Source organism: Nicotiana tomentosiformis, chromosome 1 (genome assembly GCF_000390325.3).
Source record: "Nicotiana tomentosiformis chromosome 1, ASM39032v3, whole genome shotgun sequence".
NCBI classification, from domain to species: Eukaryota; Viridiplantae; Streptophyta; class Magnoliopsida; order Solanales; family Solanaceae; genus Nicotiana; species Nicotiana tomentosiformis.
In genome coordinates, this window is record NC_090812.1 from 9,908,684 (window position 1) to 9,980,772 (window position 72,089).

The 72,089-nt window shown below is 38.4% G+C and overlaps 1 protein-coding gene across 1 annotated transcript; it reads right to left on the reverse strand.

Moving 5' to 3' along the window:
* Positions 1-21,854: 21,854 nt before the first annotated feature.
* LOC104086571 (ethylene-responsive transcription factor 13-like) lies at positions 21,855-32,995 on the reverse strand. The gene is made up of 3 exons (XM_070186076.1): positions 32,495-32,995; positions 32,312-32,450; positions 21,855-21,976 (listed from the first exon to the last, which is right to left on the reverse strand). Exons 1-3 carry the CDS (start codon positions 32,861-32,863, stop codon positions 21,855-21,857), a joined length of 630 nt encoding a protein of 209 aa, XP_070042177.1. The 5' UTR covers positions 32,864-32,995.
* Between the last annotated feature and the right edge of the window lie 39,094 nt (positions 32,996-72,089).

The window sequence follows — 72,089 nt, forward strand, 5'->3', positions numbered from 1 at the left end:
GCATATCAAGTATGCATGTCTAATGCCATGCAACATAATGATGAACTTATGTACCCACACTCACAGGAGTACTCAATCTCATTATCTCGCATTTCCACTCATCACGCTCAATATTCTGCACACTCAGTCACTTGGCACTGTACAAGACAGATCTAGCCCAAATATAAATGACAATTTGCACACAGTCACTCAGTACTGTATATGGCCAATCCAGCCCCGGGAAGATCTATCCCAAATATATATACATAATAACTAACATTCAGTCACTCAGTACTGTACAGGGCCAATCCAGCCTAGGGAACTCCATCCCAAATATAAATAAACAAATAAGGCAACTCCATGCCTTGGGAAGTCTATCCCAAATATAAATAAATAAACAAGGCAATTCCATGTCCTGGGAAGTCCATCCCAAACATAAATAAATAAGGCAACTCCATGCCCTGGGAAATCCATCCCAAATATAATGTCATTTGCGCTCACTGTGGGGGGTGCATACTCCGGAGGGGCTCCTTCAGCCCAAGCGCTATAATAAGCCAAATCTGGTCTGTTGTGGCATTATAACGACCCGACCGGTCATTTTTAGCCCTAGCGCATTGTTCGACAATTTGAGGCTATGAATAACTTCACTTCATGTATTACGACTTGTACGTGTGGTCAGAATTAAATTTCGGGAAGTTTGGGATTGATTTGGAAAGAAAATTCTAGTTTCGGAAGCTTTAAGTTGGAATAATTGACTAAGATTTGTCTTCTGAGTAAACGACCTTGGAATCGGGATTTGAAGGATACCAATAGGTTTGTATGATGATTTCGTACTTGGGCGTATGTTCGAGTTGAGTGTCGGGTGGTCCGGGAGCATTTCGGTGCCTATTATGGAAGGTTGGCATTTTTGGAAGTTTAAGAAATTCTTAAGTTTGATTTGGAATGAATTTTGGTGTTTTTGAGGTCTGTTCGAAGTTTCGAGCCTTGGAATAGGTTTGTATAGTGATTTTTGACTTGCAAGTAAAGTTTAGCGTCATTCCGGGATGTTTTGATATGGTTCAGATGCGTTCGTCAATGTTTAAAGGTTTAAAAGTTTAAAGGAGTGTTTTGATCATCGATCCGTAGTTTTGATGTTGTTTGGTGTGATTTAAAGGCTCGACTAAGTTCGTATGATGTTTTAGGACTGGTTGGTATATTTGGTCGAGGTCCCGAGGGCCTCGGGTAGTTTCCGAATTAATTTTGGCCTTATGAAAATGCTGGTGGCAGCATATCTGGTGTAACCGCACCTGTGAGGTTTTGGCCGTAGGTGCGGAGCCGCAGAAGCGGCCAAGAGGGTTGCAGAAGCGGCCAGACATGATTGGGACTGGGGTCGCAGAAGCGAGCAGGTGGACCGCAGAAGCGGAGCCACACCTGCGGCGGATCGACCGTAGAAGCGGAGTCGCTTCTGCGGAGGAAGGAACGCAAAAGCGGAAAGGCTTGGGAGGCCTATTGATCACAGAAGCAGACATGGTCCGTAGGAGCATGGGTGTAGAAGCGGAAGCGCAGATGCGGATGTGCTTGGACTGAGTTAGAACCGCATCTGCGATGGAAATTCCGCAGGTGCGGTTGGTGTTCCGTAGGTGCGTAAAGTCTCTGGGCAGTAAGGTTTTTATAAAAACGGGACTTGGCCCATTTATTTTCATTCTTCACTTTGTTGGGGCAATTTTGGAGAGCTTCAAGGGGAGATTTTCATCAAGCAATACAAGGTAAGTAATTCCCACCTATTACAAGTTAAATACAAGGTTTGTATAAGGATTTAAACATGGAAATTAGTAGAAATTGTGGGATTTTTGGTAGAAAACATAAATTTGGCATTTTTTGAGTTTGACCGTGAATCTAGACATGGAATTTGGAATAAGTTATATATTTTAGTTCGTGGTGTTATGGGTAACGTTTACCTTCAAAAATTTTCGGAATCCGGGCACATGGGCCCGAGGGTTGATTTTATAGACTTTTCGAGCGGAGTTGGGAATTTATTTAAATTGATTAATTGTAGGTATTAGAGTATCCTTTTGATTGGTTTGCACATTGTTTGAATATTTTTGGATCGACGGACTTTGGATTGACGTGTTAGAGAGGCCTTGGAGCCGGTTTTGGAACTTCGGAGCGAGGTACGTCTCCTGTCTAACCTTGTAAGGGGGAAACTACCCCCTAGGTGATATTTATTGTTATGTGCAACTAGTTATGGGTGCTACGTACGCACGAGGTGATGAGAGTCTGTACATAGTTATAGCATGTTTATGTTCGGGTAGACTTAGGATCTTATCCTATAATATTTGAATTACTTATACTCATTTTGCTGGCTTAATTAATTAAAGTTATAATTGAAATTTATTTAGAAGTAAATATATGTACACTAGGTTGAGCCTTAACACTTTGATATGTGGGCGAGCTATTTGAGAAATGGTAAAGGTTAAATTCATTTTGTGATGTATTGTAAACATGTGCCTCGTAATTTGGTAACTTCCTTCCCTTTTCTTGTGGATCGGGCTGAACGCCTCGGTAGTATATAGATGCATCTATGGTTCGTGTCGCTCGATCCTCGACAGTGTACACATTATTTCGGATCGGGCCGAACGACCTCGGCAGAATCGTGTGTTATATCGCTTATAGCCCAAATATTCACGAGTTAACCTCCCTACGGATGCCCGGTATTTTATATGATACTCCGGGTTTATTTGATGATGACACATGACAACTTTTGGAGATATTAAGATAGAATACAAGGTTAAGAAATGCATACTTTAAAGGAAATAATTGGGAACTTTTGAGATTTACAGATTAACTTCACTATTGTTGTGCACTTCATACTTGTTATGGATTATTATATTATCTGCTTGGACCTCTAGTAAGTGTCGATGTCGACCCCTCGTCACTACTTCTCCGGGGTTAGGCTAGATACTTACTGGGTACGCATTGATTTACGTACTCATGCTGCACTTCTGCACTAAATATGCAGGATCTGACAGGTTCACTGATGACCACCTTGGCGCGTAGGCGCACCTGTTGGGGAGACTTCATGGGAGTTGCAATCCAAGCTACGCATCGCAGTCCACCGAGTCTCCATTGTACTATTTATTTTATTCTGTCTTATTACATTCGGGACAGATGTTGTAATATTATTATACTCTTTAGAAAATGCTCATGCACTTGTGACACCAGATTTTGGGGGTTCCTTCAGGTTATCCATTATTGAGGGAGATAACTAAAAACAAACAATCAATTATCAAATAGAATTGCATGAACTTTTTGTTTCTAAAAAGTCTAATACAAATAAGTTATCCAATACTTCACATTACATTTTTATTGTATATACAAAGAATACTAAAAAATACAAAATGCCTTCAAACTACTCTGTCTTCAAACTCATCCTATTCCTTGTCCACCTTCAATGTCAGTTGATGAAGAACCTTGCCATCGGCAAATAAAAATCACCGGTAAGCAATATGTTATATATAATTTCACTATCCTTACAAATGGTATATAAACTATGATCGTTACCATATATAAGCGGTCTATAAAGCTCACATGGAGACCAATTGCTAATTCACACCAACTCTCTTAGCTTCATGCTATGTATCCTTCAAAATATTCGTAATCTCCCTCAAGTTCCTGACGGTGGCGTTAGGCGCCATCATGACCTATAGTGGATTTTGGGTCGTGACAGCTTAGTATCAGAGCGTTAGGTTTACTTAGGTCTCACGAGTAATGAGAAAGTCTAGTAGAGTCTTGCGGATCGGTACGAAGACGTCTGTACCTATCTTCGAGAGGCTACAGGGCTGTTAGTAGTACTTCTCTTCTTGATTTTCTCATCATGCAGTTTGATTCCATTGAGTCTTGTGCCTTTATTTCCTTCCAACTCAATCTTATGTGACGTGAAGCGCTGGTTGTCAAATGGACGTCGAGTAGTGGTATTGATACTGCAGGCGTAGTGCATGATGATTTTCCCTGCATGTTCAGGTAGGCTATTATCGTCGCCTTGAGGAAGTGTGTTCTCTCATTTCAATTCAGTATCTGTACTTCCTATAGTTTTGAGGCTATGCACGGATTACTATGGTGTTCATGAGTTGTTATCGCACTGTGTTAGTATAATGGTAGAGTGCTTATGTATCGATCGCGGCAATGGATGACTCAAAAGGAGGATTTCTCAGCGCATGATTTAGTGGTTCAACATTTAATTCCAGCGAAGGATAGGCAATCAGACAATAGATGTCCATTTTTGGTTGATAAAGTAACGAGACTTAATATTTTTGAGTGTGGAGGAATTTTCATTATGATGCAGTGTCGCTGTCCTTGTTTGAATACATTATGGTTCGCCGGTGTTACGGTCTTCTTGGATTTTACCTTCAGGGCAGGGTGTTGTGAAATGGTGCATGAGGGGTGGTTGCCGGAGATAGTTGTATGCAGCGGTTCAGAATCGAATTGGTATTTCTAATGTTGATGGCTCGAGAAAGATGATCTTCAAAGAGGCTTAGAGTCGGTAATATTTTATTGATCCAGGTGCCACAGAGATGCATTTTGATTTGATGCAACATTTGGGCAGCAAAGTATGAGGGAATACATGGCGGGAAGTGTTTCGCGGTGATTGAAGTACTAGCAGGTCAAGTATGAAAAGCAGAGGTTGAGAAGTTGTTTAAAGGAGATGGTCTAACCGAAGTAAAAGCGGCAGATTAACATATGGATTTTGTGGAAGGATAGCCGCATGCCTTGAGAAAGTGTAGAACGGTTTGGGAATCGTGATGGAAGGTGATTTAGCCTACGAATTGTATTTGGAGTGATGGTTACCGTACGAAGGAAGATTGAATATGACATAAAGGAGTTTATTTGAAATGAAGAAGGGTGTGATGATCTGATTATCGTTTTAGGTGCAATATGACTTGAGTTCGGAAGGTATTGTTGAACTTTCAATTGATCTCAATAGGGAAGGAGCAGACTTATACAGCTGGTGGGCGAGCATGGGCTCAGGAGAATTTACTGGTTACGTGGTAGTTGTACCCAGTGCAGCGTCATTGGAAGATGTCGGTAAGGAATTCCACAAGTGGATTATCTCCTGTGAGCAGGTTAGCGGCTGTGTGGTGGTGATGAAGGTTCTGTGAAGAATATTACTTGCTACCCAGTAAGAGGTCGAATATGTGATTGTGACTGGCGATTCAAAATGTTCAAAAAAAGCTTAACAAAAGACTTCGAGAAGTCTGGCGGGTTAACGGTGTGAGATCATGGTAATTGAGAAGGAGGAATAGTTGTGGGCTCTACATTATGTGATGGTAGCTTAAAGCTAAGTGGGGGAGCCCCACCATTTATGATTGGATCGCGTGGTTGTCTGCTTGTGCAGTTTCTGGTTATCGGTGCGTTGGCGGATTATTTATGTCCAAGGAAAGGAAATATCATGGGTAATTCAGCAAAGAACTTGATGGAAGTGTGCTATATTCGGCTTTATCGATGTATTTTCAAGTTTTTGGGAAGACTCGGAGCCTATGCTTTTGTGGATGTGATGTACAAGGAAAAGAGTTTAGCCGGTTGCTTTTTCGAGAGGGTGTTCATGTTCTAGGAGAGTGTTGTATTTTGGTCATATTCGGGACCGGGACAGAGTGGATGACTCTCGGCAATGATCCTAGTGGGTTCAAGAATTAAAGTGCAGTGCCTAAGGATTTCGGGTCCGATGTGTGGCTAAGGATCAAGTCTTCACAGTGGATTGTGAACGGGACTTGGAATGTTCTATGTTATCATCGGGTATGCGGTATATTATTGGAGGAAAGGAAGAAATAGCTTCGGATTCGCGGAAGGTCTTGCAGAATGGGTGTACCAGTCGGATATTCTATTGAGCACATAAGGAGGGTATGAGATGGTTCATGAGTATTGAGACAATGTGGTCTCGTGATTCGGCTCACTCGGGGTGAGTGCGATTTGAGTTCGTTATGTTGCGAATGGAGCAATTATATTTCTAAGTTAGGTCAAGAGTAAATTGAAAGAAGTTGGGTCAGTTAGTAATGGTCAAATCGGTATGATTGTGGCAATGATTAGTTTCTTCGGGTGTGAAGTTATACATGTGTTTTATGGTTGTACGTGAGGGCTTGATAGACATCGTGACCTGATTGATTTGGGAGGTATTTGATTCAAATGGCTTTGTTGTGTAAATTGATTTCCGGAAGAGTTATGACGGTTTAGATCATAGTTTGAGGTTGTGTTTTTTGCGGTTTAGGAATTCAGTTACGTGTTGCATAGGCTCTTAGGAAATGAGCTAAGTGAAAAGTTTCTAGCCAATTAAGTTTTATTCTACTGGTAATTCAGGGGTTATGATGAATTCTATTATTCTCGCATAGCGGCATGATAGGTGCAGTGAGCGGCATGGGAATTTGAAAGTTGACGATCGAGGTTGCGGTTCGGTGTTGAAAAGGATGTCACGAGCTCGGATGAGTAGGGAAGAATTCAGATGTTTAGAGTAAGTTGGCGTTATTTTAGTATCTCCTGAGAATGGTGTTCTGTGGAAGAGGCATTGTGTGTTGAGTTGCGGATTGTGATTTTCCTTACAGAATTAGTACGATTGGTGGTATGGAGGTGCGGATTTTGCTACCTGGGCGAAAAGGTAGTGGAAGCATACCCCACAGGGAGATTTGTATAAGTGTGGCTTAGTCATTTGATTTAGAAAGATTTAAAACCAAGTATGGAGGTTATGGTAATATCGCAAATGTGAGAGTTTATGCTTGAAAGGCGCCATAGTCCTTTGGTTGTGAACTATGGGAGTTTGTCCCGGATTGAGACGGATTAATTATTCGCACATGTGTTGAGGTCCTGTGTAGCTTATGGTGTTATGGGAGCAGGATGGCTCTCGAGATGCAGGTCATTTATCGCACCTTAGTCGTGCTTGGGTTTTGTGGCATATGGCGCTATCCGTCTCCCTAGAGTTGTATTTTTGCACTTAGCATGCTTGTGGCCGATATTCTGTATTTTGTAGGTAGAAGCCTTATGGCTTGATGGGTATGTCCTTATTTATGGTTATGAGTGGATCGGTGGCACGCCGCCATGGGTACATTGTTTAGATTGGGTTGCACGCCGCAACAGTGTCACGTTGAGTACGGTTCCCTATATCTATTCATGCATATTTTGTTTCTCATCCTCTAAGAAGGGTTCATAACATATGTTCGACCGTTTTATTCGTTATGCGAGATGGATAATTCTTTTCAAGAGTTCATTCCTCCTTATGTGTCATATTCGAGTTGTAGCTTATGACATCTGAGTCAGTGTTTGAGGCGGTTTATTACTTCAGCGGCTTGTACTGGGTGAGACGAGATTAGTAGACCTGAAATTAGTGGAATTAGATTTATATAAGGTACCTTAGAGAGAAAATATCGTTATTCAGTTTAGAATGAGGTAATGGTTTTTGTCAGGAGGAGAGACTCCATGAATTATTGATTCGGCAGGTGGTTATGAGTTTCTACACGTCTTTTTCGTCGTGGCAATATTGCGAGATTTGGAACAGGATTTATATGTGTCATGATATGTATTGCATGCATCGGATTCATGAAACTTCAGCTATTGTGGTCGGGGGATGTTATTATGGACAATCGACTTGTGTGGTGCATGGTGTGATTTCAGCATAGATGTATGATCGTGTTTTGGTACAGCGTGTGGTCATTGGTACGGTGTTCTCGTGTTAGAATCAGGCCTTGTAAAGAAATTAGGATGTTGGAACTTGGTTCTAAATCTTGTTAGCTAAGGTTATAGGGAGGATTTTCAGTCTGGTTCGAGCTAACGTGTTCAACTAGAATGTGGTAGCACGGGTAGGTGTACAAGGTATGGCATAGTGACTTTGGATAACACCAAAGCAATCCTTAGCATGTTCGAGGACGAACGTATGTTTAAGTGGGGGAGAATGTAACGACCCGACCGGTTATTTTGAGCCCTAGCGCGTTGTTCGGTGGTTTGAGGCCTTGAGTAGCTTCACTTCAGGTATTACGACTTATATGTGTGGTCGGAAATGAATTTCGGGAAGTTCGGGATTGATTTGGAAAGAAAATTCTAATTTCGGAAGTTTTAAGTTGGAAGAATTCACTAAGGTTTGACTTTCGAGTAAATGACCTCGGAATCGGGAGCATTTCGGCGCCTATTAAGGAAGGTTGGCATTTTTAGAAGTTTAATAAATTCTTAAGTTTGATTTGGAATGAATTTTGGTGTTCTTGAGGTCCGTTCGAAGTTCCAAGCCTTGAAATAGGTTCATATCGTGATTTTTGACTTACATGTAAAGTTTGGTTTCATTCCCGGATGTTTTGATATGGTTCGGACGTGTTCATCGAAGTTTAAAGGTTTGAAAGTTTAAAGGAGGGTTTTGATCGTTGATTCATAGTTTTGATGTTGTTTGGTGTGATTTAAAGGCTCGACTAAGTTCGTATGATATTTTAGGACTGGTTGGTATATTTGGTCGAGATCCTGAGGGCCTCGGGAGGTTTCTGGATGGTTAAAAAATTGATTTTGGCCTTATGAAAATGTTGGTGGCAGCATATCTGGTGTAACCGCACCTGCGAGGTTTTGGCCGTAGGTGCGGAGCCATAAAAGCATCCAAGAGAGTCACAGAAGTGGCCAGACGTGATTGGGACTGGGGTGAGCAGGTGGACCACAGAAGCGGAGCCGCACCTGCAGCGGATCGACCACAGAAGCGGAACTCTTCTGCGGAGGAAGGAACGCAAAAGCGGAAAGGCCTAGGAGGCATGTTGATCGCAGAAGTGGACATGGTCCGCAGGAGCGTGGGCGCAGAAGCGCACCTTGGCCGCAGAAGCGGAAGCGCAAATGCGCATTTGGGTCCGCAGATGCCGACGTTCCTAGACTGAGTTAGAACCGCACCTGCGATGGAAATTTCGTAGGTGTTGCTGGTGGTCCGCATGTGCGGAAAGTCGTTGGGAAGTAATATATTTATAAAAACGGGACTTGGCCCATTTTTCACTTGGTTGGGGCGATTTTGGAGAGCTTCAAGGGGAGATTTTCATCAAGCAACACAAGGTAAGTGATTCCCACCTATTACAATTTAAATACATGATTTGTATAAGTATTTAAACATAGAAATTAGTAAAAATTGTGGGGGGTTGGTAGAAAACCTAGAATTTGGCATTTTTGGAGTTTGACTACGAAATTGAACATGGAATTTGGAATAAGTTATATATTTAAGTTCGTGGTATTATGGGTAAAGTTTACCTTCAAAACTTTTCGGAATTCAGGCATGTGGGCCCGAGGGTTAATTTTATAGACTTTTTGAGTGGAGTTGGGAATTTGTTTAAATTGATTAATTGTGGATATTAGAGTATCCTTTTGATTGGTTTGCACATTATTTGAATAGTTTTGGATCGACGGGCTTTGGATTGAGGTGTTAAAGAGGCCTTGGAGCCAGTTTTGGAACTTCGGAGCGAGGTAAGTCTCTTGTCTAACCTTGTAAGGGAGAAACTACCCCTAGTTGATATTTATTGTTATGTGCAACTAGTTGTGGGTTCTACGTACGTACGATGTGACGAGAGTCCGTACGTAGCTATAGCATGTTTATGTCCTGGTAGACTTAGGATCTTATCCTTTAATATTTGAATTCCTTGAACTCATTCTACTAGCTTAATTAATTGAAGTTATAATTGAAATTTATTTAGAAGTAAATATATGTACACTAGGCTGAGCCTTAACACTTTGAGATGTAGACGAGCTATTTGAGAAATGGTAAAGGTTAAATTCATTTTGTGTTGTATTGTAAACACGTGTCTCGTAATTTGGAAACTTCCTTCCCGTTTCTTGTGGATCGGGCCGAATGCCTCAGCAGTATATAGGTGCATCTATGGTTCGTGTCGCTTGACCCTCGGCAGTGTATTCATTATTCTGAATCGGGCCGAACGACCTCGGCAGAATCGTGCGTTATATCACTTGTCGCCCGAATATTCACAAGTTAACCTCCCTACGGATGCCCAGTATTTTATATGGTACTCCGAGTTTATTTGATGATGGCACTTGACAACTTTCGGAGATATTAAGATAGAATACAAGATTGAGAAATTCATATTTTAAAGGAAATAATTGGGAACTTTTGAGATTTACAGATTTACGTCACTATTGATGTGCACTTCATACCTGTTATAGATTATTATATTATCTTCTTGGACCTCTAGTAAGTGTCGATGTCGACCCCTCGTCACTACTTCTCTAGGATTTACGTACTCATGCTGTACTTCTTCACCAAATGTGCAGGATATGACAGGTTCACTGATGACCACCTTGGCGCGTAGGCGCACCTGTTGGGGAGACTTCATGTGAGCTGCATTCCAGGCTACGCATCGCAGTCCACCAAGTCTCCATTATAATTGGCAACTTTTGAGATTTACAGATTTACTTCACTATTGATGTGCACTTCATACGTGTTATAGATTATTATATTATCTGCTTGGACCTCTAGTAAGTGTCCATGTCGACCCCGCGTCACTACTTCTCTGGGATTTACGTACTCATGTTGCACTTCTGCATCAAATGTGCAGGATCTGACAGGTTCACTGATGACCACCTTGGCGCGTAGGCGCACCTGTTGGGGAGACTTCATGTGAGTTGCATTCCAGGCTACGCATCGCAGTCCACCAAGTCTCCATTATACTATTTATTTTATTTTATCTTATTACATTCGAGACAGATGTTGTAATATTATTGTACTCTTTAGAAAATACTCATGCACTTATGATACCGGATTTTGGGGGTTCCTTCAGGTTATCCATTATTGATGTTCGTGTAAATATTTTTATTCACTCTGTAAATTCGATTTTATACTGTTCAATTAAGGAAAATTTTGATTTCAAGATACTAAAATGAGTAATTAATTTGGTGAATCACAGTTGGCTTGCCTGACGGCGGCGTTAGGCGCCATCACGGCCTATAGTGGATTTTGGGTCGTGATAGGCGTGCAGCCTGATCCCATAATAATAAAGTATATAAGGCATGCTGCGACGTGCATCCCGATCCATATAATAATAAAGTATTTAAAGCCAATATGATTTGTTGCGGCGTGCAGCCCGATCCTATAATTATCCTCACAATCAGGCCATCGGCCTCACTCAGTCATCAATCTCTCCAGTCTCTCGGGCTTATAATGTCATGAAACTAGCCCAAAATGATGATATGATATATCAATAAATAACAACAGAGACTAAGATATGATATGCAATGAATGTATATGACTGAGTACGAAATTATAATTTAAACAAATAATTCAACAACAACATGACCTCTGTGGGTCTCAGTAATACCAGCATATAGCCTCAGCATGATTTTTAACATGATTCTCAGCTCGATTTCCTTAACACATGAAAGTGCATGGACAATGCCAAGATTATTTAACTACACAATTCCACGGAATCAATTACGTCATAGTTTCTACGGTGCACGCCTACACGTCCGTCACCTAGCATGTGCGTCACCCCCAAACAAATCATATAAGGCGTATTTTCGGGGTTTATACCCTCAGCTACAACTTTATAAATGTTACTTACCTCAAATCGTGCAATTCTTTATTCTAATAGGCTTTTGCCTTGTGAATTGACCTCCGAATGCCTCGTATCTAGTCACGACTTTAGTCGCTACAAATTCCACGAAAGTCGCCACTAAAGGTGTATAGTAGCGAGATTTGGGTTGCTGCAAGAACAACCGTTACTGAATATTTTTTGCGATGACTATCGAAAGTCACCACAAAATCTACACATTAGTAATGACTTTTGTCGCCACAAATAATAAATAAGTATGCTACAAAAAAGTTTCACAAAATTGATTTTTGGGCAGGTCGCCACTAATGAATGTTTTTCAGTGGCAACAATTATCGCTACAAATACTATTGTAGCTTCAGCAGCAGCTCTACTCGCCATAAATGCATGAGCTTTAACTGCGACTTTAGTTGCCACAAATTTTATTTGTTCTTGTGACAAAGTTTAGTCGTCACTAAAACAGATTTTTTCTCCATGGCCAGTATGCTAATACATTCCCACTGTTAACCTAATTTTCATAAATTAGTTACATCTATAATTTCCTCTAACCCATTAACATGCTAATAGCTCTACTAGAAATTCGGCAAAAACCGACCACGCTCAACCGATCAATTTTGGTCGGTCAAAAAATCGGCCAAAAAACCAATTAAAGTTGGTCGGTTTTTCAAAATATTTTATTTTCTAATTTTGTTTTTACGAAACAGACCAACATTGGTCGGTTTTCTTTGGCACAAAAAAGCGAAAAACTATTTTTGAGTCCTGTGAAATTTATTTTTCAAGAAACCAATCAATTTTGGTCGGTTTTTCATTTAAAATAAATTAATATTAATATTAAAAAAACCGACCGAAATCGGTCGGTTAATTCCGCCTGTCATTTTAAAAAAACGACCGAATTCGGTCGTTAATTTTATTTTTTAAATAAAACCGACCAACTTTGGTCGGTTATTTTCGTGCGAAAATATAATTAAAGAGTATAAATGAAATAAAAGATAGTCTTAAAACAAAATGCACCAATAGTCTAGTCGTAGAATAGTATCCTGCCATAGTACAGACCCCGGTTCAATTCCCAGATGGTGCATTTTTTAATTACATAATTAAAATACCGACCAACTTTGGTGCTAAAAAAACGACCAACTTTGGTCGTTTTTTTCGGCAATTGTTTTTTTTTTTTAATTTAATTGACCGGCCAAAGTTGGTCGGTAATTTCCGACCAACTTTGGTCGGTATGCCCTTCCAACCTTTAAAATACCGTCCACGCATAAATGGTCGCGTTTTGGACGGTTATTCGCCATTACCGACCCACGTTGGTCGGTTCTTTTGGACGGTTTTGCCCGAATTTTTAGTAGTGTAGATAACTAAAAAACAAACAATCAATTATCAAATAGAATTGCATGAACTTTTTGTTTCTAAAAAGTCTAATACAAATAAGTTATCCAATACTTCACATTACATTTTTATTGTATATACATAGAATACTAAAAAATACAAAATGCCTTCAAACTACTCTGTCTTCAAACTCATCCTAGTCCTTGTCCACCTTCAATGTCAGTTGATGAAGAACCTTGCCATCGACAAATAAAAATCACCGGTAAGCAATATGTTATATATAATTTCACTATCCTTACAAATGGTATATAAACTAAGATCGTTACCATATATAAGCGGTCTATAAAGCTCACATGGAGAGCAATTGCTAATTCACACCAACTCTCTTACTTCATGCTATGTATCCTTCAAAATATTCGTAATCTCCCTCAAGTTTCTGTACGGAAAGAGCCAAGAAGTACGAATTATAAACAACAACCCAATGAGATCCTACAAAAAAGTAGGAATTATGATTTGCCAAATATTTGATAATTCAACTAAAACATTAGAATACGTATTGGGATATGCATTACGTGGATCAATACTCCGGATAACACCATCAATTTTATTCAACAAATTAAACTTACTTCAAAATAGAATATTTTGCAATTGAGCCTAAAATAGCTAAGAATATACATCTTTTTTCTTGCTAATTATGTAGACATTTGCTATGTTGGATAAAAATAACCTAGTTGTTCAAAAATAAAAGGAGCATGGGTGACAAAATAAAATCTGAAACAAGTTCACAGATCATGTTAACTCTAGATTACCACACTAAGTATGGCAAATAAATCTAAAAAGTATGAAAAGTTAACTACCTATATCTGAACATGCATTTGTTGACTTTTGAGTACGTTCTTCCCCACTTCACTGGTGCATGTTATACTATTTACAAGTAACATGTAGGTAGATAAGCCATAGTATTTGTTCTTTAGCGGCATTCTTCCAAAGCAATAAGCAATTCTCACAAGAAGATAAGCAATTTAGAGACGACACTTAGAATTGATTAGTGTTCACTTGAGAACTTAATGATTGGATAATAACTTTTTCATGCTTGAGAACTAATTAAAGAAGATAAGGTTCTAATCAGTATAGGACCTGAATTTGTTCTTGTTCAGTAACTAAACTTTTATTACCTCGGTTACTGCTGTAGTTTGTCGAGATGCGAGGTTCACAAAATCAAAAGCTAGTACAAGGGAGCATAATTTTAAAAATGCAGGAGTTTTACACGAAGTGCTTTATTATTTCTGTAGGTTGAACTAGAAAATTCACAATAGAATTCAGGAATAGAAGTGATTTGCTATGATAGTGGTAGTTTAGGTGTAGCTACAGAAACCAATGAGGTTTTTATTGTACACTTAATTTTCTTGAATTCGTACAAATTTATTTGAATAAGTCATATAAACTAATCAGAAATTACACGTTTTCAGGGTGACTTCCAAGCATTGGTAGGTGAAAGTATCTAAAGTATTTGTCCATCCTTCATCTAGAGCTGATAGAAACATGTGCATGAATATAGAGGCTATGATAAAATTTATATAATACCGAGTACATGGATCATTACTAAAACATGAACACAAATATAGATACAATTAGATCAATCGCTTTTAAGAATTAACGAGAGAAGCAACTTAAGTAATCCAAAAATTCTTTAAAAGGTAAAGATATCAAGAGCATATTGTACCTTGACACACTTCAGTCATATTATTACATCTGCCATGTTTACTGCTACAATACTTATTAAGTATATGATAATGTTGATATCGATGCATATATTGAGACTAATGCGTTGTTTAAAGCTAGGGGTCGCATCACATTGATATCAATATCTAAGGACTAGAGATCTCTAATGCACATATTGAGATTAGTACACTTTGCACTAGTTATATATTAAACTTTTCTCTCTGTATAGTTAACATTCTAAAGCATGTTTAATTTCTCAACATAGTTTTTGTTCGAGTATCAGGCAACTATAATCTACTTTGGAGATAGTATATGTATTACAACTGATATATTTAAAGAAATACTAGATCTGTAGCCTCTGCAACTGGTATTCTTGTTATGAAAACTTGTCACGACCCAAAAATCACTAGTCGTGATGGAACTTAACTCGACCCGCTAGGTAAGCGAACTAACAGACAATACAATCGAAATGAAATTATAGGAAAATAGTGAAGAATTATCTGGACATTTACAAATTAACCCAAGAACTGGTAGTACAAATCATGAGCTTCTAAGACTTAGAATTTACAAAGTTGATACAAATAATTACACGATCTGTTTGAACGCTACATAAACAGATTAACGAAATCTAAAGCCACCAAGGACAGGTGGCAGTTATATCCGGAATGTACGAACATCTTCAGGGTCAGCTCCCGACATAACCAGCAGCTCCGCTCCAAAAGTCTGCATGCAAGGCACAGAAGTGTAGTATGAGTACAACCGACCCCATATACCCAGTAAGTATTTTGTCTAACCTCGTCGATGTAGTGACGAGGCTTTTTAGTAAAAAGATGCTCACTAATAAAAATCTGTACCGAAATCTAGCAATAGAACTATACTACAATATAACAGGATAGAGTACACGAAACGAATGTACAAAACAATAATAGAGTACTAGAAGATATCACAACTCAGTAGTTTCCAATATCTCAACCAATCTTTTCCTTAGAGGGAAACCAATAAACCACAAGAGTCACCCCATAACTTTCATAACGTGAGGAATATACTCTGATATCAAGTCAATTGCACGGCAACACACTTCGTGCATTTATCTCATCCTCACTAAATATGCATACAATAGTACCAACCGGATGGCAGAAATGCCGATAACAGTAATGACAAAGTAGGAAATACCCAAGTAGCAATAATGAACGAGAATGTACATAAGGGCATCAGTAACAGACTAGGCGGAAAGCATAGAGGTGATGACAACAATCAGGAAAAGGAATGTAACTTCAACTAACTAGCATGGTGGAGGCATAAATACAAATATAACGAATAAGAGGGGAACACATGATCTTTATGCGTTAACAAGTAGAAGCATGAATGACTAACACGGTAGAAGGCATGTACTAAGTGCAACCAAAATACATATGACAAAGATATAATTATGACAGCAGGAAGTAGGCATGGTATTTGCAAGTTTAGCAAGTAGAAGGCATGAGTGACACAATAACAAATAAGATAAAGAACAAGAACAGGGCATTAACGAAAAGTCACATAAGAACCATAAATACAATAATAACAGCTCAGCGTAACGGTAGGAACGTATACACACAAAGGAAAGATATCATAACATAATGCATGTCCCTCGTCCTCACCTGCATGAAAACACCCATCACCATGAACTCATGATAATTTAAAGCATGATAATATAAATGAAATGGCACGACATCACCCTTCGTGCTTTACACTCACATAACATGGCACGGCATCACCCTTTGTGCTTTTACTCACAAATGATATGGCACGGCATCACCCTTCGTGCTTTTACTCTCAATAATATGGCACGGTATCACCCGTCGTGCTTTTACTTTCAATAATATGGCACGGCATCACCCTTCGTGTTTTAAACTCTCCCTCACATGATAATGTATAAACAAATGCACGACATCACCCTTCGTGTTTTACACTCTTCCTTACCAAGCATATGTATATCAATGACAAACAAGTCAGGAAGCATAAATAACGTCAATGAGAGTGTTTAAACGAATATTCCAAATGAATCCCAATCACAACTTTCCAAGCCAACAATAGTTCAATAAACCCGCAAGAACCTTATTATTCAAGTATTCCAACAAATCCCACAAATGATCTACAACACAAGTATAGAATCTAGTCTCTCAAGAATATCGGCCATAGCAATGTATTAATGATTATGCATATTAATGACCGAATTAAGCACACCAATGTATTCTCAGAATTCCATCAAATTTGATCAAGTTGTAATAAGCTAAGTCTTAGTTTTTAACATTTAATACTATGTTCTTAGTATCTAGGAGTCAACTAAGGCATGAGGCAAGAAGGTCACGTGATTCTATAAGACACAATTTATAACATAATTTACCCACGAGCATGGTTAACCCTGGCACATGCATATATACTCGTCACCTCATATATGTATCACCCCCGCATGTAGCAAACAATGTCAAATAGTATGAAAAATTCCCTCAACAAAGTTAGGCAAGACACTTACCTCAATTCGGCTAACTCAACACTCAATTTAGCTTTTATTTTTACAAATTCACCTCCGCCCGGCTCAATCTAGCCAAAGACGACTTAAATACATCACACAATGCAAGGGAAAACAATTTCAATTAATAAAGCTGTAATTTTTATATAATTTCTAAAAAGTTAACAAAAATTAACCTTCGGGCCTGCCCGGTCAAAACCCGGGTCCAAGGGTAGGTCTTGACTACCCATAGCCTCACGAGTCCAAATACGTATTTTGTTTCCAAATCCGAGTCCTATTCGACTCTCGAATCCTAAATTTACATTTTTTAAAGTTTTGACAAAATCCCCAAATTTTTCCCTAGATTCTCGTGAATTTGATGTTAAATCTTATGTAAAATCATGAAATGTAGTTGAGAATTGATTAGAGGTACTTACCCAATGATTTGGTATGAAAATCCCTTCACAAAATCACCTCCCATCGAAGCTAGGGTTCAAAATATAATAAAATGAAGCTAAATCTCGGAATTCTCAGCATTTAGCAAGCTGCAAATGTCGCATTTGCGACAAAGGGTTCGCAAATGCGGACAAAACATCACAAATACGACCCCTGACAGACCAGGCCTTCATCGCAAATGCGATGCAGAGTTCGCAAATGCAAAACTCTTCAGGCTTCGCAAAAGCGATAACTTCATCGCAAATGCGATCCAGTCCCCAGCAGCCCAGGTTCGCAAATGCGAACAACACTACCTCGCAAATGCGATGCATTTGCGATCAAAACATCGCAAATGCGATGAAACCAGAACAACACTCAAGGTTCTTACCAAAACACTCCGAAGCTAATCTGAAACTTACCCGAGCCCCCGAGGCTCCAAACCAAACACCCACACAAGTCTAAAAATATAACACGAACTCACTCGAGTGATCAAAACATCAAAATAACCTCTAGAATCATGAATCGGACGCCAAAATGCATGAAGATCAAAGTAAACTTCAAGAACCTCTAGAATCGCAACCGAGCGTCCGAACCATATCAACTCAGCTCCAAATGGCGCCAATTTTGCAGACAAGTTCTATATGACGAAACGAACCTACTCGAGGCTTCAAATCACGCATAACAACCTCGAAACGACGAGTCGCACCTCAAGTAAAAATCAATGAACTTTGAAACTTCAACTTTTACAACCGATGCCGAAACCTATCAAAACACGTCTAATTAACCTCGAATTTTGCACACACGTCACATTTGACATTACGAACCTACTCCAACTTCCGGAATCAGAATCCGACCCCGATATAAAAAGTCCACTCCCGGCCAAACTTCCCAAAAAAATCCAACTTCCGCCATTTCAAGACTAATTCGACTATAGACCTCCAAATTATAATCTGGACGAGCTCCTAAGTCCAAAATCATCCAACGGAGCTAACGAAACTAACGAAACTCCATTCCAAGATCCAATGCTAAAAGGTCAAACTTGGTCAACTCTTCCAACTTAGAGCTTAAATCTTGAAGTTCATTCTTCCAAATCGATTCCGGATAACTTGGAAACCAACACCGACGATTTACGCAAATCATAATACATCATGCGGAGATACTCGAGCCCTCAAACTACCGAGAAAAAGTACAAATGCTCAAAACGACCAGTCGGGTCGTTACAAAACTTTAAGACTCCACCAAAAGGAACAAAGTGATCAAAAATTTATCATTTGTTCATATGGTTCAAGAATTTCAATTACAACCAGATTGTAATATAAGAATTACATTATATGTTTTTAAAGAAGTGCTAAAGTTAACTGATGAAAAGTTGGGATCGGGTGCTAACGAGGTTCTTTTTCTTTTCAACATATTCTTTAGTAGTATCCCACATATCATCCTAGTAAATCAAATTGCAGTTCCTCCTCCTCTCAAATGATTATTATTTCTCTACTCAAGTTAATACTAAATCATACGTTCAAGAATCAAGACTTTATTGCAATATAGCCAATTACCCAACCTTTTCAACCCGTCATATATGTCCTTGTGACCACATAAGAAACTATCTACGGAACACAAGCCACAAAACAAAGGACCACACTTGTTACCGATTAAAAACAAAAAACAAAAGCCACAAACAAAAACAAAATTAGATTGATCTAAGAAGAAAAATCAAGAAGTTACTTTTTAAAGTATCTACAGTTCGGAAGAGAACAACAAATATAATATGTAATTAACAGAAAAGAAAATAAATTAGAATCACATTTAATTGAGTTCCAAATTTAAAGGGGAAAAAACGAAAAATATATAAACTGAAACATCATAATAATTCGTAAAAATGAGTGATCCACTTTTACCTTGAATTTGGCTCCAAATGCCTGATAATCGAATTTCTTCTAGGTAAAATATGTTTAAACAAGAGTCTCAAGACCCTAAGAAGGATCAACGAATTCTCTTCTTTACAGAGAAAGAAATCACATCCGTCAAAAAAATCTTCCAAACACAACGGCACACAGAATAGTCCCCAACTTCTTCCAAAATTTCATGGTATGGTCACAACTTTCAACTCTAAGTCCTTTAACAGCCACGGGTGAGAGCTGAACGGCGATTAGATCTAACAGTAGTGAAGGTTTGGCAAGAGCAGAAGAAGGGATTTAAGAAACATTTTTGCATCGGCTAGGGTTTTGGGAGAAAGGGGAAGGGATTTGGGGAAACAAGGGAAATAAAGGAAACACTGGCAGCATATTCTCTTTCTTAAGTTTAAGCGATATAATCCAAAAGAAATAAAAAAGATTAGTAATATAACTAGTAGCGACTTTGTCGCTACAAATACGATTTTGTGGCAAGTATTTAAAGGTCGCTACAAATTATTCTACAGCAAAATTTCAAAATAAAAACTTAGTAACTACTAGAAGGCGACCTCGGTAAAGTCGCCACTAAAACCCGACTTTTTGAGGCGATAATGAAGGTCGCTACTAAATTTATATTATTTTATTACATGTTCTAGTCGCCACTAAAACTAGTACTTTTGTGGCAACAAGAACCGTCGCCACTAAAGATCGTTACTAAAAACCTAATTTCTTGTAGGGGACGTAGGAATCAATTCCATATGAAAATGCTAAATTTTTCAATAAAAATTCGAAATTCAACTCAAAAATTAATAGTGGGGCTCACATCTCGGAACCCGAAGAAACTTATAAAATCCGACAATCCATTCAATTACGAGTCCAACCATACTAATTTGATTCAAATCCGACTCCAAATCGGTGTTCAAAACTCGAAAATTTATTTTATGGAATTGTAGAAAATTTCTCCGCGCGCCGAAACATATAAAATCAATCCGGAATGAACTCAAATTTTGCGCACAAGTCATAAATGACATAACGAAGCTACTGAAATTTCTGGAATCATAATCTGGACTCGATATCATAAAAGTCAACTTCCGGTCAAACTTCCAAACCTTCAATTTCTTATTTTCGCCATTTCAAGCCAAATTCAACTATGGACTTCAAAATAAATATTCAGACACACTCCTAAGTTCGGAATCACCATACAGAGCTATCGAAACCATCAAATTCCATTTCGGAGTCGTTTGCACAAAAGTCAAACTCCGGTCAACCCTTTGCCTTTAAGCTTCTAAACAAGGATTGTTCTTTCAATTTAATCCCGAATCATCCGAAAACCAAAGCCGACAATATACACTGCTCATAATACATCATATGAAGCTACTCAAAACTTCAAATAGTTTAAAGGAGCGTAAATGTTCAAAACGACAAGCCGGGCTGTTACAGTAGAGAGAAGCTCGCTTCTCACTCTAACATTTTTTACCTCTTTTCGTCCTTTTGTGTTAAGGATTTTACAGTCAACCCTCTCTATAATAGCCTCGTTTGTTCCGATATTTTTTGGCTTTTATAGTGAATGGTTGTTAAACACATCATTTGACGGTTAAATATTTTTTAGTTGTTATAGATAAAATTATCCAAAAATAGATTTTTTATTTTTAATATTACATATAAAAGATAAAAAATTTATTCAAATTTAAAATCTCAAAAGATATGCATTTTTCATTAGTTAAATATTGAAGAAAGCTAATATGTTATTAGTAAATTCACAACTAAACATATAAAGATTTAAACTCCAAGGCAGACATTTTAAAACTACCTAGCAAAAATAAATTCTTTCAAGAGTGATGTAAGTACTTTGTAATTGTAGCTTGTTTCGTAGATTTCATTCTCTTACTAGTAATATAACGCTTGAATTGGCGAAGATTTGTGTCCAAATTTTCAGCAAAAAGGTATTCAATAGTTTTCCCTTGAAGACAATCTAAGAGCTTAATAGTTAAATATTCTATCCACATATATTTTGGAATTTGTCCAATGGAAAAGTTATCATGTGCAAATCTTCAAATCTTATATTTTATGCAAGATAGAAACATTATTTAACGGAAAAGATTGTACATATTTTTAGAGTTATTATTAGTAATCTTAAAGAATATATATATGGAAGGGTAATTTTACAAAGAGTGTTCTGCTATAAATATGGTTGTTGATGTTATAGGTAAAAAAACTGTTATAGAGAGGTAAAATATAACTTAAAAATCAGTTTTGAGAAAAACTTGGCTTTTATAGTGAATGAATATTATATATGGATGTTGTTACAGAGAGGTTTGACAAAAAAAACGACATTTATGAAGTGATTTATCTGTCAACTAAGTAATCTCGTTAAATAAAAGGTCACGTAAGAGCAAGTACATTTACAAGTCGTCGTCCAGCAGTTTTTTTTTTTTCCTTTGAGAATATTGCAATTGTCAAACACGAAGAAACCTAAATTCCTCACAATTATACCAACACTTGCAGATTAATCAAGCTATGACGAATAAACTTTGCTTTAGCTATGGAGTTTATCACATCTATCTTCCTTTTCCTTGTCCTATTTTCTGAAGAAGCTGAAGACGATGGCTCTGTGTAATGACCCGACTTGTCATTTTAAGAATTTGTGCCCCGTTCAATGACTTAAGGTCTCGAGCAGCTTCGCAATATGTATTATGACATGCGGGTATGGTCGAGTTTGATTTACTAAAGATTCGGAATTAAATTAAACGAACAATCCTTAATTTGAAGCTTAAATGGAAAGAGTTGACCGGAGAGTTGACTTTTGAGAAAACGACTCCACAATGGAATTTTGATGATGTCAATAGATCCGTATGGTAATTTTGGACTTAGCAGCATGTCGGAAAAATTATTTGGAGGTCTGTAGTGGAATTAAGCTTGAAATGCCGAAAGTTAAATTTTTGGGAAGTTTGACCGGGGGTTGACTTTTTGATATCGAGGTCGGAATCTGATTCTGAAAATTTGAATAGGTCCGTTATGTCATTTATGACTTGTGTGCAAAATTTGAAGTCATTCCGGATTGATTTGATATATTTCGGCACAAGATATAGAATTTGAAAGTTCAAAGTTCATAAATTTTGATTTGAGGTACGATTCGTTGTGTTGATGTTGTTTGATATGATTTGAGGCCTCGAGTAGGTCCGTGTTATATTATGAAATTTGTTGGTATGTTCGGACGGGGTCCCGAGGGCCTCGGGTGAGTTTCGGATGCTTAACGAATCGAAATTGAATTTGGAGGAGGAGCTGAAGCAGCTGGGCTGCTGGTGTGATCGCACTTGCGCGAAAAAGGATCGCAGGTGCGAGCACGCGGATGCGAGAAATGAGTCGCTGAAGCGGAAAATTCATGGGCTGGCCAGGCACTGCGGGTGCGAAACATTTGCCGCGGATGCGAAACATTTACCGCGGATGCGAAAAATTTGCCGCGGGTGCGAAATATTGGCCGCGGATGCGAAAGACGTGGGTGCGAAACCTTTACCGCAGGTGCGAAGTAATCACCGCGGATGCGAAAACCCCTGGGCAATACAAAAACAGAGGGGTTCCGAGCTTTTGCCATTTTTGGGCATTTCAAGCTCGGGTTGGGCGCTTTTTGAGCAAGGTCTTCACGGGAAAACTTGAGGTAAGTCCCTTGTGATCATTTATACTCCATAATATTGAATTATCATCAAGTAATCCGATTAGATTACATATTTTTGAGGTGTAAATGAGGGGTTTGAACTTAGGGATTTGTAAACGAAAAATTTAGATTTAAAGGTCGAGTTGTTATTGAAATTCGATAAAATTGGTATGATTGAACTAGTATCGGAATGGGAGTTCGGATTTCATAAAAGTTTTGCCGTGTTCCGAGGGGCGAGCCCCGCGTTGACTTTTGTTGACTTTTTGGAATAAAATTTTATGTCGACGCATTATTATCCAGAATTATTTCCGATGAATTTTAATGAAGATATACAATTAATTTGGATAGATTTGAGCTGTCCGGAGGTCAATTCAAGCAAGAAGGCTATTTTGGAATATCGGCCTAACTTCAAAAAGGTAAGTGTCTTGCTTAACCTCGAGTGGGGGAATTACTCCTTAGACATTGAGTTTTATGTGCCATTTGTGAAATGTGAAAAGCCGTGTACGCGAGGTGACGAGTACGTACTCGGGATTATACGTGCAAAAATTCATTGAATTAAAGTCTTAGGCATTTTTGTGTAGTAAATTGGGAAATTATGGAAAATTATTAAATCATCTGTTTGCCATGCCTAAATCCTTATTGTTGAATTTGTTTTTATATGATAATTTGATGTGATTATTACTTGAAATATTTATGAAATTTTGTGAGTATTGTTGGTTTAATATTTCTTGGAAATTGATTCCAATATGAATTTTCCTCTGCAAATAATTAATTAAATGAGCTTAAGAAGAGGTGTTTATATAATTATTAAAAATTTGAATTTAATGAAGAATTTGCTTTATGTTGAGTAATTTCTATCTCCATTGATCATTTTTGGGTGTTATATATATATTGTGTGGAGCCTTGGGCTATTTGTTGTGAAATTAATTGATTTTGTCATATCTTTGGAATTTGGTTGTGGCCATTGGGCAAATTGTGATATGAATTGATTTTATTATGTTGCTGTGATAATTTTTCGTGTAAATTATTGTGTTGTGTGAGTTATTATTTTAGGGAGATAAGGGTGGGATTTCACCGTTGATATTATGTGGTTATAAGGGTGGCATTTCACTATTGTGTTTGTTAGAATATTGTCTGGGCGGAGCGATAAGGGTGGCTATTGGTATTGTCTGGGCGGAGCGATAAGGTTGGCTATAGGAGCGATAAGGGTGGCAATAGGAGCGATAAGGGTGGCTATTGTCAGGGATGATATGTGATGATATGGGGTTGTGGTGTTGACAATTTTCATGTGATGTTGTGATTTTCTTGTGTTTATTTTTATACCCTGTGCAACTTGTCTTGTTGTTAGTAAATTAATAATAATCTGATTTATGTTGAAATTGGGAGCTTGTGGCTATTGCCAGGCGGTTTATAAAATGAAATGTGGGCACAAGGTGCCGTGAATTGTGATATGAAATAGGGATATTGGCACGTGAATTGTCCGTACAGTTGTGACATAAAACGTCGGCACGAGGTACTGTGATAAAATAATAATGATATTTGGCACGTGAATTGGCCGTGCAGTTGTGACATGAAATGAGGACTCGAGGTGTCAGGCAGATATGATGATTTAATTATGGGCACGAGGTGCCGTTGAAATATGAAAATGGGCTGAGACCCGTATTTACAAAAAATATAAAAATAGGCCGAGACCCGTATTTTGATGATTTTGAAATGAGGTATCACATGGTGACTTTTTAATTGAAAGAATTATATTCAAAATATTTATTTGGAAGGATTTTTACTTAGAAAGTATTATATAAAAGAATTGTATTTTGAAAGATATTTATTTGAGAAAGTTGTATTTGAAAAGATTTATTGAAAGAATTATATTTGAAAAATAATTATTTGAGAAAACTTATATTTGAAAGAGAGTTATGTGGAAGAACTATGTGAAAGACATTTATTTGAAGGGCTTGATTTGATTGGGTGTAATTGTGTTTATTAATTGTTGAGTGATATTAATGGTATTCTTGTTGTCTGTTGTGCATATCACTGGTTGTTTTATCCTGCCTTTATGATTATTTGTTTCCTATTATTTTGTATATTATATTGCACAGGTTATTAGACTAGTGAGTGTCTTGACTATACCTCGTCTCTACTCTATTGAGGTTAGTCTTGATACTTACTGGGCACCGCTGTGGTGTGCTCACTCTAAACCTCTGCATATTTTTGTGCAGGTATTGAAGATAACGGACTTGAGTAGAGTTAAAGCGGAATTGTAAGGATTGAAGGTTGAGTTGCTTGGTTGTCGCAGTCCCTTGGAGTCTTTTTATTTCATTGTACTGTTAATTTGTAATCAAATAGTATTGTATATTCGGTCCTCGTGATCATTCTATGTCTTCAATTAGAGTTCGTGACTCAGTACTACCAGTCTTGGGAGGTTGTATATTGTAATTATTTCCGCTGTTAGTTTTGATTATTTATTTAATTAAAAAAAATGGCTTTAAAAAAATGCAATGGAAATCGGCTTACCTAGTCTTAGAGACTAGGTGTCATCACGACTCCAGTGGTGGGATTTTGGGTCGTGACAAGTTGGTATCAGAGCTCTAGGTTCATAGGTTCTACGAGTCACGAACGAGTCTAGTAGAGCCTTGCGGATCGGTACGGAGATGTATGTACTTATCTTTGAGAGACTACAGAACTGTTAGGAAATTTTCATTTCTTTCATTCTTGTCGTGCGGAATTTGTTGAATTTGGAATTTGAACCTTTGTATCTCCATTCTCTCACAGATGGTGAGGACACGTGCTACTGGGTTAGCTGAGTAGGTATCCGTACATACTGTTAGGGCTGCAGAAGGCTGGGACCGTGGTAGAGGTCGAGGAAGGGCACGTACTACGACTAGAGCACCTGTCAGAACAACAGTTGAGGAGCCACTAGTAGCTCCAGTTGGGGGACAAGTACCAGAAGCACCTGTTGTTACCCCGGACTTCAGGAAACCTTAGCACAGTTCCTGAGTATGTTTGGTACATTAACTCAGGCGGGATTGATCTCTGTTGCACCAAATATTTCGCAGATTGGGGGAGTAGATCAGACTCCTACCATAATTCCAGAGCAACAGGTTCATGTTGGTCAGGTTTCGGGTGCAATACCGGTACAACCTATTATTTCGGTTCGGCCTGAGGTCAGGCCCGAGGCATCAGAAGAAGAACAAAAAAGACTTAAAAGATTTAAGAGGTATAGTCCACCTACTTTCAGTGGCACAGCTACAGAGGATGCCCAAGAATTTCTAGAAAATTGTCACTGTATTCTCTGCACCATGGGTATTGTGGAGGTGAGTGGAGTTGCCTTTACTACATTTCAACTGTCAGGTGCAGCGTATCGGTGATGGCAAATCTATGAAGAAAGTAGACCATCTGATGCAACACCACCAACTTGGGCTCAATTTTCGGAAATGTTCTTGAAAGAGTTTGTTCCCCAGATTCTCAGAGATGTGTGGCGTACAGAGGTTGAACGGTTACGTCAGGGCACTATGACAGTGTCAGAATATGCTATCAGGTTCAATGAGTTAGCCCGTCATGCACCGATCTTGGTTCATACAATCAGAGAACGGGTCCGCAGATTCATTGAGGGGCTCGATTATGATATTAAAATATGCATGGCTCGATAATTGTAAATTAATACTCTATTTTAACTAGTAGTGGAGATTGCAAGGAAGATTGAGGGTGTTTTAGGCGAGGAAAATGAGTCTAAGGAGGCCAAAAGGTCTCGAAGATCTGGAGGGTTCAGTGGGTTTAACTCTTCAGCTAGAACCCATTATAGCGGAGGCTCGAGCAGTCGGTCAGCTCAGTCCGCACATCAGATTACTCGGGGTGCTCCAATTTATAGTGCACCACCGACACGCGATTCTTACAGTGGTTATTCCAGTTATCTGGCACAGACTCAGTACGAGCAGCCGCGACCTCAGAGGGGTTGTTATGAGTGTGGTGATACTAGGCATATCATGAGAGATTATCCCAGACTTGGGAGGGGTGGATTTCATCATAACACTCCAGCTACAAGCTTTATTCCAGTTGATACTCCACGTGCACAGTTAGCTAGAGGTGAGGACAGGCGGGTAGTGGGCGCCTAAGAGGTGGAGACTCGACCCACTGATATAATCACTATGATTTGGCTAGGGCCAATACACCAGATAGTGTCGTTGCAGGTACGATCCTGATTTTTATTATAAAAAGATATTTTCCTTAATTTGATTTGGTTTTGAATAATGAGGCGAGTCCTCCTATTATGCTCTACTTATTGTGAGCTTCGTAAATTTGTGACCCACTTATATGTTTATCCCTGTTGGGAGATTTAAATATGTGAGTCTGTGTCTGTTATTTTATTTCTGTACACCATTGAGGGCTATAAGTCCAAAAATAATTTTTATTATTCATTACAGTGGGTTTAATGTGTTTCGGAATAATTGATTCTAATTTTTATGAATTATACGCCCTACCGGTATGAGGGTTCATTATATGTTGTGAAAATTGTTTATGAAATGTATTGAAAGGAAGAAATAAAGGAAATTGAAAATTTCAGTTGGCACAATGTGCAACATAATTGTGATTCAGATTTGAGGACGAGATCCTCGTATTTTTACATGATGTGAAATATTTAAACCGGGCTGCAAGCCACGATAGAAGTTATATAAGGACGAGGTCCTTGTGGTGAAATGTTTATGAGTTTCAAATTCTCCCCTGTGAAATTTAATTTGTGCAATAATATTAATAGAAAGTCATACCGGTTAGGCTTATTTGATAATGCTTGTATATTTTCTGTTCATATTCAGCCATTTTCGTGCCGTAAATATTGAGTTTTAGCCTATGAGGTGAGTGTCCATGTGGCGTTAAATGTGACTCATTAATCCGAGTAAGTAATCATGAGGTCTTCATACCTCACATTCTGTTGTCAGTGTTGTGAAAATTCAAAATGAGGTGGTGGTTAATATGAGATTAATTGATGATGCTGGAATTAATTATGAATAACTTTTAAGACCGGAGATATGGTGATGAGCATACATATGATGTGCTTCATGTCCTAATATCATTATGGTAATGCAGTGCTTGTGATACCGAGATTAATGTTATTGATATATACCCTGTAGTATTTTGTTGGGTTGTGGATATGTTGTTAGGAGTTGTTTGGGTGTTACTCTGGCAGGTGGATAGGCCCAATTACAGGGGAGACTCTGCCGAAATTTTCTGGAAAAAAAAATTTGGGAGTTAGAAAAATTTGGGGGATTGAGATGTGCGAAAGAAGAGATAAGTTAGGTTGTGTGTTTGAGGGCGAATGATCCTAAGCTGGGAAGAATGAAATACCTCAGAAAAGTTGATGTGTGCATAGGCATGAGTTGCTATAGCCAGTTGAGACTAATACCGTGCGTCGAAGTGAAAAATCAGGTATTTTGGAAATGAATGGAGAGTTAGAGATTTTTTCTCTAAAGCTTATAAGAATGGAGAAAAGAAATAATCTCAATTGAGATGGTGTTGTCGGACCCGTGTTAAATTGCGGGAATGTAAAATCACTCACTAGTATGTGTGCAAGAATATACTCAGTAATTTAAAGTCCTTAGAAAGATTCTTAGCACGTTCGAGGAAGAACGTTTGTTTAAGAGGTGGAGAATATAACGACCCGACTTGTCGTTTTAAGAATTTACGCCTCGTTCAATGACTTAAGGTCTCGAGCTCGCATTATGTATTATGACCTGCGGGTGTGGTCGAGTTTGATTTACTAAAGATTCGGAATTAAATTAAACGAATAATCTTTAATTTGAAGCTTAAATGGAAATAGTTGACCGGAGAGTTGACTTTTGAGAAAACGACTCCGCAATGAAATTTTGATGATGTCAATAGCTCCGTATGGTGATTTTGGACTTAGCAGCATGTCGAGAAAATTATTTGGATGTCTGTAGTGGAATAAGCTTGAAATGGCGAAAGTTAAATTTTTGGAAAGTTTGACCGGGGGTTGACTTTTTGATATCGAGGTCGGAATCCGATTCTGGAAATTTGAATAGGTATGTTATGTCATTTATGACTTGTGTGCAAAATTTGAAGTCATTCCGGATTGATTTGATATGTTTCGGCACAAGATATAGAATTTGAAAGTTTAAAGTTCATAAATTTTAATTTGAGGTGTGATTCGTCGTTTTGATGTTATTTGATATGATTTGAGGCCTCGAGTAGGTCCGTGTTATGTTATGAAATTTGTTGGTATATTAGGACGGGGTCTCGAGGGCCTCGAGTGAGTTTCGGATGCTTAACGGATCGAATTTGGATTTGGAGGAGGAACTGAAGCAGCTGGGCTGCTGGTGTGATCGCACCTGCGCGAAAAAGGACCGCAGGTGCGAGCTCGAGGATGCGAGAAATGAGTCACGGAAGCAGAAAATTCATGGGCTAGCCAGGCACCGCGGGTGCGAAAAATTTGCCGCGGATGCGAAGGCCGCGGGTGCGAAAAATTGGTCGCGGATGCGAAGGCCGCGGGTGCGAAAAATTTGCTGCGGATGCGAAAGCCGCGGGTGCGAAACCTTTACCGCAGGTGCGAAGAAATCACCGCGGATGGGAAAACCCCTGGGCAATACAAAAAACAGAGGGGTTCCGAGCTTTTGCCATTTTTGGGCATTTCAAGCTCGGGTTGGGCGATATTTGAGCAAGGTCTTCACGGGAAAACTTGAGGTAAGTCCCTTGTGATCATTTCTACTCTATAGTATTGAATTATCATCGAATAATCCGATTAGATTACATATTTTTGAGGTGTAAATCGGGGGTTTGAGCTTAGGGATTTGAAAAAGAAAAATTTAGATTTGGAGGTCGAGTTGTTATTGGAATTCGATAAAATTGGTATGGTTGAACTCGTATCGGAATGGGTATTCGGATTTCATGAAAGTTTTGTCGGGTTCCGAGGGGCGGTCCCCGCATTGACTTTTGTTGACGTTTTGAAATAAAATTTTATGTCGACGCATTATTATCCGGAATTGTTTCCGATGAATTTTAATGAAGTTATACAATTAATTTGGATAGATTTGAGCTGTCCGGAGGTCAATTCAAGCAAGAAAGTTATTTTGGAATATCGGCCTAACTTCAAAAGGGTAAGTGTCTTGCTTAACCTCGGGTGGGGGAATTACCCCTTAGACATTGAGTCTTATGTGCCATTTGTAAAATGTGAAAAGCTGTGTACGCGAGGTGACGAGTACGTACTCGGGATTATACGTGCAAAAATTCATTGAATTAAAGTCCTAGGCATTTTTATGTAGTAAATTTTGAAATTATGAAAAATTATTAAATCATCTGTTTGCCATGCCTAAATCCTTATTGTTGAATTTGTTTTTATATGATAATTTGATGTGATTGTTACTTGAAATATTTATGAAATTTCGTGAGTATTGTTGGTTTAATATTTCTTGGAAATTAATTCCAATATGAATTTTCCTCTACAAATAATTAATTAAATGAGCTTAAGAAGAGGTGTTTATATAATTATTAAAAATTTGAATTTAATGAAGACTTTACTTTATGTTAAGTAATTTCTATCTCCATTGATTGTTTTTGGGTGTTATATATATTATGTGGAGCCTTGGGCTATTTGTTGTGAAATTAATTGATTTTTTCATATCTTTAGAATTTGGTTGTGGCCATTGGGCAAATTGTGATATGAATTGATTTTATTATGTTGCTATGATAATTTTCCGTGTAAGTTGTTGTGTTGTGTGAGTTGTTATTTTGGGGAGATAAGGTTGGCATTTCACCGTTGATATTATGTGGTTATAAGGGTGGCATTTCACTATTGTGTTTGTTAGAATATTGTCTGGGCGGAGATAAGGGTGGCAATAGGAGCGATAAGGGTGGCTATTGGTATTGTCTGGGCGGAGCGATAAGGGTGTCTATAGGAGCGATAAGGGTGACAATAGGAGCGATAAGGGTGGCTATTGTCAGGGATGATATGTGATGATATGGGGTTGTGGTGTTGACAATTTTCATGTGATGTTGTGATTTTCTTGTGTTTATTTTTATATCTTGTGCAACTTGTCTTGTTGTTAGTAAATTAATAATAATTTGATTTATGTTGAAATTGGGAGCCTGTGGCTATTGCCAGGCGGTTTATAAAATAAAATGTGGGCACAAAGTGCCGTGAATTGTGCCGTGAATTGTGATATGAAATGGGGATATTGGCACGTGAATTGTCCGTACAGTTGTGATATAAAACGTCGGCACGAGGTGCTGTGATGAAATAATAATGATATTTGGCACGTGAATTGTCCGTGCAGTTGTGACATGAAATGAGGACACGAGGTGTTAGGCAGATATGATGATTTAATTATGGGCACGAGGTGCCGTTGAAATATGAAAATGGGCTGAGACCTGTATTTACAAAAAATATAAAAATGGGCCGAGACCCGTATTTTGATGATTTTGAAATGAGGTATCACATGGTGACTTTTTAATTGAAAAAATTATATTTAAAATATTTATTTGGAAGGATTTTTACTTAGAAAGTATTATATAAAAGAATTATATTTTGAAAGATATTTATTTGAGGAAGTTGTATTTGAAAAGATTTATTGAAAGAATTATACTTGAAAAATAATTATTTGAGAAAAATTATATTTGAAAGAGAGTTATGTGGAAGAACTATGTGAAAGACATTTATTTGAAGGGCTTGATTTAATTGGGTGTAATTGTGTTTATTAATTGTTGAACGATATTAATGGTATTCTTGTTTTCTGTTGTGCATATCACTGGTTGTTTTATCCTGCCTTTATGATTATTTGTTTCCTATTATTTTGTATATTATATTGCACAGGTTATTAGACTAGTGAGTGTCTTGACTGTACCTCGTCTCTACTCCATTGAGGTTAGTCTTGATACCTACTGGGCACCGCTGTGGTGTGCTCACTCTCCACTTCTGTACATTTTTGTGCAGAGCCAGGTATTGAAGATAACGGACTTGAGCAGAGTTAAAGCGGGATCGTAAGGATTCAAGGTAGAGCTGCTTGGTTGTCGTAGTCCCTTGGAGTCTTTTCATTTCATTGTACTGTTAATTTGTAATCAAATAGTATTGTATATTCGGTCCTCATGATCATTCTATGTCTTCAATTAAAGTTCGTGACTCAGTACTACCAGTCTTAGGAGGTTGTATATTGTAATTATTTCCGCTGTTAGTTTTGATTATTTATTTAATTCAAAAAAAAATGGCTTCAAAAAAATACAATGAAAATCGGCTTACCTAGTCTTAGAGACTAAGTGCCATCACGACTCCTGTGGTGGGATTTTGGGCCGTGACACTCCGGTGAGCGCATACGACACCATGCTGTAACCCTAGCCGGCTTAGTTATGTTCGAGCCAATTAAGTGCGGAAAATTGAGCCGTGCTTTCGAGCCGCGGATCTCAAAAGCGGCTTGGTTATAAGCTAATTTCTAAAGTTCCTAAGTTCCTAGCCACAGTCTCATAAGTTCCTAGCCACATCCTCCGGACTCTCATAAGTTCCTAGCCACAGTCTAGCGCCTCTCCTATTCGGATCTCTTATCTCCGCCGTAAACGTCCCCCATTGCGGCCGCCTCACTCCTATGTAGCGCCTCCAATCTTGCGGCGCATTTTTCTCACGCGCCTCCATAGGCCCCTTTCTTTCCTCCTCGGACTCGGAGTTTTCACAGTTTTCATCACAAAGGGAGGTGTTAAAGCTGTTTTCTTCTAAACTTGAGCTAGGGCTATTAGACAATGCGTCATTTGAAAAATTCTCAAAAAAAATTGGATCATTCAAAAGGTTCTGCTTGATAGATTCAAGGAAATCAAGGTCAGAGAAAGATAAGGTTTCATCAGCTGGATTCATTTTCTTTTCCCTATAATTTTTGGATGACTAGTTTAATTTGTTGCACTTTCACTTACAAAATGAATGGAATGTTTGAAACCCTACTGCTACTTATACATTTTCAGTTTTTTTTTTCTTGATATGTTGGTAGGAACTTCCACGAAGATTACATTTCAAGCACCCGCATATTTTGCTTTTTACATTCATTATTGTAAAATTTCAAGAGAAATAAATAATGTGAACTGATAATCTATTATATGTAATGAATATTATATTTCCTTCTTGAAAAGTGAGTAAACAACTATATTAATATAGTACATCATGTATGACGAGATCACGTTCATTTCCAAAACCTTCGGATTATTTATTTAAAATTACTGGAATATAATCTTTGCACGTATTTAAAGGAAAGGTTTTATTTGATAAACAAGTTTGTATTCTTATGGTGACAACATGAGCTATCAAATGTCAGAAAGCATTCTCTATTCTAATTTCGGTTTGTTGAGGTAACAAATTAAATTATTAAAGTGTTGCAGGTTGATAGTGATAATTCACCTGCAAATAGTTTGATAAAGAACAAGCTTATGGGTGTACCAATAGCTTTTCTGAATTTAATAACTTGTTTAATAATTTATATCACTCTATTGATTGTTGGAGAATTCCAATACAGAATGAGTACAAAAATACTAGACGAATGTGCAATTGTGCATCAATCGGCCTTTCCCAACTTCAATGGCCATTTTTTTCTTTTTAAATTTTCTTTTCTTCATTGAATTTACTCTGGGACCAATCTTGCTAGTTCCTGAAAACAAAAAAATAAAATTTTAATCGATGGGCATACTTCCCAGTCCCCACAATTTCATCACCATCTCCATCTAACATGAAGACGCCAATTTTTCCTTTTTTTAGTGTTAACTTTCTTCATTTGTTAAAAGTACGATAAGGTGGCTACTTGTTTTCTTTATCAAATTTGTCCCAACAATTGCTCATGAATGTTTTAAATAAAATTTCTTACTATAACTGCTATTAGAAGAAGGAGAAAAGAAAACCATCACGGCACACGTCACTGAAAGAGTATAACGGAAAGGGAAGAAAAATAGTGCAGACAAGATTAATTAGTTAACCTAAGAAAAAAAAAGCGGGACGCCGTAAAGACCACCATAAGACTTTGTTGACATCTTAACTACTTTTGTTTTAGCTTAAAATTAAAAAAAATTGTCTTAGAAAAAATTACTATCACTTTAGGAATTCAAAATTAAACTTGTTAATTGTTTTAGATTATACACTTAATATTAATAAGAATGCATGGTATTTAAAAGAAAAAAATCAAACTACTTTCATTATATAGGAATAATTTAATAAACTATACCTTGTATTTATTGTTTTGCTTAATTGATGTGAAAACAGCTTATAGGAATTTTGACCTATCTATATTACATTATAAACTTATTTACCCTTCTCGGGAGATTGTAACTTAATTTTATATATATTATATAAAGTAATGTATTATACTACAATCTTTTTCATTTTCTAGTAATCGAATGATTGGCTAATTATTTGAGGAAAATAAAACATAACGTTTAATTTAACATTATGAGTCAGTTAAAATAGCTGACTCATGTTTCATGTTGCAAATTTAAATTAAATAACATCAATATTTCATGTTTAATTGCTTAAACTTTTATATGAGTCAGTTTACATATGCCAATATGGTCATACTTCGATGCATTTCACGAGATTCCATAACTTGGGATATGAGTGAAAAGCAAGATCTCTCGCAAATTAATGTCACCGACACAAAAATGATTCATATTTAGATTTTCAACTGAAGATCACGAGAGATTAAGATTTAAGGTGTCAAAGTTAGCCCATAAAAAAATGATCCACTCAAACTTGAAGTTTTGACTTATGGTCTATTGTTTTGTCAGTTTTGATTCATCATCTCTTTTCAATTAACTTTTAAGCGTGTTAAAATAAAAATAATCAAGTTCATGTTGAAGCTAACAAAGCAGACCTTGAACGACGATAAATTAAATAACAAAAGAAAAATATAGCAAAAGAGATACAAATATTTAATATTGTTCGGCCAATTGACCTGCATCCACAGGCGGGGATAAGCAATACACTATATAAAAGAGAGTACAAAATATCGAAAAAATAACCACTAAGAGGTACACAAGCGACAGACTAACACTTGTCTAAAATTTCTTCAAATAAATAAGACTCTAATACCCCTTATGGACTACATTGTGGATGCTATTAAATGAGAAGGAAGGATCATCAATTTATAGATGTTAAAAATCTTTTCCTCCAAGAAAAAAATTAGCCAAATATGAAAGAATTATATTTTACTTTTCGTAAATTGTGAAATCAATTATGGTAAATATATTGTCATTCATTCAAAAGATAGAAAAATTAAATATAATAAGAAAATTAGGACAAACGTTTAATAGAGCGGATACATAACTTATTGATTTGTTAATTTAATCCGTTTAACCCCCTTAAATTCAGGAAAATTCGTCCATTTGACACTCGTGAAAGATTTAACTGGATTATCCAGATAAACTTGTAACTTACGGACCTCTGATTTGGGTGAATAGATGATTATATTTAGTTTATATATCCAAAGTAGTATCTTTTTTTTCTCTCGCTCTTTAAGTTTTCTCATGACCCATGGACGGACACCGTGGTCAGGATGGTCCTCCTAGCCATTACAAGAATTTCCCATGTGGAAATTAGGACATAGCTTCTCGATAATAATTAAAATATTATAATAGAGTACGTAAATTTTAAAAATTCTGAAAATGGTCGCTTAAAAAAAAGTAATAGCATGTGTTGCATTTTTCTTGCTCCATTAGAGTTGGATTGAGATGTATGACTTTGAATTGAATATACTTTTCCACGCATGCCTTGAAAATATTGAATGTGAACACCTCATTAATTATTATATTACTATGAAAAAGACATCCCCATGTGTACATGGAGAATACAATTTATTGCTGACTGTTCCAGGATTAAAGAAGTCAAGTGAATGAGGTTCTTTTATAATTAAGCAGGTATTTAGCGCGGTTATTCCTGCTTAATGAAAAGAGAATCTCATCACTTGGCTGAAAATAGCTACAAATTGTTAGTAAAATAGTTTATAACGAAATCAGCCGTGCTCCTTAACTAAAGCAGAACCTACATAGAAATACTGCAAAAATATTTTGGAACACCTAAAAGTGATTCATCAAATCGTTTCATATAGATCGAGACTTGTAGCTTGATTCTTTACTCATTCTATACTGGGAAGCATTGCAGGAAATCAATCGATAATACTTCTTCCTATTTCCTTCTCAATGATATCCGACGATCAAGACAATTCCCGTGAAACTCTTTCATTTCATAGAAGTGAATTCTTATTCTTACGAAACAAATAGCATTTCCTATTGATTTGTCCCCTGGATTGGACCTATTCTGATTCTGAATTATCCGTCGCTACGCTGTTCCCAAAGACTAGCAAAATTGAAATAGCGAAATTCGATTTTACAGTGAAAAGAAAATAATATTATTCAAGATATTCTCACATGATCGACTAAAAATGAAGGAATTTAAACATTATATTTTGGATTCAATCTAAAATGAGAACCAATTATAAGATCTTTAGATTTTTGAAATATCTTGATTGGATGCACGACCGTTTGTAACGACCCGGCCGGTCGTTTTGAGAGTATTAGCCCCGAACCCCTATTTATTTCTCCCTCTATTTTATTTTTGGGTTTTGTAATTTATCGGGAGAATTTATTTTTGGCTTTGGAGTAAAATGGGACACATAATCCTTAAAATGGAAGTTTAAGTAGTAGGAATTGACTGTAGCTTGATTTATGTGAAAACGACTCCGGAATGGAATTTTGACGGTTTCAATAGCTCCGTAGGGTGATTTTGGACTTAGGAGCATGTTTGGATGTTGAATTAGAGGTCCGTAGATCATTTTAGCGCCAATTGGCTAAAGTTGAAAAATTGGATGATTTTTGAAAAGTTTGACCGGGAGTGGACTTTTTGATATCGGGGTCGGATTCCGATTTCGGAAGTTGGAGTAGGTCCGTAATGTCAATTATGACTTGTATACAAAATTTGAGATAAATCAGACTTGATTTGATAGGCTTCAGCGTCGAATGTAGACGTTTAAAGTTCTAAGGTTCATTAGGTTTGAATCGAAGTGCAATTCATATTTTTAGTGTTGTTTGATGTGATTTAAAGGCTAGACTAAGTTCATATGGTGTTTTAGGACTTGTTGGTATATTTAGTTGAGGTCCTGGGGGCCTCGGGTTAATTTCAGATGGTTATTATTGAGAGATTGCTGAAGACTAGGCTCTGTTGGTGAAACCGCACCTACGGAGCTTTGATCGCAGCTGCGAGCCTGCAGGTGCGGACTGGAATACGCAGGTGTGATTTTTGGAGGGGGTGTGGAGGTGGACGCAGGTGCAAGGGAATTTCCGTGCTGCGTGACCGCAAACGCGGCAGGGGGACCGCAGAAGCGGAGTGAGGGGATGCAGGAGCGGGAAGAAGCCGCATATGTGGGTGAGTGGTTGCTTCTGCGATGCCGCAGAAGCGGTTAAGTTTCCGCAGAAGCGGAAGTGCTGGCAGAATACTTAAATACAAGGGTTCGTGATTATGCTTCATTTTAAACATTTTGAGCTCGGGTTTTTGCAATTCTTGAGTGGATTTTTGAGGGGTTTCTTGAGGTATGTCTCTTGTTCTCATATTTTATCAATAATCTTGTTTCCCCATTGATTTTTCCACCTAATTTGTGTATATTTAAAGTGAAATTTGGGAGTTTGAGACTAGAAATTTGGAGAGTTTAAATTGGGGAGTTGAGTGGCGATTTGGTATCGAATTTTAGTAAATTTGGTATGGTTGGATTCGATATCGAATGGGTGTTCGTATTTTGTGATGTCTACCCGATTCAGAGACGTGGGGGCCGGGTCAAAGTTTTAGGGCAATTTTTTTATTCTTTGCTAAGTCGTAGATTTATTTGAAACTAGTTTCTTGTAGTTGTATTTATAGTATGTAATTGCTTTTGGCTAGATTTGGGCCGTTCGGAGTCGGAAAGTCGAGGGAAAGGCATTCTTATCTACTGATTAAGCGAGATTTGAGGTAAGTGACTTGTCTAACCTTTTGTGTAGGAAACACCCCTTAGATTTTGGTACTGTTATGATATTTGCAATACGTGAAGGTTGTGTACTCGAGGTGACGAGTGCGTACTCGGGTTAAATGTTGAAGAATCTCGTTCTTACGCAACTATGTCACAAGTTATGGCTCTTTCGATTACATGAACATGTGAAAATAGATGCAATAATTAAAACACCCAAAACTTCAATACATACAAATTAGAGTTAATAATCCACAAACAAATATCAATACACCAAATCCATCAGTCCGTAAAGAAAACTACTCCATAGATATGGAGTAATTCATCACAAATAAGTTTAAGTTAAAGGAAAGCATAAACGATCCAAACTCTTGTCTTGAGTGAGGATTGAATCATGAAATCCTTGTGCTCTTTCTTCCCCCACTTCTTCTTAGCCTACTTAGGTCTTAGATGTGTCAAAAGTCCCAAAAATATTATTTCTCCATTTATATATGCCAAGCAGGGTCGGACCCAAACGATCACACCTTCTCCTACGCAAAATAGGACTCTTTCCGGAGTTGGACGTGCGCGGATGCGCACCTAGGAGTGTTCTCGCGCATATGGCCATGCACTTTGGATGTTCTTATGCCTCACATGCACGCCCAGTGCGCGCTCGCGCACCTGGGTGACGTCCTGCTTAATTTTTCGTTTCTCTCATTAAGAGCACTAGTGTCCTTTGATCCCCGAACTCGATCCCAACTTAATCCTTGGGCTTTTACTCAAACTTCAAAGCTCCAAAATAGCATGAATTCATGCCACAACATCTACATAGCTTGGAATCACTCCTACAAGGCATAAAACATATAATTAGTGCAAAACACTAGCGATTAAGGCTCAAACTCAATTAAAGTGCGATAAGCAACTAAAACACGCAATTATAGCCTACCATCAACACCCCACACTTAAACTATTGCTCGTCCTCGAGCAATCAAACTATATTTTATATAGACACAACCTCATCACACAACTGTCATAACTCATCATACCAAGAATATTTAAAATAGATTAAGCACAATAGTGTAACATCCCAGTCTCAACATTTGACTCGCAAGTACCACACATTATTTACAACTCACTCACTTACTCTAACCGTGAGGTCAACAACATTACCTTTCTTTCATGAATCAACTGCCCTTACATAACAATAGAGGGTAGTTCCACACACTGGAGAAATTAAGAACAATTAGGAAATCAATATAGAAAGAACTCGCTCACTCTCAGAAATAACATTCATATGCCACAAAAGATGTATCATAGGCTTGCCCGTAGTGTAATACTCTACTAATTCGAGCTCATTCAGTCAAGGATCAAGTAGGAATTTATTTGGTTGTAATGTAGGTTGCGGGATGGGTAGGATACATTTATATATAAGAGTGACTACACCTCCCTAAGCACTTTAATACATACATTTCATTCATAACCCCACACTTATGTCAAACCAAGACTCCACCTTCACATCCATATATATTAACTCCCAAGTTCTTTAAGCACTATTACATCAAGAGTTACTACCTATCAATGAATAATTTTCACAACAATACAACTATATTTTTTTTCTTTTTCAATTTAAGTGGCTCTTACTTTTTCAAAACAGTACACCTGTCTCCTTAATTCATTAGTTCCACTCAAAAGCCAAACCAATCACCCACACTTCAACTTTTACACAGTTCATAACAATTTCAAGTGCTCATGAGAAGTAAATGGTTCAAATAGATGGTCAATTCAAACAAAAGGGTAAGGCTTGTAATGTGGTTTCCAAAGAAACGGGATTACAGGCTCAACGTGGTTAACTATGATACATAACAATTTGGTGGTTAATAACATATAACTGGCTCAACAAAGAAATGCCTATATCACTTCCAAGAATGAATAAAACTACTATTTCGCTTTACAAACACACAAGGCAAGTTCTAGACATCAAATGCAATGCACCGAATACACCAAAATATCACACACACATGGCATATAACTCACTCAAGATTGGATTATCAAGAAACTCTAGTCAAAGCAGTTAAGCAAAGTTAAGAACATACAATTTAAGGTACTTCTACGAGAGTCAAAAACTGAGCCTAAGCGTCACAACCAGAGCACTCACTATTCTCAAGGTATAACATAGTCAAGATATATTGCTTCCAATTCAAATCATAGCACAAGGTTGTCTACTCCTTACAAAAATAAAAACTAACTACACCCGGTTCAAACAAAATCCCTGAAAAAGAACCGCAGCATAAAGAAAAACCAAGGGTAATACACTAACTAAAAAATATTTTTGTCTTTTTCTTTCGACTTTATTCCTCAAGAAACCTATCGAATGATATCCATCATCGGGAAAAATCAAAAATTTTAATGTTTTTATGGTTTTCCAAAAAAGAATTTCTATCAAACTACTAAAACTAAGCAAAACGAAATACATATATATATATATATACAACATACAAATATCCCCCCACCCCACACTTTAAGTTGTGGCATATCCCCATGACACACAATTAAAAGGCATGAGGTAGAGGAAACTTCCCTGAATCTCTAGTCGGGGTCTGAGTCAAAGTTGGGCTCCTTTTTTCATTCCCGAACTAGTGCACACATCCACGTACATAGCTTCTTCTCAGCCTTCTTGGGGTACACCCCACACTTGTCTTTCTCAATCACTGGGACCTTCTATTTTGAGCTCTTCACCTTCCACTCAACACTTGCAGCTAACTTCTCCTTTCACACCCCCATCTCCACATTTATCTCGAAATTCACCGTCTACTCACCCATTCTAAGCATGAGCTTTCTATCATGTATGTCTAATATTGCTCTGCCAGTTTCTATGAATGGTCTTCCTAAGATAAGGGGGACCTATTTGTTCTTCCCCATCTTCACCACAATGAAATCTACGGGAAATACCAACTTATCTACCCATACTAAGACATCTTCCACTATATCCTCGGGTATTATAGTTGTTTGGTCTGCCAGCTGCAAAGATATTGGCGCAGACCTTATCTCTCCAAGCTCATTCTCCAGCTTCCTGTAAATAGACAAAGGCATTAAATTAATTGAGGCACCAAAATCACATAAAGATTTATCAAAATTAAAAGTGCCTAAAGAGCAAGGTATAGTAAAACTCACTGGATCTCCACACTTTTGTGGGAGTTTGTTTTGCAAGATTGCACTGCAATGCTCTGTGAGCTTGACCACTGAGGTCTCTTCTATCTTCCTCTTCTTTGTAAGGATCTCCTTCAAGAATTTGGCATAAACTGCATTTGTGAGAGAACTTCTGTGAATGGCAAATTTACATTAACATGTCTCAACATATCTAGAAATCTCTCAAACTTCTTGTCCAGCTTTTCCCTATATAACTTTTGGGGAAAGGGTAGAGCAGGCATATGCTTGCTCTCATTAGATTCCTCCCTTTTTGAAGTCTCCTCCTTTTTCTCAACTCTTTTCTTGCCTTATTCATCTTATCAACTTCATTTTCAGCTACTCCTCAACTTGTTTTTCAGGTACACTCTCTAACTGGACAGGGTCAAAATCTTTCAACACTTGCCTGCTTCTCAAGGTCACAACATTCACTGTTTCCTTGGGATTTCACTCAGTGTCAGCTGGTAGAGTACCTAGGATTTTCTCAGACAATACAATTGCAATTTGTCCCACTTGCTTCTCCAAATTTCACAAACCAGTGCTAAGTTCTTTGATAGATAAGCCATGACCATCTAATCTCTCATCTGTCTTGACATTGAAGGACTTCATTAGATCTTCTAGCCCAGGCTGAGTGGAATGTTGAGGCTAGAATTGCAGCCTCGGCTAATTCACAAAACCAGGAGCTCCTAGAAATCTGGGATTGTTTTGTTGCCATACGTTTGTCATACCCCCAGGTGAACTCCATGAAAAAATGGGGTGCTTCTGACCCATTGCATTGAACTTATAATTTCTAACAGCATTATCTTCCTCGATTGAGGCTTGACACTCATGAGTAGGGTTCCCCCTTCCACATATATCACATGCCACATAGGACTCACTGTGTACTGAAGCTAAGGTCAGCTTCCTTATTTCCTTGGCCATGGCATCAAGTTGTACCTACACAGATGTGTTAGCATCAACTTGGTGAACACTGGTTGATCTTCTTCTTTCAGCAATCTCAAAGGGCCACTGATTTGCGTCTTCAGATAACTTATTTAGAATTGTGACTATCTCCTCTAAAGTCTTCTTCATCAACGGACCTCCAACTACATTGCTCATTGTTCTGCGAGCGGCGGGTGTCAATCCATACCAAAAGTCCTGGAGTTGCATCCAGAGTTCAATTCCGCTATGTTGACACTTTCGCACTATCTCCTTAAACCTCTCCCAAGCTTCAAACATAGTTTCAGTCTCGTTCTGGAAGAAGTTATGGATTTCTCTTCTAAACTTGCCCATATTAGCTGATGAGAAATATTTATCAAGAAATTTCAGGTCATCTCATCCCATGTTCTAATCGATCCATTAGGCAAGATTCGAAGCCAGTGCTTTGCATCATCTTTGAGTGTGAAGGGGAATGCCCTTAAGTAAACTGCATCTTGTGACACACCGTTGTATTGAAAGGTATTCATAATCTCCTCGAAGTCTATCAGATGATTGTTTGGATCTTCATTCATCTTTTCTCTGAAGACACGACTGTTTTGAAGAGTTTGAAGTAACCCTTGCTTTAACTCAAAATTGTTAGCTGCAACTGGAGGCGGTTTCATACTTGATAAGCCTTTGTTGTAGATCAGTCTAGCATAATCACCCAGTGGTCTCCCAGCACCAGGAGCTATATTTCCAAATTGGTCTGCACCCAAAGGTAGAATTTGAGCAATTCTCCGAGCCCTCTCCTCTTCATAGACAAGTTGTGCATTTTGAAGAGTTGTCTCCTCAGCATCTCGTGCAGCTTTTTCTCTTTGCTGGGATGCCTCTCTTGCAGCCAAATCAACATTATCATTATCTCCCACCATAACTTCCTTGGTTGAGGATTGCCCAACCTTCTCTGTATTCTCGGGGAGATTTCTTTTCTTCCTCAACTGTCGTAATTGTTTCTCGATTTCTAGTTCGTATGGGATCACTTCCTTCCCAGAGGATCGAATCATGCACCAATCTAACCTGTAGTCTACACACAATCAAGTAACACCAAACGTAAAATGAGAAAAATAAAATAAAAAGAAAAATTCCTGAATTAACACTACAAACTATTTCAAACACTATTAATTGTCAATCCCCACCAACGGCGCCAAAATTGACGAGCAAAAAACCGATGTATAAAACTTAGGCCCGCTAGTCGAATATAGTATAGAAAAATATTGTATCCACAGGGATTGGATTTAAACAGTGTTTTTATAGCTTCTAGTTTAATTGCTATTCACGACGATCGACAATTAGATTTGTTTGATTTAAAACTAAAATTTACTAAAAGTCTAAACTATTGACTAATGACAATCACAACAATGAGTAAGGAAGATATCAATGGAAGAAAATAGGGATTGAATGGATAGGTGCAAGATAAATATCTGCGATTTAACTCTAGTTAATTCACTTCTAATGTTCAAGTGAGTCTCTTGAATTCACTCAAATATTAGTTCAACCGTTTAGTAGAAACTCCTCTCTCGATTAAGTCTCAACCTCACAATATGAACCAATTTAAGCTCAGTGAAGATATGCAAGAATTTATAGTGGATTGGTCTTTAGGAGAACCTCTCTCTATTATCCTCCTAACTAGGGTTAAACAATAATTCAATTAGCCTCTTTCGATTACTAAGAAGAATTAGTGAACTCAACCAACAGGATAACGCAACTATGCCATAAGTTATGCCTCTCTCGATTACATGAACATGTAAAAATAGATGCAACAATTAAAATACCCAAAACTTCAATACATACAAACTAGAGTTAATAATCCACAAATAAATATCAATACACCAAATTCATCAATCCCTAAAGATAACTACTCCATAGATATGGAGTAATTCATCCCAAATAAGTTTAAGTTAAAGGAAAGCATAATCGATCCAAACTCTTGTCTTGAGTGAGGATTGAATCATGAAATTCTTGTGCTCTTGCTTCCCCCACTTCTTCTTAGCTTCCTTATATCTTAGATGTGTCAAAAGTCCCTAAAATATGGTTTCTCCATGTATATATACCAAGTAGGGTCGGGCCAAATGAACACACCTTCTCCTACGCATAATAGGACTCTTTCCGGAGTTGAACGTGCACGGCTGCGCACCTGGGAGCATGCTCACGCATATGGCTGTGCACTTTGGATGGTCTTCTGCCTCACATGCACACTCGCACACCGGGGTGACGTCCTTCTAGATTTTTATTTTCTCTCATTAAGTGCACTAGTGTCTGTTGATCCCCAAACTCGATCCCAACTTAATCCTTGGGCTTTTACTCAGACTTCAAAGCTCCAAAATAGCAGAATTCATGCCATAAAATCTACACAACTTGAAATCACTCCTACAAGACATAAAACACATAATTAGTGCAACACACTAGCGATTAAGGCTCAAACTCAATTAAAGTGAAGTAAATTAGAGTGCGATGAGCAACTAAAATATGCAATTATAACATACCATCAACATGCTCATTATTATACACTGCCATTGTCTAGTGTACCTCCTGCATGGGGTGCTTTCAGTGGTCAGTCCAGCTGATCAGGACCGAGCCAATCACAGCAACCACATCCTCCGAGATCTTGTTTTGAGTGTAGTGACACTCGTTATGTAGTGAGGGATTGCCCTAAACTCAGGAAGGGTGCACCTCCACAGACCACTCATGCACCTCGTGCTCCACCGGTTCTTCAGGCTATGGTTACAGCACCACCTACCACCCCACCTGCACAGCCAGCTAGAGGTGGAGGTCGGACAAGTAAAGGTTGCCCTATAGGGGGAGGCCATGCCAGATATTATGCCCTTCCTGCTAGGTCGGAGGTAGTTGCATTCAATTTTGTTATCACATATATTGTTTCGGTCTGTCATAGAGATGCATTAGTCTTATTTGATCTAGGCTCCATTTATTCCTATGTGTCATCATATTTTGCCCCGTATTTGGGTGTATCCCACGATTCTCTAAGTTCTCCTATCTATGTGTCTATACCCGTGGGTGATTCCATTATTGTTGACTGTGTGTATCGGTCATGTTTGATTATTCTTAGAGGTTTTGAGACCAGAGCCGATTTATAATTGCTCAGTATGGTGGATTTTGATGTTATTTTGGACATGGACTGGTTGTTGCCTTATCACGCTATCCTTGATTATCATGCCAAGATGGTGACGTTGGCCATGCCAGGTCTACCGCAACTAGAATGGAGAGGTACCTTAGATCATGTTCCTAGCAGGGTGTCTCATTTCTTAAGGCTCAGCGAATGGTTGAGAAGGGGTGTGATGCATATCTGGAATATGTGAGAAATGTTAGTATTCATACTCCTACAATCGAGTTAGTTTCGGTAGTGAGGTACTATTCAGATATTTTCCCGACAGATCTTCCAAGCATGCCGCACGACAAGGATATTGACTTTGGCATTGATTTTCTACCGGTCACTTAGCGTATTTCTATTCCACCTTATCGTATGACCCCACCAGAGTTGAAAGAATTAAATGAACAATTGCAAGATTTGCTCGATAAGGGCTTCATTCTGCTCACTGTATCTCCTTGGGGGTGCTCCTGTCTTGTTTGTAAAGAAGAAGGATGGTTCTATGCGAATGTGTATTGATTATCGCTAGCTGAACAAGGTTACAGTGAAGAACATGTATCCATTGCCATATACTGATGACCTATTTGATCAGCTTCAGGGTACCAGAATGCTCTCTAAGATCGAATTGTGTTCAGGCTATCATTAGTTGAGGATTCGGGAGCCAGATATCCCGAAGACTACTTTTAGGACTTGATATGGTCATTACGAGTTCCTTGTGATGTCTTTTAGGCTGACCAATGCCCCATCAGCGTTCATGCACTTGATGAATAGTGTGTTTCAGCCCTATCTTGACTCCTTCATCATTGTGTTTATTGACGACATTCTAGTGTACTCCCAGAGTCGGGAGGATCATGAGCAGCATGTGAGGATCGTGCTTTAGACTTTGAGGGAAAAGAAGTTATTTTCAAAATGTTTGAAGTGTGAATTCTGACTAGAGTCAGTGGCATTTTTGGGTCATGTAGTATCGAGTGAGGGGATCAAGGTAGATCCGAAGAAGATTGAAGCAGTGCATAGTTGGCCCAGGCTGTCCTCAGCTACGGAGATCCAGAGTTTTCTTGGCTTGGCAGGGTATTACCGTTAATTTGTAGAGGGTTTCTCATCTATTGTTGCACCTATGACTAGATTGACCCAGAAGGGTGCTCCGTTTAGGTGGACCGAGGATTGTGAGGAGAGCTTTTAAAAGCTCAAGATTTCTTTGACTACATCCCCAGTGTTAGTGTTGCCTACTTGATCGGGGTCCTATACAGTGTATTGTGATACGTCACACATTGGTCTCGGTGCAGCGTTGATGCAAGACGGTAGGGTGATTGCCTGCGCATCTAGACAGCTTAAGGTGCATGAGAAGAACTATCATGTCCACGACCTCGAGTTAGCAGCTATTGTTCATGCCTTGAAGATCTAGCGTCATTATTTGTATGGTGTCCCTTGTGAGGTCTACACCGATCACCAGAGTCTACAACATCTATTTAAATAGAAGGATCTTAACTTGCGACAGCGGAGATGGTTGGAGCCGTTTAAGGACTATGACATCATAATTCTTTATCATCCCAAAAAGGCCAATGTGGTGGCCGATGCCTTGAGTCGCAAGGCGGGGAGTTTGGGCAGTTTGGCATATCTACCAGTAGGAGAGAGACATTTAGCCTTGAATGTTCAGGCCTTGGCCAACCAGTTTGTCATATTGGATGTTTCTGAGCCGAGGCGAGTTTTGGCTTGTATGGTTTCGGAGTCTTCTCTTTATGATCATATCAGAGAGCGTCAGTATGATGACCCCTATCTGCTTGTCCTTAATGACACGGTTCAGCACGGCGATGCCAAGGAGGTCACCATTGGAGATGCCGGTGTATTACGGATGCAGGGAAAGCTATGTATGCCCAATATAGATGGATTACGTGAGTTGATTCCCCCGAAGGCTCATAGTTAGCGGTACTCCAGTCATCCAGGTGCCGCGAAGATGTATCAAGACCTGAGGCAGCACTATTGGTAGAGGCGGATGAAGAAGGACATAGTGAAATATGTAGCCCGGTGCCTAAATTGTCAGCAGGTGAAGTATGAGCATCAGGGACCGGGTGTATTGCTTCAGAAGTTAGAGATTCCAGAGTGGATACGAGAGAGGATCACTATGGATTTTGTTGTTGGGATCCCACAGACTAAGAGGAAGTTCGATGCAGTTTGGGTGATTGTAGATAGATTGACCAAGTGTGCTCATTTCATTCCTGTGGTTACTACTTACTCTTCGGAGCAAGTGACTCAGGTTTACATTCGCAAGATTGTCAGGCTTCATGGCGTATCGATATCTATCATTTCTGACCGGGGTACGAAGTTTACATCGTGGTTCTGGAGAGCCGTACAGCATGAGTTAGGTACTCGGGTAGAGTTGAGCACAACATTTTACCCTCAGATGGACTTACAACCCGAGTGCACTATTCAAATATTGGAGGATATTCTTCGTACCTACGTGATAGAATTTGGGGTTTTTTGGGATTTGTTCTTGCCACTTGCGGAGTTTGCCTACAACAACAGTTATCAGTCGAGCATTCAGATGGCACCGTATGAGGCTCTATATGGTAGTCGGATCAGTCTCTACTGGACTGGTTCGATCCGGGCGAGGCTAGGTTATTGGGTACAGACCTGGTTCAGGATGCTTTGAAAAAGGTTAAATTGATTCAGGATCAACTTCGTACAGCCTAGTCTAGGTAGAAGAGTTATGCGAATCGGAAGATTCGCAACATTGCATTCATGGTTGGGGAGCGGGTCTTGCTCCGGATTTCGCCTATGAAGAGTGTTATGAGGTGCGAGAGGAAGGCAAGTTGAGCCCTTGTAACGACCCGACTGGTCGTTTTGAGCATTTACACTCCTTTCAACTATTTTAAGTCTTGAATAACATCCTACGTATTATGACTTATATGAATAGTCGGTTCTGGTTTTAAGGTATTTCAGAATTAGCTTGGAAGAATAAATTTCATGTTGGAAGCTTAAGTTGAAATAGTTGACAAGATATTGACTTATGTATAAATGACCTCGGATTCGAATTATGATAATTCCAATAGCTCCGTATGGTGATTTTGTACTTAGGAGCCTGTCCGAAAAATTATTTGGAGGTCCGTAGTAGAATTAGGCTTGAAATGGCGAAAGTCGAATTTATGGGATGTTTGACCGGGGGTTGACTTTTTGATATTGAGGTCGGAATCTAGTTCTGAAAACTTTCATTGCTCCGTTATGTCATTTATGACTTGTGTACAAAATTTGAGGTCAATCAGAATTGATTTGATAGGTTTCGGCATCGAATGTAGAAGTTGGAAATTCTTAAGCTCCTTAAGCTTGACTTAGGGTATGATTCATGGTTTTAGCGTTGTTTGATATGATTTGAGGTTTCGACTAAGTCCGTATGATGTTATAGGACTTGTTGATATGATTTTACAGGTCCCGAGGGGCTTGGGTGTATTTTGTTTTGGATCATTGGTTGAGAGACTAGTAATGTTACGAAATTTGGGAGTTTGACCATGGTCAATATCAGGTCAAGACGACCTCTTTTCAGTGTTTTGAGTGCGCGAGCAGGTCCGTAGCGTGTTTTATGATTGAAATTCATCCATGGTTTGTGTCCGGGAGGTTTCGGATGGTTAACAGATCAAAAGTTGGACTTAAACAGCTACTGGATATATGTGCTGCTGGAAAAATCAAGGCCATGAAAAAACGAGGTCATGAAAAAAAATTGAGGTCATGAAAAATCGAGGTCAAGAAAATCGAGGTCATAAAAATCAAGGTTGGAGAAAATCGAGGTCATAAAACCCGAGGGCCCGGACAGAACTGGAAGTTATAAAGCAGGGGACTTCGTCCCATTTTCTATTGTTGTCAAATTGGAGCTTCGGGAGAGGCGATTTTTGGGAGATTTTCATAGAAAACATCGGGGTAAGTGTTCTTAACTCAATTATGGTTAGATTATCCGAATCCATCATTTGTTTTCACCATTTAATTAATGTTTTGAGATTGAAATTTGGGAAAATTTTAGAAATCTCATAGAAACGAATTTTCGAGATTTCGGTGTTGATTCGGAGTCGGATTTGCATGAAACTGGTATGGTTGGACTCGTAATTGATTGGGTTGTCAGATTTTATGAGTTATACCGGATTCCAAGACATGGGCCCCACTGGCGAGTTTTGAGCTAAAATTTAAATTTTATGGAAAATTAGCATTTCCTTATGGAATTAATTTCAATAAACTTTATTAACTGAATCGAATTATTTGTGGCTAGATTAGAGACATTTGGAGACCAATTCACGAGGCAAAGGCTTAGCGGAATAAGAATTTCATGGTTTGAGGTAAGTAACAGTTTTAAATCTGGTCAGGAGGGTATGAAACCACGGATTTTGTGTCATGTGATTATTTTGGAGGTGACGCACATGCTAGGTGACGGGCGTGCGGGTGTGCACCGAGGGGATTGTGACTTGGTCCGTCCCGTGAAACTGTAAAGTTGAATAACTTGTTGTTAGCTATATGCTCTCTCTATGTGTTAAAGAAATTTGACTGTAAATCATGCTTAGGCTATGTGATAGTACTGTTGGGAACCGCAGAGGTCGCGTACTTGTTAAATTATTTACTAATTGATGCCTTGTACTCGGTCATGAGTTTTCTTGCGTATCATATTTCAGTCTTTCTTGATTTTTGTTGATACACTATGTTGTCTTTGTTTGGGCTGATCTTTGTGATTTCCGAGAGCCCGAAAGACTAGAGAGGTTGATGACTAAGTAAGGCCGAGGGCCTGTCGGTAAGGTATGGATATTATAGCACATGAGTTTTCCGTGCAGCACGTGAGTTGTCTGTGCGGATTATAGCATTTGGGTTGTAGGAACCCCTCCAGAGTTTGTACACCCCCAGTGAGCTCAGGTACCCATTAAGTGTGAGTGCTGAGGGTTAAGAGCCGAGTGGTTGAGCTGTTGTGACGAGTTGAGTGATTATTGCCTTGAGAGGCGGTACTTGCTTTTCATTGGTTGTTGCACTTAGTTGCTATCTGTCGTTGTTGTGAAATTCTCTGAAAGATTTTTATATCCGGATTACATGAACTTGAACTGTATAAAACTAGTTTGATTTAAACTGCTGGATTTGGAAGCATGTCTATTCTTTGGTAGAATTATTGAAAGTGAACTATAACTGTGTAGCTCGTCGCTATCTTCAGTTCCTTGTTTATTATTGTTACTTACTGAGTTGGTTGTACTCATACTACACCCTGCACTTCATGTGCAGATCCAGGTGTTCCCGGATATAGCGGGTGTTGATTCTTTCGCACGGTTGACTTTTTGGAGATTTAGAGGTAGTTGTCGTGTTTCGCAGACTTTGCCTCTCCTTCCCTACCTTCTTATTTACTGCATTTAGTCTCAGACTATTATAGACCGTATTTCTAGATTTGTATTCATATTAGATGCTCATGTACCTAGTGACACCGGATTTTGGGAGTATTTATATATGTATTTGTGAATTTTCTTCAGCTAAATTTAATCATTTTGTTTTTAAACATAAACGATATGGGAGTTTATTGAGATTGTCGGCTTGCCTAGTATTAAGATAGGCTCCATCACGACAGGTGAGATTTTGGGTCGTGACAAGTTGGTATCAGAGCCCTAAGTAACATGGGTCTCACGAGTCATGAGCAGGTTTAGTAGAGTCTTGCGGATCGGTACAGAGACATCTGTACTTATCTTCGAGAGGCTGCTGAACCCTTAGGAAAATTTTACTTTCTTGTATTCTATCATCCGGAGTTGATTCATCTTGAAACATAACTCTTTGAATTCCTTCCACGCATTTCGTATGCGCATATGAGCGCTCGGTATCAGCTGTGCATCGCCGACTTGGGATTCTATGAACGAGGTTCAAGATGTGTATTCTGTGTTTTGGTGATGGGCCAGTCTGGAGGGCTTGAGGCTAAGTTTAGACCCCATCTTAGGCTTGGTAGCTTCAGTTGTAACCTGTACATTTGGACTCATATGTCCGGTAATGTCCCTACGAGTGAAATTTGTGGCTCGATGAGCGGTGGAATAGCTTTGTGATAAGTATGATGTAACTGTGGGATGTGTTAAGACAATTTGAATGTTCTTTTATTCCAGCTCAGTATCTGTATTTTTTTTATGATTTCGAGACTGTGCACGGGTTGCTACGATGGCTATGCGTTGTTATCACATAATATTGGTGTAATGGTAAGGTGCTCGTTATGTGTTGAGGCGGCGAATGGCTCGAATAGAGGATTTCTCAGTACGTGATTAAGGGGTTCAGCAATTAATTCCAGCGGAGGAAAGGTAGTCAGACTATAGATGTCCAAGTTTGGTTGTTAAAGTAACAAGACTTGGTATTTGCGAGCACAGTCAAATCATCATTGTGATGATGTGTTGCCATCCTTGTTTGAACACATTATGGTCCGCCGGTGTTACAGCCTTCTTGGATTTCTCCTTCGGGTTAGGGTGTTATGAAATGATGCATGAGGGGCGGTTGCTAGAGATAGCTGTGTGCAGCGGTTCAGAATCAAATAGGTATTTCTAATGTTGTTGGCTCGAGAAAGATGATCTTCGAAGAGGCTTAGGGTCAATAACAATTTATTAGTTCATATGCTACAGAGATGCATTTTGATTTGATGCAACAGTTGGGCAACAAATTATGAGGGAAGACATGACGGGAAATGTTTCGCGGTGGTTGAAGTACTAGCAGGTCAAGTAGGAGAAGTAGAGGTTGAGAAGTTGCTTAAAGGAGATTGTTTAACCGAAGTAAGAGTGGAAAATTAGCATATGGATTCTGTGGTAGGGTAGTCACGCGCCTTGAGAAAGTGTAGAGCAGTTTGGAATCGTGATAGAATGTGATTTGGCCTATGGACTTTATTTGGAGTGATGGTTACTATATGAACAAAGATTGAATATGGCAGAAAAGAGTTTGTTTGAAATGAAGAGGGATGTGAAGATCTGATTATCGTTTCAGGCGCAATATGACTTAAGTTCGGAAGGTATTGTTGAACTTTCAGTTTATGTCAAAAGGAAAGTGCAGGCTTATACAAAAGGTGGGCGAGCATGAGCTCAGGAGAATTTACTGATTACGTGGTCGTTTCACCCAGTGCAGCGTCGTTGGAAGATGTCGGTAAGGAATTCCACGGGTGAGATATCTCTTGTGAGCAGTTAGTGGTGACGTGATGTTGATGAAGCTTCTGCGATGAATATTACTTGCTACCCGGTAAGAGGTCGAGTGTGTGATTGTGGCTGGTGATTCAGGATGTTCATGAAAAGCTTAACAAAAGACTTCGAGAAGTCTAGCGGGTTAACGGTGTGAGATCATGGTAATTGAGAAGGATAAATCCTCGGTTCTAAATTTATATAATTGCAGCTTAAAGCTAAGTGGGGGAGCCTGCTATTGACAATTTGATTTCATGGTTATGTGTTAAATTTTAATTTGGGTCGGAGACATACTTGTGGATTAGTTATGACTTGCAGAGATGGAAATTGAGGATGACTCGACTAAGGAAATTCCTGAATACAGGTTATTTGGCACTTTATAGAAATACAGAAATTATGGAATGATTAAATTGTTATTTTGAAGAACGTAGTGCGCATGAAGTATGAATTTGATTGTTGGTGTTAAGGCATGGTTACTTCTTTGGGGGTTGTTGTGCTAATGGGGCTTGTGCCTTTCGGCCTGTTTGGGCGATGCAATTTAGATTTGAGCAAAGTGGGTGACTCCCGAGAAAATTCTAGTGGGTTTGAGAATTATATATAGCAATTGAGAATGTTTCCGGACTTGTGTATGGATAAAATCTGAGATTTACATTTGAAGGTGTCGGGACTTGTGGTAATTTTGTATTACTATGGATTCTATATTTCAGTATAAGAAAGGAAAGAAGAACAATTTTAAATTCACATAAGGTATTTTTAGAGTGAGTGATACAGTTGTGGTATTTATGGGGTAATTTATGATGTTGTGGGACTTTACAGAAATTTTGGTGGCAATATTCTTGGGTTTGGTGACCTGCGTGGCTTGGTCGAGTTAGAGGGATTCAATTTTGATAGCTTGGTTATGTGCAAATAGATTTCAAAGTGTTCTTAATAGTTTCTACCATAGGTTGGACTGGATATATTCTACCGGTGTAGGGAACGTGTTGTGTATTATGAATTTCTCCTGGAAGGAAGCAAGATGAAGGTTACTGAATGACTGGGTATGTAATTTGTTGGTTACCCAAAGTTGATAATGAGATTTTCTTGCTTATCACATGATGGCAGGATAGATATGGTGTGTGGCACGGGACTAAGATTTACATGTACAAGGTGGCAGTTCATTCTTGGAAGGAAGATCACGAATTTTTGATAGAATAGTCAATTTCAGATAATTAGATGAATGTTATAACTGCTCGATAATCCCTGAGAAGGGTGCGCATTTCAAAAGGTGCATTGTGTTTTGACTTACGGATGTTCATTGGTATTGCAGTACTCACCTGGTTGATAGATTGCTGATATTCAAATTATCGCTATGTGGCACGGAAGAATTATGAAAGTATTCCTTATGGGAAGATCGTGAATGGAAGATGTGTTAGTCATACTAGTGCTGGAGTTGGGATCAGTTACGGTGATTTATGTGTTTGATGAATTTGGAGACTAGGAGTTCTCAGAAGTATATTATTTCGGGTTGCGGCCTGTTTGAGGTGAGTATTTTATTTTAACTCAGTGGAGGCACTAGTGGCATTAAGTATTTGTGATAGCTACGCGCTATAAGTGTGCATATATGTGAGGTTTGAGCCAATGTGCGGGCATCAGGGCAAGTATTTATACTCAAAAGAATGCTTAGGCTATGATATGCCTAGAGTTGACTGTTAAGCATAAGGTTATAACATTTCTCGTGTTCGTACCTTTGTTGAGAACTATCTGGACTACATTTGAGGTTACAAAGAGGCTAATTCCCCTGGATAAACGGGGTGGTTACTATTTCTGCGTTAACTTGCCGATTTGAAGTGTGATAACAGACTTTGCACATGCTTACGCTATAACGTGTTATTTATACCAGTCCAGGAGCATGAGAATCTTATTTCATTATCATATACATGTGTACTTTTTAAATTGCTCTTGTATGATATGCTGGGACTGAAGGCTTGTGACCATGCCAAGCGATTTATATTATTGGCACGTGAGTTGTCTGTGCCGTGTGTGGGAATTCTAATTCTATGATAATTTATCTGATTTATTAATTTCCTTCCTCTTCAATTGTGCATATGCGTCTATGGTTATCCTCTTCACGAAATTGAGGAGTTGGTTGTAACATTGCAGTTGTGGTGGTGCTTGTTGAACTTGCAATACGGTCCTCTTCCTTGAGACATCTCCCATATTTGGGTACACGTATTGCGTAGTTGTGGCTTGAGTTATATTGATGTGGTGTGTCTGCGGGATAGTTGTGTTTAATAATATAAGGTCATTGTACCTATAATGGGTGTTACCAGGTTTGATTACGGTATATTCAGAAGGTTTGGCTTGATATAAGGTTTAATACTTGTACTTGGTTGGTTTGGAGTAATTACTATGATTGTGATGGGGAATGGTGCTGCGAGCATGTGAGTTGTGTATTATGTAATGTGATTATATCTGGGGTTATGGCTATGGCTTGATACAACTTGTTCAGACTTATACGGTGTGTGAGATTGAGATCTTGGAAAGAATTTTGGGTGTTAGAAATTGGGCTTCAAGTTTTGGGCTAAGGTTAAATTAATGATTTTCAGTTATGTTATATTGTGAGGCCTATATAGAATAAGGTGACGTGGGATCACCCCAGGTATGTGCATGGTAAGGAGGAATAGTGATTTAAAGGCTTAAGAACAACTCTTGGCTCGTTCGAGGACGAACGTATGTTTAAGTGGGGGAGATTGTAACGACCCGACCGGTCGTTTTGAGCATTTACGCTCCTTTCAACTATTTGAAGTCTTGATTAACTTTCTATGAGGTATTATGACTTGTGTGAATTATCGGTTTTAGTTTTAAGGTATTTCGGAGTTAGCTTGGAAGAATGGATTTCATGTTGGAAGCTTAAGTTGAAATACTTGACCAGATATTGACTTATGTGTAAACGACCTCGGATTTGAATTCTGATAATTCCAATAGCTCCGTATGGTGATTTTGGACTTAGGAGCATGTCCGAAAAATTATTTGGAGGTCCGTAGTAGAATTAGGCTTGAAATGGCGAAAGTCGAATTTATGGAAAGTTTGACCGGGGGGTTGACCTTTTGATATCGGGGTTGGAATCCAGTTCTGAAAATTTTCATAGCTCTGTTATCTCATTTATGACTTGTGTAGAAAATTTGAGGTCAATCAGAATTGATTTGAAAGGTTTCGGCATCGAATGTAGAAGTTAGAAATTCTTAAGTTCCTTAAGCTTGAATTAGGGTATGATTCCGGGTTTTAGCGTTGTTTGATATAATTTGAGGTTTCGAATAAGTCCGCGTGATGTTATAGGACTTGTTGGTATGATTTGACAGGTCCCGAGGGGCTTGGGTGTATTTTGTTTTGGATCATTGGTTGAGAGACTAGTAAGGTTAAGAAATTTTGGAGTTTGACCATTGTCAATATCGGGTCAAGATGACCTCTTTTCAATGTTTTGAGTGCGCGAGCAGGTCCGTAGCGTGTTTTATGATTGAAATTCATATATGGTTTGTGTCCGGGAGGTTTCGGATGGTTAACGGATCAAAAGTTGGACTTAAACAGCTACTGAAAATTTCTGTTGCTGGAAAAATCGAGGCCACGAAAAACCGAGGTCATGAAAAAATTCGAGGTCATGAAAAATCGAGGCATGAAAATCGAGGTCATAAAAATCAAGGATGGAGAAAATCGAGGTCATAAAAACTGAGGGCCGAAGGCCGAGGGCCTGGACAGAACTGTAAGTTATAAAGCATGGGACTTCGTCCCATTTTCCATTTTTGTCAAACTGGAAAATCGAGGTCAAAAAAATCGAGGGCCGAAAGCCGAGGACTGAAGGCCGAGGGGCTGGACAGAACTGTAAGTTATAAAGTAGGGGACTTCATCCCATTTTTCATTTATGTCAAATTGGAGTTTGGGGAGAGGTGATTTTTGGGAGATTTTCAGAGAAAACATCGGGGTAAGTGTTCTCAACTCAATTATGGTTAGATTACCCGAATCCATCATTTGTTTTCATCATTTAATTAGTGTTTTGAGATTGAAATTTGGGAAACTTTTAGAAATCTCATAGAAACGAATTTTTGAGATTTCGGTGTCGATTCAGAGTCTGATTTGAGTAAAACTAGTATGGTTGGACTCGTAATTAAATGGGTTATCGGATTTTATGAGTTGCACCGGATTCTGAGATGTGAGCCCCACGGGCGATGTTTGAGCTAAAATTTATATTTTAATGGAAAATTAGCATTTTCTTATGGAATTAATTTCAATAAATTCTATTGACTGAATCGAATTATTTGTGGTTATATTCGAGCCGTTTGGAGGCCAATTCACGAGGCAAAGGCTTAGCAGAATAAGAATTTTACGGTTTGAGGTAAGTAACAGTTTTAAATCTGGTCCTGAGGGTATGAAACCCCAAATTTTGTGTCATGTGATTATTTTGGAGGTGACGCACATGCTAGGTGACGGGCGTGCGGGCGTGCACCGAGGAGATTGTTACTTGGTCCGTCCCGTGAAACTGTAAAGTTGAATAACTTATTGTTAACTATATGCTCTCTCTATGTGTTAAAGAAATTTGACTGTAAATCATGCTTAGACTATGTGATAGTACTGTTGGGAACCGCAGAGGTCGCGTACTTGTTAAATTATTTACTAATTGATGCCTTGTACTCGGTCATGAGTTTTCTTGCGTATCATATTTCAGTCGTTCTTGATTTTTGTTGATACACTATGTTGTCTTTGTTTGGGCTGATCTTTGTGATTGCCGAGAGCCCGAGAGACTAGAGAGGTTGATGACTGAGCAAGGCCGAGGGCTTGTCGGTGAGGTATGGATATTATAGCACGTGAGTTATCCGTGCAGCATGTGAGTTGTTCGTGCGGGATATTATGGCACGTGAGTTATCCGTACAGCACGTGAGTTGTCTGTGCGGATTATTGCGCTTGGTATGTAGGAACCCCTACGGAGTCTGTACACCCCCAGTGAGCGCGGGTATCCATTAAGTGTGAGTGCTAAGGGCTGAGAGCCGAATGGTTGAGCTGTTGTGACGAGTTGAGTGACTGTTGCCCTGAGAGGCTGTACTTGATTTTCATTTGTTGTTGCACTTAGTTTCTATCTGTCATTGTTGTGAAATTCTCAAAAAGATTTTTATATCCGGATTACATGAACTTGAACTGTATAAAACTGGTTTGACTTAAACTGCTAGATTTGGAAGCATGTCTATTCTTTGGTGGAATTATTGAAAGTGAACTATAACTGTGTAGCTCGTCACTATCTTCAGTTCCTTATTTATTATTGTTACTTACTGAGTTGGTTATACTCATACTACACCCTACACTTCGTGTGCAGATCTAGATATTCTCGGATATAGCGGGTGTTGATTCTTTTGCACGGTTGACTTCTCGGAGATTCAGAGGTAGCTGCCGTATTTCGCAGACCTTGCCTCTCCTTCCCTACCTTCTTATTTACTGCATTTAGTCTCAGACTATTATGGACCATATTTCCAGACTTGTATTCATATTAGATGCTCATGTACCTAGTGATACCGGGTTTTGGGAGTGTTTATATATGTATTTGTGAATTTTCTTCCGCTGAATTTAATCATTTTATTTTTAAACATAAAAGATATGGGAGTTTATTGAGATTGTTGGCTTGCCTAGTATTGAGATAGGCGTCATCACGACAGGTGAGATTTTGGGTCGTGACAGCCCTATATATATTGGGCCTTTTGAGATTCTTGAGAGGGTTGGAGAGGTGTCTTACAGACTTGCACAACCACCTAGTCTTGCTGCAGTTCATCTAGTATTCTATGTTTCCATGCTTCGAAAGTATCACGTCGATCCGTCTCATGTGTTAGATTTTAGCTCAGTCCAGTTGGACAAGGATCTATCTTATGTTGAGGAGTCAGTGGCCATCTTGGACAGGTAGGTCCGAAAGTTGAGGTCAAAGAACATCGCGTCAGTGAAGGTGTAGTGGAGGGGTCATCCGGTCGAGAAGGCGACTTGGGAGACCGAGCATGATATGTGTAGACGATATCCTCATCTTTTCCCCACTTCAGGTATGTCCCTATACTCGTTCGAGGATGAACATTTATTTTAAGAGGGGGAGGATGTAACGACTCGGGCAGTCATTTTGAGAATATTAGCCTCGAACCCCTATTTATTGCTCTCTCTATTTCATTTTTGGGTTTTATGACTTACCGGAAGAATTTATTTTTGGCTTCAGAGTAAAATAGGACGCATAGTCCTTAAAATGGAAGTTTAAGTCGTAGAAATTAACTGTAGGTTGATTTGTGTAAAGACAAATCCAGAATGGAGTTTCGACTATTCCAATAGCGTCGTAGGGTGATTTTGGAATTAGGAGTGTGTTCGGATGTTGAATTGGAGGTCCGTAGGTCATTTTAGCGTCAATTGGTAAAAGTTGGAAAATTGGATGATTTTTGGAAAGTTTGACCAAGAGTGAAATTTTTGATATCGGGGTCGGATTCTGATTCCGGAAGTTGGAGTAGGTCTGTTATGGCAATTATGACTTGTGTGCAAAATTTGAGGTCAATCGGACTTGATTTGATAGGTTTCGACGTCGAATGTAGAAGTTTAAAGTTCTAAAGTTCACTAGGCTTGAATCTATGTGCAATTCATATTTTTAGCATTGTTTGATGTGATTTAAAGGCTTGAATAAGTTCGTATGGTGTTTTAGGACTTGTTGGTATGTTTGGTTGAGTTCCTGGGGGCCTCGGGTTGATTTCTTATGGTTAACGGATCGAGCTGAAGTTGAGAAATTGCTGAAGACTAGGCTCTGCTGGTGTAACTGCACCTGCAGAGCTTTGATCGCAGATGCGAGCCCGCAGGTGCAGACTGGAATGCGCAGGTGCGAGTTTTGGAGGGGGTGTGCAGCTGGCCGCAGGTGCGAGGGTATTGCCGCACCTGTGTGACCGCAGATGCGGTAGGGGGACCGCAGAAGCGGAATTGGGCAAGGGAGCTGGGACCGCATAAGTAGCTTGGAGGCTCGCAGAAGCGAGTCCTCCGAAGCGGAGTGAGGGGATAAAAGAGCAGAAGAAGCCGTAGATGCAGGTGATTGGTCGCTTCTGCGAGGCCGCAGAAGCGATTAAGTTTTCGCAAAAGCGGAAGTGCTGGCAGAACACTTAAATACAAGGGTTCGCGATTATGCTTCATTTTAAACATTTTGATGAGCTCGAGTTTTGGCGATTCTTGAGAGGAGTTTGGAGGGGTTTCTTGAGGTAAGTCTCTTGTGCTCATTATTTATCAATAACCTTATTTCCCCATTGAATTTTTCACCTAGTTTGTGTGTATTTAAGGTGAAATTTGGGAGTTTGTGGCTAGGGATTTGGAGAGTTTAATTTGGGTATTTGAGTGGCGATTTGGTGTCGGATTTTTATAAATTTGGTATGGTTGGATTCGTTATCGAATGGGTGTTCGTATTTTGTGACTTTTATCCGATTTCGAGACGTGGGCCCGGATCGGCTTTTTGGGTCGATTTTTTGATTCTTTGCTAAGTCGTAGATTTATTATTTAAATTAGTTTCTTGTAGTTGTATTTATAATATGTAATTACTTTTGGCTAGATTTGAGTCGTTTGGAGTTGGAAAGTTGAGGGAAAGGCATTCTTATCGACTAATTGAGCGAGATTTGAGGTAAGTGACTTGTCTAACCTTATGTGGGGGAAACTGCCCTTAGGTTTTGGTATTGTTATGATATTTGCAATACGTGAAGGACGTGTATGCGAGGTGACGAGTGCGTACTAAGATTAAATGTTGAAGAATCTGGTTCTTGCTAAGTAGTTTTCTTTTAATTCATTAACTGAGTTACTCTAGCCTGTGTAGTCATCATATTTATCCTAATGTAGCATGCCTACGCGTCTTAACTCTTATTTGCAATTTTTGCAACATGCTTAGTTGAGTTACCTGCTTCTTTGATCTTGTATTCAGTCTTTAACTATATGAGTCCTTGTTGTAAACTCGTTGTTCCGTATGTTATATGTAGTGTATTTACTTTTGGGACTACGAAGCGGTACCTCAGGAGTGCCGCTGTTGCATATTTACTTTTGGGACTACGAGGCGGTACCTCGGGAGCTCCCCCTGTTGTGCATTTACATTTGGGACTACGAGACGGTATCTCGAGAGCGCCCCTGTTGTTTACCTTTATTCGTTGTGTTGTTACTTTTCTGTAACTTCTCATTGTTTAAATTCCTCGTCATTTCATTATATTGTTATAACTACTGTCTTGTTTCCTTTTTATTCTAGTAGGGCCCTAACCTGACCCCATCACTACTCTACCGAGGTAGGCAGTTAATGGGTACCGTTGTGGTGTACTCATACTATACTTCTACATATTTTTTTGTGCAGATCCAGGTTCTTTCTACCAAACCAGATACCAGTAAGCTGGATCGTACGTGAAGACTTCAAGGTATATCTGCCAGCATCCGCAGTCCTCGGAGTCCCCATCTATCCTTAATATGTTGCTTTCTTTATTTTACTAGACTCTGATGTATATATACATTTAACATTTTCTCTTTAGAGATTGTGACTTATTTCTATCGGGTTTTGGGAGTTGTAATTATTTGAATCGCAGTTCTTATTTATATTTCATGTGTTGAGGGTTGAGGTCAGTTTATATTCAGTTATTGCGCAAATTGTTAGGCTTATCTAATCTAGAGACTAGGTGCCATCACGACATCTTACGGAGAGAAATTGGGGTCGTGACATCGAATATTTTTAACCTTGATGCTTCTTAGATCAATTTTACCAACGGGCTTATTTTTGCTGAATTTCCTAGTGGGCTTAATTTTTTATAAAAAAACTTTTTTTTTCTTCAAATTTTTTCTTTATCAGTTTACTCCGTGGAAAGGAATATCTCTACCAATTTGGATGGAGCTGCTAGTTTTTTTTTTTTTTTTTTTTTTGCAGCTAATTATTTTGCTTCGAAGGCATAGTTCCCGATTTTGGCAGCAATTCAAAAGCCAATATATGTACACAGAATTTAAATTTTAAGTATTGGCACTATAAATATCTTTTATATATATAACTGGTGTAATTTTATCGGTTATATCATATTTGGATCTCGTGCACAGATTATAAAGTCAAAGGTATCATAAGAGTAAGATTATATGCCTCTATATTGCTTAAATTGCCTGCATCAAGATCAAGTAATTAGGTGGAATGCACGTTTCATATCTCTGCCTCTCCCAAGAATGGTATGTACTGTACCTATCAACGATGCGAAATTCGTCTAACTATCATATACACACCTTTTTCAAAAATGTGCTAGTACTTCTTTTGACTTGCCCTCATCTCCGGTCAGTGCTGGAGTTCGCCATCTATAATGTACATTAAATTAGTTCCCTGCACTTTTGTATTCTCCAATTATTTGATAAAGTGTTTTTTTTTAAACAAAAAAATGTACTCAAAATTACTTCGTTAAATGGGTAGCAGATATCCAAATACAAATTGTTTCAAAAAGTTTTAAAGAGACGTTTCTACATAATTATCTTAGAAAGTTCTGAAGCAACTGTCCAGCTTTGCTGATTCAGTTATATATTCCTCCATACTAAGCATATTGTCGTTGATAGAAATATACTAATTAATGAAAAATTGTACCGTCTCCAATCTTGTGTCGCGTTTTTCTCACGCGCCACGACATGCCCCTTTGTTTCCTCCTCGGACTCGGACTTTTCTTCGAGATTTTGTATTGTTTCCTCAAAGTTTTCATCCCAAAGAGAGGTATCCAAGCTATTTTCTGCTGAAGGGAAGCTGCCAAAACTTGAGCTAGGACTATTAGGCAATGCGTTACTTGAACTCATCGGCGAAAAAATTTCAGAAAAATCGGAATCATAATTCAGAAGATGGTTTTCTATTGATTGAAGGAAATCAAGCTCAGAGAAAGAGAAGGTTGCATTAGCGGGATTCATTTACTTTTCTATAGATATTTGGATGAGTAGTTTCTTTCACTTTCACTTACTAGGGTTTATTAATTCTGGATGAATAGAATTGTTGATATCCTACGTCTATTTATATGCTTGGCCTATGATTGGAGCTCTAGTCCCTACCTTTATTTTTTGTAAGGAATTTCCGTGAAGGTGCCATTTTAAGCACATTTATGTTATGCATTTTAGTTTTTATTATCCTAATATTTGACGAGGAATAAAATAATATACTTATCTTCAATTTCAAGAAATGATATATTCCTCCTTGAAAAAATGTAAGATTTTTTCCCATCAAGTAAAGTCAAGTTCATTTCTTAAAATTTCAGAATTACTTGAGATCAGTTAATTTATAACGGAAATATTTTTTTCATGGGCAAGCTTAGCATATGTATACTTCTTTGTTTTTACTTTTGGTTTTACTGATTGCATTTGCTGTCAAATGTAAGAAACATTTATATTCTATTTTAAGAAAGAAAGGTCCATTAGATTTTCAAAAAGGTGAAAATATATTAAAAATAGCACGCAATATTAGACAGGAAATATAAATTAAATGGGGTATGGCTACAGCCTACAGGCTGCTTCTCTCTTTTTCTGCTCATCTTTTGTTTAAGATGCAATTAATGCTTAAATACAATATTACTTTGTTGACAAGGGGGACATAATCTTATAGATCTTTGTTGCACATGGCTTGCGAGGAGCTCTCCAAAGGGTGAGGGGAGAACATTATCAACAGATAAAGAATTGAACTGTATCCCATGTGTGCTTGGTACAATATGTTACCTATTTTTATAACCAATCAAACGCTTGCAAATGATCCAGAAAATGCTTTTACGATGCAAAGCACAATCTGCAGAATACATTTTTTTGAGGAAAATGTTTTTCACCCAACAAAATACACAAGGAAAATGATGTTTTTGCACTAAATATATTATTCTATTATCTGACTTATTTTACTTCCGAATGTAGATGAATTGCAATTGATTTCTCCTTCTTTTCTTTTTTTTTTGGTAATTAAAGGATTTTATTTACCAAGTATAAGTATTTACACACTATTAAATAAACTGAGACTAGCTTTCTATCGCAACTCCTGCTGGACATGAAGCCCCAGCTGGGAGATATCTCGCCTTGCTACAATTTCTCTCCTACTGCTTTTTCCACCTAAACTATATCTGGGTACCAATTCAGTGCAATCATGCATCTATCTAACCTAGGAAACATCTTGGCTCTAACATGTATTTCTTGGATGATTAGTCTGAGAATAACATTAGTAGATCTCCTCTTCTTCTGGAAGATGACATTGTTCCTCTCTTGCCAAATATGATAAACTGCTGCTGCTAATACCATTCTGCATATTGCTGCTCCTCTACTTTTACCTTTAGCCACCTTTTCTATCCACTTCAGCTCTTCCCGCCAATCTTTCTTTGTTCTCTGAATGCCTTGCCAGTGTAGAAGCTGCTGCCATATATTTGTTGACACTTAATAGTAAAAGAATAAGTGTTCTAAAGTTTCATTTTCTCTTTGACAGAGTGAGCATATTTTGTCTGCAATGATTCCCATCTTGCTAGCCTTTCTTTTGTTGCTAACCTATCTTGTATTTCCAACCTTAGTATGAATATCCACTTTGGAAGTCCATGGTTGTTAGAAACTAGTTTCCTCCATGACACCTTCTGAAATTTCCCTTGCATAGCTTTGTACATGTGTCTCACAGAGAATCTCTCCATCTTTTTCACCTCCTCTTTTGTATATCCAGCAACCTCAAAGTATCTTCTTGCCTTGAATATCTTTTGGATAACCCACGATGCACTTTTTAGTTCTGTGTTCCATATAGTGTTCCCCTTTATGTAATATGCGTGAATCCACTAGACCCACAGCTTTTTCTTCTTTGTACAAATATTCCATAAGAACTTGCAAATAGCTGCTTTGTTCCACAACTCCACATTTATGAAGTTTAGCCCTCCTGCTACCTTTGAAAAACACAGTTTATCCCAGGAAATCAATGCCTTTTTGGTAGGTTCAGCAGTCCCCGGCCATAAGAATCTCCTGCATATTATTTCTATGAACTAGATAATTTTCTTTGGCAGAATAAAGATCTGAGCCCAAAATATTTGAATTGCAACTAGAACACTCTTGATTAGCATTGCTTTGCCTGCATATGAAACAAACTTTATTGTCCAACATTGGATATTGCTTAACATTCTATCAATTAAGGGTTCACATTGCATAGGTGATAGCCTCTTTGTGCTCAATGGGACACCTAGGTACCTGAAAGGTAGTTCTCCTTTAGTGTATCCTAGCATGTCCATAATATGCTGCTGTGTCATGTTGTTCACTCCTCCAAAGTAAATATAGCTTTTATTTGGATTTGCAATTAGTCCTGATGCTGCAGAGAATATTTGAATCTGTTGATGAAGAATCTTGACTGATTGTATGTCTCCTCTACAAAAAAGAAGTAGATCATCAGCAAATCCCAATTGTACTAGGTTAGACTTTAGCATATTTTGGGTAAACTTTAAACTTCTTGTTCTCCTTCAGTGGCTTCAGTATTCTGTACAGATACTCCATGGCCATCACAAATAACACTGATGATAGGGGATCCCCATGTCTAAGTCCTTTCCTTGCCTCAAATGATTTAGTTGGCTTGCCATTAATTATAACAGAGTAGGAAACTGCACTAATACACACCATTATCCACTTCACAAAATTTTCAGGGAATCCCAGCAGTTTCATCACTTGCTCAATGTATACCCATTCCATAGAATCATAAGCTTTCTACATATCGATCTTGAGCATACAACTTGGCGATATGTTCTTCCTCCCATAACCTTTAACCAATTCATGACTCATAATGATGTTATCAGTAATCATTCTACCTAGGACAAAAGCTATTTGGCAAATATCTATTGGGTCTGGCATAACTTCCTGTAATCTTGCTTTTAGAACTTTTGATATTATCTTGTAGAGCACTGTGCATCAAGATATAGGCATGAACTCCTTGATGCTAGTTGGGTTCTTGACTTTAGGTATCAAGGTAATAGTGGTGCAGTTAATGGCTTTACATATTTCTGCATTTTCAAAGAACTCCATCACTGCTGCAGTAACCTCATCACCGAGTATATGCCATGTCTTCTTGAAGAAATAGGAGTTATATCCATCACATGTCGGTGCTTTATTATCATCAATGTCTAGTACTGCTTTCTTTACGTCCTCTCTAGTAACTGGTTTGATTAGTTGTAATTTTTGCTGCCTGCTCAACATATAACCACTCTGCATGATCTCTGGGATAACCACTGGTGATTGTGAAGTTCTTGTGCCAAGTAGCTTTTTGTAGAAACTCAGTATGTCCTCTTCTACTTCATTTACACTTTGGAGTATTTGCTCTACACTGTTGATTAGTCTGCCAATATGATTCTTTGCTTGCCTATTTTTCATACAGGCATGAAAGTATGATGTGTTAGAATCCCCTAGTTTAAGCCACTTGATTCTTGATTTCTGCTTCAGTACACTCTCCTCCACCTCCAACCATTTTGCCAGTTCAAGTTTTGCAGCCTTTTCTTGTAATATTGTCTCATTGTCATTACCTAGAATTGTCATATGAGCCTGGATACCTTCTAATTTATTCCTTGCTACTTGGATCTTGTGCCCAATACTGCTAAATTCTTGATTGTTCAGCTGCTTTAGATCTCCTTTTAGCATTTTGAGCTTACTCCACACCTTTAGCATTGCAGTTCCCCGTTGCCTCTTTCTCCAGCAGTGCTTAACTATGTCATCAAAGTCTTTGTGATTTTCCAAACTGTTGAGAAAGTTGAAAGGTCGCCTACCTTCTTGGCTAGTGTCATCAATAACTAGGCTTAAAGGACAATGATCTGAAAAACCAAGGTACATATTGATCCCCTCCATGGTAGGCCATTTTTTTAATCCACTCTGCATTTACCAGTATTTTATCAATTATACTATGAACATGGTTATTTGTCCAAGTAAACTTTCTCCCCACTGTTCTGAGTTCATCTAAACCAACATTTATTATGAAGTTTTTGAAATCTCTTACCTCTATCTCTTGTACTGCATTCCCCTGCACTCTATCCTCACTAGATAGAATAATATTAAAATCCCCCATTATTAAGCTCGGGCCATTGTCTCCAGCCATAGTTCTCCTCAAATCCTCCCATAGTATCTTCTTGTCTTGTATAGTATGCATTCTATAAACAGCACTAAAGTTAAACTTGATTCTGTACTAGTTCATGGTCACCTGTCTTACAATATATTGCTCATGTATTCGAAACATCTCAAACCCCACCTTTGTTTGATCCTATACTACCCATATCCTGCCTCCTGGATGTAACGACCCAACTTGTCGTTTAAGAATTTATGCCCCGTTCAGTGACATAAGGTATCGAGCAGCTTCGTAATATGTATTATGACCCGTGAGTGTGGTCGAGTTTGATTTTTGAAAGATTCAAAATTCAATTAAAAGAACAATTCTCATTTTTGAAGCTTAAATGGAAAAAATAATTAACCAGAGATTTGACTTATGTGTAAACGACCTCGGATTCGAATTTTGATGATGTCAATAGCTCCGTATGGTGATTTTGGACTTAGGAGCATGTCAAAAAAATTATTTGGAGGTCTGTAGTGGAATTAAGCTTGAAATGCCGAAAGTTGAATTTTTGGGAAGTTTGACAGGGGGTGACTTTTTGATATCAAGATTGGAATTCGATTCTGAAAATTGGAATAGCTTCATTATGTCATTTATGGCTTGTGTGCAAAATTTGAAGTCATTCCGGATTGATTTGATTTATTTCGGTACAAGATATAGAATTTGAAAGTTCAAAGTTATAAGGCTTGAATTGAGGTGTGATTCGTAGTTTTAGCGTTGTTTGATGTGATTAGAGGCTTCACCTAAGTTCGTATGATATTTTAGGACTTGTTGGTATATTTGGTTGAGGTCCTGAGGGGCTCAGGTGAGTTTCGGGGTGGTTTCGGACCATTTTTAGACCATTTTTAATTGCTGGTTTCTGCCTACAGAGGTGTGCATCGCGATCGCGAACGTTTGGTCGCGTTCACGAAGAGCAAACTGCAGTTTGGGGCCTTGTGAATCACGATCGCGTAGAACAAATCTCTATTGCACTGGCCCAACTTTGGAAGCTTATATCTCGCAATCTATAAGGAATTTAGAGATGATCCAAACACGAAAGTTGTAGCCCTTGATGTCTAGTTTTCAGAACAGTAAACCATGTGTCATTTGGAGTTGTGTACAAAACGTTATGGTGGATACACTATAGGCTATTTGGGAAGAGTTTGGAAATCTCTGTTGCACATGGCTTACTTTGAAAGCTTATATCTAGAAATCTATAAAGAATTAGGAGATGATCAACAAATGAAAGTTATAGGTCTTGATGTCTAGTCTTCAGAAAGTTAAACCATTTGCAATTTGAAGTTTCGTACAAAACCTTATGACCATTAAACTAGAGGATGTCTGGAAGAGTTGGGGGAGTTTGTTCTTCGCGATCGCGATTGGTTTTCCGCGATCGCAAAGAGAAATTTTGGGGCTAAAAATTTTTGTGCTTCGCGATCGCGAAGAGTAAATACCTGGGCAGTAGCTATATTTTGAGGTTTCAACCATTTTTGACATATTTGGAGCTATAGAGCTCGGATTTTCACCATATGGATTAGGGTAAGTGTTCTATATCCTAAAGTGTTTATATTTCATCAATCTATGATTATATTCATCATTTAATTCGGATTTTAATGGAAGAAATCAAGATTTCTGTAAAATTTTTCAAAAACAAAAATTTAAGATTTGGAAGTCGATTTGTTATTGGAATTCGATAAAATTGGTATGGTTGAACTCGTATCGGAATGAGTGTTCGGATTTCATGAAAATTATGTCGAGTTCCGAGAGGTGGGTCCCGCATTGACTTTTGTTGACTTTTTGGAATAAATTTTTAAGTCGACGTATTATTATCCAGAATTATTTCCGGCGAATTTTAATGGAGTTATACAATTAATTTGGATAGATTTGAGCTATACAGAGATCAATTCAAGCAAGAAGGCTATTTTAAAATATCAGCCTAACTTCAAAAAGGTATGTGTCTTGTTTAACCTCGAGTGGGGGAATTACCCCTTAGGCATTGAGTCTTATGTGCCATTTGTGAAATGTGAAAAGCCGTGTACGCGAGGTGACGAGTACGTACTCGGGCTTATGCATGCAAAATTCATTGAATTAAAGTCTTAAGCATTATTGTGTAGTAAATTAAAAAATTATAGAAAACTATTAAATCATCTGCTTGCCATGCCTAAATCCTTATTGTTGAATTTATTTTTATATGATAATTTGATGTGATTGTTACTTGAAATATTTATGAAATTTTGTGAGTATTGTTGGTTTAATATTTCTTGGAAATTAATTCCAATATGAATTTTCTTGTGCAAATAATTAACTTAAGCGAGCTTAAGAATAAGTATTAATATAATTATCTAAATTTGCATTAATGAAGGTTTTGCTTTATGTTGAGTAATTTCTATCTCTATTGATTGTTTTTGGGTGTTATATACGTTGTGTGGAGCCTTGGGCTATTTGTTGTGAAATTAATTGATTTTTGTTATATCTTTGGAATTTGGTTGTGGCCATTGGGCAAATTGTGATATGAATTGATTTTATTATGTTGTCATGTTAATTTTCGTGTTAATTGTTGTGTTGTGTGAGTTATTATTTTGGGGAGATAAGGGTGGCATTTCACCGTTGATATTATGTGGGTATCAGGGTGGCATTTCACTGTTGTTGTGTTTGTTAGAATATTGTCTGGGCGGAGCGATAAGGGTGACTATAGGAGCGATAAGGGTGGCAATAGGAGTGATAAGGGTGGCTATTGATATTGTCTGGGCGGAGCGATAAGGGTGGCTATAGGAGTGATAAGGGTGGCAATAGGAGCGATAAGGGTGGCCATTGTTAGGGGCGATATGTGATGATGTGGGGTTGTGGGGTTGATAATTTTCATGTGATGTTGTTATTTTCTTGTGTTTACTTTTATACCTTGTGCAATTTATCTTGTTATTGGTAAATTGATAACAATCTGATTTATGTTGAAATTGATAGTCTGTGGCTAATACCAGTCAGATTATAAATTGAAATGTGGGCACGAGGTACCGTGAGTAAATAATAAGGATATTTGGCACGTGAATTGTCCGAGCAGTTGTGATATGAAATGTGGGCACGAGGTACTGTGATGAAATGATGATGATAATTGGAACGTGAATTGTCCGTGCAGTTGTGATATGATTTAATTATGGGCATGAGGTACCGTGAAAATATAAAAATGGGCTGAGACCCGTATTTACGAAAAATATGAAAATGGGATGATACCCATATTTTTTATGATTATGAAATGAGGTGTCACATGGTGACTTTTTAATTGAAAGAATTATATTCAAAATATTTATTTGGAAGGATTTTTACTTAGAAAGTATTATATGAAAGAATTGTATTTGAAAGATATTTATTTGAGGGAATTGTATTTGAAAAGATTTATTGAAAGAATTATATTTGAAAAATAATTATTTGAGAAAATTATATTTGAAAGAGAATTATTTGGAAGAATTATATGTGAAAGACATTTATTTGAAGGACTTGATTTAATTGGGTGTAATTGTACTTATTAATTGTTGAGCGATATTAATGGTATTCTTGTTGTCTGATGTGCATATCACTGGTTGTTTCATGTTGCCCTGTTGTTATTTGTTTCCTATTATCTTGTATATTATATTGCACAAGTTATTAGACTAGGGAGTGTCTTGACTGTACCTCGTCTCTACTCCATTGAGGTTAGTCTTGACACTTACTGGGTACCGACTGTGGCGTACTCATACTACACTTCTGCACATTTTTTTGCAGAGCCAGGTATTGAAGATAACGGACTTGAGCAGAGTTAAAGCGGGATCGTAAGGATTTAAGGTAGAGTTGTTTGGTCGTCGCAGTCCCTTGGAGTCTTTTTATTTCATTGTACTGTTAACTTATAATCAAACAGTATTGTATATTCAATCCTCGTAATCATTCCATGTATTCAGTTAGAGTTCGTGACTCAGTACTATCAGTCTTGGGAGGTTGTATATTGTAATTATTTTCGCTGTTAGTTTCAAAAAAAATGGCTTCAAAAGGTAATTAAAATCGGCTTACCTAGTCTTAGAGACTAGGTGCCATCACGACGCCTGTGGTGGGATTTTGGGTTGTGACAAGTTGGTATCAGAGCTCTAGGTTTATATGTTCTACGAGTCACGAACGAGTCTAGTAGAGTCTTGCGGATCGGTACGGAGACGTCTGTACTTATCTTCGAGAGGCTACAGAACTGTTAGAAAATTTCCATTTCTTTTATTCCTGTGGTGTGGAATTTGTTGAATTTGGAATTTGAACCTTTGTATCTCCATTCTCTCACATATGATGAGGACACGTGCTACTGGGTTAGCTGAGCAGGCATCCGCACATACTGCTAGGGCTGCAAGAGGTCGGGGCCGAGGAAGAGGCCGAGGTAGAGGTCGAGGAAGGGCACGTGTTGCGACTAGAGCACCTGTCAGAACAACAGTTGAGGAGCCACTAGTAGCTCCAGTTGGGGGACAGGTACCAGAAGCACCTGTTGTTACCCCCAGACTTCAGGAGACTTTAGCACAATTCCTGAGTATGTTCGGTACATTAACTCAGGCGGGATTGATCTCTGTTACACCAAACATTCCGCAGATTGGGGGAGTAGCTCAGACTCCTACCACAACTCCAGAGCAGCAGGTTCATGTTGGAAAGGTTCCAGGTGTAGTACCGGTACAACTTGTTATTCTGGTTCGGCCTGAGGTCAGGCTCGAGACATCAGAAGAAGCACAAAAAAGACTTGAAAGGTTTAAGAAATATAATCCACCCACTTTCAGTGGCACAGTTACAGAGGATGCCCAAGGATTTATGAAAAATTGTCACCGTATTCTCCGCACCATGGGTATTGTGGAAGTGAGCGGAGTTTCCTTTACTACATTTCAACTGTCAGGCGAAGCGTATCGATGGTGGCAAATCTATGAAGAAGGTAGACCAGCCGATGCCACACCGCCAACTTGGGCTCAATTTTCAAAAATATTCTTGAAAGAGCTTGTTCCCCAGACTCTCAAAGATGCGTGGCGCACATAGTTTGAACGTTTGCGTCAGGGCACTATGACAGTATTAGAATATGCTATCAGGTTCAGTGAGTTAGCCCGTCATGCACCTATCTTGGTTCCTACAATCAGGGAACGGGTCCGCAGATTCATTGAGGGGCTTGATTATGATACTAAAATATGCATGGCTCGAGAATTGCAAACTGATACTCTATTTCAACAAGTAGTGGAGATTGCAAGGAAGATTGAGGGTGTTTTAGGCGAGGAAAGGGAGTCTAAGGAGGCCAAAAGGTCTCGAAGATCTGGAGGGTTCAGTGGATTTTACTCTTCAGATAGGACCCATTATAGAGGAGGCTCGAGCAGTCGGTCAGCTCAGTCCGCACATCAGATTACTCGGAGTGCTCCAGTTTACAGCGCACCACCGACATGAGATTCTTATAGTGGTTATTCCAGTTATCCGACACAGACTCAGTACGAGCAGTCGCGACCTCAAAGGGGGTGTTATGAGTGTGGTGATACTAGGCATATCATGAGAGATTGTCCCAGACTTGGGAGGGGTGGATTTCATCATCTCCATCTACAAGCTTTATTCCAGTTGATACTCCATTTTAAGCACATTTATGTTATGCATTTTAGATTTTATTATCCTAATATTTGACGAGGAATAAAATAATATACTTATCTTCAATTTCAAGAAATGATATA

Excerpts from the sequence above, each read along its gene's own strand:
- LOC104086571 (XM_070186076.1), bottom strand. The coding sequence starts at position 32,863 with ATGAATCCAGCTGATGAAACCTTATCTTTCTCTGACCTTGATTTCCTT. Across the intron at positions 32,451-32,494 it reads ATGAGAGTCCGGAGGATGTG|AAATTAGCTTATAACCAAGC; the intron begins GCTAGGAACTTA and ends TAGGAACTTTAG. Across the intron at positions 21,977-32,311 it reads GCGCTCACCGGAGTGTCACG|AGCCATCGTCTTCAGCTTCT; the intron begins GCCCAAAATCCC and ends GTCATTACACAG.